Source organism: Anser brachyrhynchus (assembly GCF_964034855.1).
Source record: "Anser brachyrhynchus genome assembly, chromosome: 16".
Lineage (NCBI taxonomy): Eukaryota > Metazoa > Chordata > Aves > Anseriformes > Anatidae > Anser > Anser brachyrhynchus.
In genome coordinates, this window is record NC_137734.1 from 13,284,760 (window position 1) to 13,356,417 (window position 71,658).

Below are 71,658 nucleotides of genomic sequence, written 5' to 3' on the forward strand. Positions count from 1 at the left end.
CCCAGCACAAGCCAATCCGAGGGCAAGCTGTGGTAACGGCCAATTATGATGGTATTATAAAAGATGGCATTACAGCACTGAAAGTATTGATTGAACCTTTAGCCATTGCAGGCATTGAAAGAGAGAAAAAGAATGAGAGTGAGATCAATATATGCATCTTTAGACCTATTTATCTCTGGGTGATTTTTCCATTCCCCTTCCTGTTCGATATGGCATAATTTACCTTCATAAAGTGTTCAGCGTCAGGGGTCCATTATCAGAGTAATCAGTTTTGATTAGTAGAGAAAGGGTACAAAATTGTTTAGCCTCTAGATAGAACTGTGAAAAGTGAGTAAACTATGCTTGACAGCACCTAATGCAGTTAGAATGTAGACTTAATTTGATTCCAATTCTTTATGGCTTTCTGTGATTTCAAGCATCTATTGGTTTGTTAGAAAAATATAATAGGAAATGGGCCATGGCAGGTGGGAGGGGAGAGGGAGGAGAGAGATAATTTAAGTTTGCAGGATGCAATTTTCCTCAATATAAACATTCTAATGCAATTTGATGCCCATTGTGTTTTGGTGCGCCAGGCGGGAGCTTTTATTTTGCAGATTTATTTTTAGCACTCTGAGTTTATACAGGGGTAACCCAAGCCGATGGTTGGTTGCTTATTCCCAGTGCCACGAGCCAAGCTTTAGAAGTTCTGACATGCAATATGGACATGGGAGCTGAGGCTCTTTCACTCATACAATCCTCCAGTGCTAGCATCTCCCTAGCTTGATTTTGCTCTTTTTAAAACCGAGTGGAGAAATCATGTAAAATCCATTAATGGTGGCAGGGCTTTACGAGATCCTCTAGTGAAGTATGCATGCTGCTTTGAAGTCAGTCATTAATCAGGATGTGATTAATGCTACTGAGTGTGCCATCTGTGTGAAAGGAAAGGCAGTTAGGATTTCACTAGGCAATGACTTCACCCCGCTCCAGTTCTCAGCACACTTAGCAGAACAGCAGTACGGCACGCTGGAAGTGTTACCTGATTTCCCAGACTTCTGTAATTAGATGGTTTGAGTTCAAGTATTCAAGAAATTAGGTGAAAGATTTCTGTCTATCAGGTGAGGAAGGGACCTCTGTACAGCACTGTTGATTTGGGACTACAGAGAGGGGAGGTTTGTACTCGAGAGGCCAAGGATGAAACCTTCTGGATGCATCTTTGAAATACTGAGATAAGAGGACCTCACTCTGCATTTACCTGCGATAAGAGAACTTCCTACAGGACCTATCTCCGTGTTTCATTGCTCGTCTTGTTGCTCTGTCTTTACGGGATAAATTTAAGCAGCATACTGTTTAAATGCAGAAAGCAGTGAGAAGAAAGGCCTCTGCACTTGTGCAACGTGTTTCTTGATCTACCTCATCGTAAAGACTGCAGGGCTCTGGGACAGGACCCTTCTACCTCACACAGCCCATGGTGTCCCTGCGTGCCTCCAGCTCTGTTCTCCTTCATCTTGCCCCGGACCCTTCAGTCTTCTGAAGTATTTTTCCTCAAAGTACACCAGAGCTGCAAGAAGAGCTGTCTCCTCCTCTGCTGAGTGCATGAGGTGTCAGAGTCAGGGTGAAGGCTAGGTGAGGAGCTGCAAATTAACTGTAAAGCTTCCTGTGACACTACAGGGTGTTAAAGAATTTTGGATTGGTCATAAATCAACAATCTTGGCAAACAGGGCAGAAGAACCATTTATTCTTGACCATTTTAGACCCAAACCATTTAAAGTCAACTTCAAAATGTTTTCTCATTTCACATGAAAATATGGTAAAAATTCTGCAACTGTCAAGATGAAACTTCCCTACTTTTTCCCCCATGAATTTATTGGTAGGATTTTTGAAACACTTACCTTTACAATTCAACAATTTGAAACAATTATCCATTCACAAAGTACTTTGGTTGACCTGAATCTGTGTTTATCTGAGTGGGGCTGGCCTTGGCACATCCCTGACGGCGGTGGGAAGCGACACATCCACATCGGGGCTGTTATCCATCATTCCAGGGCTCAGCAATTAGCCCTATAGCCTGTACCAAAAGGGACAATCAACGCTTTATGAGATGTGTCCCAATCCCCACCACCTCTTTCTCTCCATTTGCAGGAAGCTGTTGTGAAGATTTAGTTTGTTTCGCATTAGGTAAATAATCAGTTGCAGTGGGAGGCATGGGCAGCTGGCCGGTCGCCCAAAGGTGCCTGCAGCAGGAGAGGCACATGGGGCTGCCTGCTGCTGTAACATCTTATGGGAATGTACAATTGGCACTAAAACCTGAGTGTGCCAGCTCCCAGCTGAAGCCCTTACACCCTGCTCAGATACTCGTGTTGTCCTAAATCCCCCCACTTTTACTTTTCCCTCTTCACCTTCCCCTTTCCTCTCCACCTTCCCCTTTTATTTATTTATTTATTTCTTCCTAGAGAATCACAGAATCGTTCAGGTTGGAAAAGACCTCTATTGGAGCACTTAGAGGAAAACCTGGCAGATTTCTTGAATTTGGCCACTGAAGTCAAACACGGGACCTGCCTGGATCTCACAGCCACAACGCCCAGCCCGAGCTCACGCTGAGCTGGCACGCTGCTCGTGCACCGCCTACGCCTGTGCCCAGCCATGCAAGGATTACTTGCCCTAGGTGAGCTGATCAATAACCTTTTACATGGCATATTTATTTTTTGAGCTTTATCTATAAAATTAGAGCCGAGCAAATCAATTTGTGTAATAAGATCTCTAGTCACAGATCCTTTAGTATTTGGTTTATATCCTCTAGTGACCAGAGCTTTCAATACCTTTTAATGCTTTGGGATGGTGGCAACATTGCCTGCTTTTGTGCTTTTTCTGAGTCCTGAGATATTTGGGCTTGTGTTTATAGTCCCAGCTCCTGGAAGCAAAAGGCTGCAGGAGAATCTTGGCTTTTGTTTTAAAGCATTTCTAGTAATTGTGGTTTGAGAGAATAGCTTTAAAACGTGACCTGGCTTCACAGTAAAGACTCAGGAACTAGAAGGCAAATAAAAACTTCAGTTAGCTAAAAAATACTGTATTTTTTTTACTTGTGTGCTTTTTTTTTTTTTTCAGGGGGTGTTGTACTTATGACACATATCTAGATATCTGTCAGCTATTTATCCTGAGATGTTCACTTATTCTGAAAGTCACATCTAAGTAAGGCATTGGCAAACAGCTGCCGTCAGCTGCAATAGAAATATCTGAAGCTCTACTCTCCTTCTCTAGCGTTGCTTCACTTGCTGCAAACCCAATGCAAGCCAAAGCAACAGAAAGAACCCTGGGCTGTGGAAACGGCTTTTCATGGTGAATTTACTTCCACTTTGAAAAGCTGGCAGTAGCTGTAGGAACTTCTGCAGCTGGAACCAAGGAAATGCACTTCAGGCGCTAAAGGGATGGACAGGAGGTGATGTGACACTGGGAGGTTTGGATGGTGGTGGGTATTTATCAGGTCAAAAAAAAGGGAAAGATGTCTATCATTATCTGGAAAGTCCTGACTAACTCAGTGGTTGTAAAAAATCATAAAAAATGCCATATATATATATATATACGCATTTGGCCAAGCCAAGGCTGTTGTCCTCTTGGTGAGCAAGCTGCAGCGCTCTGTGAGCATCAGGGCTGTTGTCAGACCACATCAGGACTCTGAGCTGCCTGTGCATGTCCGCTCTTCAAAACAGCATGTTGAAACCAGATTTTGGCTTTTATGATTTCTGAAGAGAAACAGGCCAAATCTGAAAATGTGTTGTTCAAATGGGACACCATACCACCTTGTTGGTATCTGATAGCAGCTGGCCTTGTCTGACCACGTAAATGAAACGTGAGAGTTTTGCAATGGATGTTAGTTTTGATGTTTCGGATCTCTGTCAGAATACTCAATCTGTGTGTGTATGGAACAAAAGTGCTAAAACAAAAATTCAGAGTGAATAACAAGGATTTCTGGGACTTTTGTTTTGGTCTGTAGCCTAGCAGAACTCTCAAACACATGCAGTTTTAAGGAAGTGTGTAACATCTTAAGTGAATTTGTTTCAGCTGTGTTCACGCCTTTTTGTCAAGTACTCCCCATGAAAATTTTGGACTATAAAATCCTGATGGTATGAAAGCTTTTTTTTTCTATAAAGTTTAAAATTGTGTGCAGCAATACTCCATATCCCAAACTAATAGTTTACATGTGTGAATCAAAGTATTAAGTTCACAGATTTTGACCCAAACCGATATTTATTATGTGATACAACCAATATGCTACTACTTACCTGTTTATTCACAAAATTGCATCATATGTCATAGATTTACAATCTGTACAGTAGCATGCATTAAATGAATTAAGTAATTTGTGTGAATGATTAGCTAATCAAAAGATATAGTTCCTTCTTTTTTCTTTTTTGAGCAAAATTAGGCAGGTGCAACAGCTTGCTTAACTTGATATCCACATGCATATATTCCTGGAATTTTAGGAAATTCATCTTCACAGATTTCATTTTCTTAGACTGGGATAACTCAAGTTTTTGGACATTAAAGCAATTTCAGACAAAGCCTGAGAAAATGGATCCTGTTTTCAGAGGTCATCAGCTATGATGGGGAAGGTCACCAAATCTTTTGTCAGCAGAGTTACCAGATTGTAAGCAGATACATATATCTGGGGCTACATGATTTAAAGAGGTAACATTTTTCAGTAGTTAAAAGACGTCAGCTGAGTAAATAAACCTAGACTATCATGTATGAGTTCTCCTGCTTCCCAAAGTTCATTTGTGATAACAAGTCTCTTGGCATTTGGATAATAAATCGCGATCTAAGGGCTATTGTAAGCAGGTTTAGGAACTTGGATGGTGACATTAATGATGCAAATAATACAATAACATTTGAGAATAAACTTCCTGGGGGGGAAACGGGTAGAAGAAAGGGCAGCCGAGTGCGAGAGAACAGGGACAACTTCATCATCGCGGCCCTTCATGCAGAGAGGGCACCCACCATCTATTCACCACACACAGCTTGTATTTTTGTGTCAGTTCTGTGAAATAGAACTGTGAGGAGTGTGTTTGAGACAGCAGGACATAAGCAATGGTTACTATGCCTTTCTGAATCAGTTTGTCTGCTCACATCAGTTAAAGCGACCAAGTAACCTGGGCTTAGTGGGTCACTCGTGTTGGATGCGCTGCAGTAACTGCATGGATGCGTGCTCAGTTATTCCACTGCCATGGGTCTCACCGGATGATTGACTTTGCAGGGAGCTACCTGCAGGCATGTTTGGATTGTGTGAACTCATCCCAAATCCCATTTCAGTGGAAAAATATTTCTTGCAAATCTGTGCAGGGAAATGCTAGAACTCCCAGAAACCCAGTTGTAGACCTGTGGGATCCTGGACCTCTTCGTGTTCGTGAGCCTCTGACACCCCCTGCTTTTCCACTCTCCTCCTGAACCTTTATGCCCTTAAGGAAAGCTTCAGCTGCATGAGTGTTTCCACAGTTTTGTTTTTTTCCTTTGTGCACACTCCTTGCATGCTGCTGCTGCTGTTGTTTCTGTTATTGCGTGTTATTGTGCATTGCCTGCCTGTGTGGATGGACCTAGCAAAGCAGAACAGGATGAGTTTAAATCCTTCATCCATCATCTTCTCTTGGAGGAAGCTGGGCTCTGGAAGGCTGAGGAATATCAAGACATAAACCATCTCTCACCCTAGTCCTAATCCCAGTCCTAATCTCAGCCTTGCCCTAGATACCAGCCACAGTGGAGGAGGTGGCTGCGTTATCGAGGGTGACTAGATCTCTCTGCCAAAACCGATGCTCCTGTACGTGTGTGTGCTGTCCCCAGGCTGTGACTGGTCCTTGTGCTGCTTTATCTTTGCCAGGGGCTGCCTGACATTTTTGGCACTGCACCCCCTGCTTGGTACTGATCTGATTATACCTGACTCTCTCATCTTGTCCAGCATAGAAAAAGAATGCAGTTTTGAAGTAGTCCTGTTCTAAGTTGGCTTTATTTTTATATTTTTAATTTTTTTTCCCCCCTAAAAATTGTTGCAAGTCCTGTAAATGAGCCTGGAACTGCAGGAGAATGGCGAGAGTTGCAGGGAGCTGAGCGATCTGGGGCTCGCAGGGTGAGGTGAGCAGCACTGCTGCCCCTGCCAGGGCTCCTCTGCAGCTTCCAGCATTAACTGGAGGTTTAAAGCCAGCTCTCTTGATTTTGCTGAGAATCATGAAAATGACTTCAGGCTTCAACATTGATTGCTCTGGAGAGCAAGTTATATGCACTGGTAGCACAGGCCAACTTGTTTTTAGTGATGGGAAATAGTGAATTTGCCTCTAAAATGCTCTGGATTTAACACATTTGTCTCAGGAAAATGTTTTTTACTTGAATACTTGATCTGCTTGAGGGGCTTGACCAGGATGCAGCTATCATTTAGCACTTGTTAAAAAATAAGATAAAATAAAAATGCTGAAGCCTAAATCAAATCAAATAATGATATACATGGGAAAGAGCAAAACAGTGTTTGCCTAAATCTTTCCTTTGCTTGGAGACAGTCACAGAACAGTTCCTGTAACTCTGCCAGGTGGATAAGGAGTTTGCCTCAGTAGTATTGAAAACTTAAAGTGCTAGAAACAGGGTTTATTGAAGACAGGGTAGATGGTCTTAGTAATTGCCATGTAGTGTTTGCAGAATACATGCGAGGACAGCAGCTTCACCGGTGCATGTTTTCTGAGGGTAATATTCAAAATCTTGACTCTTTTCTTCTGTGTATTGTAGCCAAATTCATTAATTTTAAAAACTGGGTCCTTTCCTCCACAGATTTTAGACCAAGCGTCAATTAGCAATGTGGGTGGCAGATAATACACAAACTCTGCATAGTTCCAGTAATACTGTTGGCCTTTCCCCTACAGTTTATAAGTCAATTTTGGCAACAGCAACCTATGTCAAATGTGAGCTGCTCTCTGATCAGGTTACAGCCTATGCAGCAACACGAATTAAGTTTTTCTCTCGGAGGACTATGGGTGGAAAATATAATCAAAATTAGCAGATAAATGAATAAAATCTCAAGGACAATGACTGAATAAACATGTCTGCTAAGCAATTTTCTAACAGGAAAATCTGGCATCTCTCACGTGAGGAGAAATACAGGGGAGGAAAGGAGCGCTTAGCTGCTGAGCCTGAACAAGCACAGAAGCAGAGACTCGTGAGCGATGTCAAACACCAGGTTCTTGGGGTAAGTACTTTAAAACTGCCCACCAGGCTGGTGTACAGGGCCTCTTCTGAATGTTGTAGGACAGTTATCATATTTCCTTAGCTTATGGTCATGCATTTAGAGCTATCCCCAGAACATCAGCCTGCAAGTCAGCCCACACAGAGCTGGTCCAGTGCCTCATGTTATGCAGCAGCTCTTAGCAAGCTTTGGGGGGGCCCAGGAGGACTTACAGTATTATGGGCCAGGACCTAATGGCAGGATGTGCCCTATATTTGGGGGACTGAAGAGAGTAAGGGGACTCATAAAAATAAATATATTTAAGAGCATGGAATGAAACAACAAATTGAAATTGCGCTGAAATCCAATTCTGGGGTTTTATAATCTACAGGAACTTATTAACTTCAGAGACCTGGGCAAGTTGGGAAAAAAAAAAAAAAAGCTTTTCATTCCATCTCCAAAACACAGAGAATTTAGAGCATTTTTATAGTACATTTTAGGACAAGGACTTGGGCAATGTGTTTATCCACTTCACTTACCTCATAAAACCCAGTTTATATAGTCCTGGAATCAATCCTGTTCTGTTCTGGGGTTTTCCAGAGCAGGGTCTGCCAGTGGGAGCACTTTATGATATGGGACTAATGCGTCAAAGGTACATAGACCAGAGCTATTGCGTTCACCTCTGTTTGATAGGAAGCAGATACTTAGATAACTAATACTTGTTGCAGGCCAAGGAGAACCTTTCAGTGCAGCCCAAGGTATGAAGGCACATATCTGTTCTCCAGGACCTGATCTTCTGAATTCATTCGCACTTGATAGGACAACTAGAGCAAGAGTGGCACCTAAAAATACCCTCAAAGAAAGAATTTGAAGTTGGAGTTTCCTGTACAGTTGACTTGATCATGCAAGGGTGGCCATTCTCCAGTCTTGAGTTTTCATTGGTGTTTGAATTTTATTGTGTATCTATTAAAAAAAAAAATCCAAAATGCTTCATTGGAAAATATCAAAATGCGTCTTTATAGCTGCAATATTTTCAGTAACATAACTTCATTTTTCAGTGAATAAAACAACCTGTTTCTAGATTTCATTCTAAATTTGAGTTTTAACTGGTTTTCAGCTCACCGTGCCCAGCTCCCAGCCAATTAGTAGGCAAAAGTTTGCAGGCTGAGGGGTGGGAAGAGCTGAATATTGCATGCTTCAAGGTGAAAGAAAGCACTTCTCCTCCAGAGAGATCCTGTGCTTGCTGCTTGAGTCCTTTCTCTGGATGTTTGGTTTTTCTGAAGGCTGTTCTGTTTTCCCATGAGCTTCTGGAGAAGCCTGAGAAGGAAAACATCTGGGCCATGGAAGAGCTGGGTTAGACTTGAAAAGGAAAAGAAAAATGGGTTGAAGAGAGTAAACTGAACTCTTTTTATCTCACCCTAATAGGATGATTTGAGTTCTGGATTAATATTTGAATGCCTACATATTTTAGCCAAAGTTATTTGTTTACAGTTAGTATTCTGCAGCTTTTGCAAGTCTCTAGCTCTGCAGAGTGTCAGCTATTACTGCTATTTCTTCTTGCAGCAAGGCAGAGGTTTGCAGTGCAGCTGCCGCTGCCCCTCCAGCCAAGTGGTTGTAGCGTGCACATCGCTACCCGGCCGCTGTGGAGACAGAGGAGAAAAATAGGAATTCAAGCCCTGTCTGAAAAGTAAAAGGGACAAATTAGTTTCTTGTCACTGCGCTGCAATAAATACATTGTCATTTTTATACCCCAGTGAATCATATTCTCCATTTCCCCCGTAACTATTATACAGTCTGCTGGCAGTACATCATTTTTTGGTAATTTTATTTTCACCAATTGTTTTATGAAATTTTTGAGTTTTATGGACACTAAAACAAATCTAGCCTGCAAGTATTATAGCCCTTTAAATCACCGGCAGGAAATCTCAAGGTTCCTCCAGACTGTGAGAGAAGGAAGCTTTAGGAAAGAAAGATTGCTCCTAGCTTATAAACTGAGCAAAAACCCAGAGATAAGTTTGTAAAAGGGGCATACATCATCACTGGCAAAAGCCAGGACGTAAAACAACATCTCTCTGCTCAGCTCCCTTAAAAATAAAAATGGATTTTTATTTAGCAGAAACACTAAAGTAGTTGGGGAAAGGAACACACAAGCTTTTCCATGCTTTCTTAACCATAACAGTCCTTATTTCCTACAGAGCCACTGTGTCAGGCACCACCTTGGCTAAATTGCAGTTAATTGTAGTCCCAAAACCCTGGTTCTAATCTGTGTGCATGTAGCACTTGTCTGAATTTGGTCCTCAAGATGCTGAGGAAGTGTTGGCACTTGGGTATTTTGGAAAGGTCTCGGATATGTTCTTCTCTCTTGCCCGTAAGTTTTGCTAATATTTTTCATCACTAATCCTGCTGTAGATATTTTTGAGAAGTTGCACAAAATTTCAGACAGCAAATAGGAGACCCCTATCTGCAGAGCCACCCTGCTTGCAGTCATCCTGGTGTTGGGCTTTGCTGAGGAGCAAAGGATTATGATTTCCAAAGCTTACATCAAAGATCAGTCATGGTATGATTTATTTTGTTTGTAAGTAACATTTTTGTTCTGGATGGACTGCTTGATGTGCTTTGCTATCTCTGAATATAAAAAAGTAAAAGTAGGTGGGATGGTCTTGCCTAGGTGGAAACATTAAAGAAGAACTTTCTTAACAGTAAACCTGGTGGGTGCAAATGGACGAGCTCCATCCAGTTCTGACATGGTCTTTGCAGTTAGAAATGAGCTACCCTTTTTCACTTTTTCTTTTATAATAACATCTTAATGTATTTAAGTTTCTCAACAGAGTTAGGTTAAATATTTGTTTTGTGAATTGAATGAAACATTGCTTTTAGAGCAAATTGAATCAATTTTATTTCTAAGCAATTAAAAAAAATAACAAATAAGAAACTTGAAAATAATATAAAAATGGCTGCTTTTTCTCAGACCTGTGGTCCACTGTGGCCAGAAGCAGAACAGTATAAGTGCATATGCGTATAATATTTCTTTTGGTATATCCTTCCAGCAATCTATTATGTAGGAACTTATGAGCCAAAGGGAACACATTTGTTAATGGCCCTTGATGGATTTTTCCTCTGTGAATTTATTGAGTTGAACATATGTATGCTCATGACTTCCACAGTATAATGTAGGAATGACTTCCACTGTTTAACATGTTGCGTGATGGAAAAATGTCTCTGTTTTCATACTTTTTGCTTGCTGCTTGTCTGCCTGTTGACCTGATGCCTGACCTGCCCTTGGATGCCCAGGATATGAAAGATTTCTGCCCGAGTCTGCCCTGGTCTCATTTCTTCCAGTCTGAGGTATGCTTCTATTTGTTGGACAGATAACTTCCTGAGGGAATGGAGGTGCTGATCCCAAAGGGGGGCTTGATTTACATGCTGCAGATTTGGGAGGCTGTAACAGCAACCATTGTATGTTGGCTAAAAATCAACCCTGGGCTGATGCATGCTGTCCTCTTAAAAGTCCTAAAGAAATGAAACCAGTAAAGATACTTGCCTGAGTAGATGCTCATGTGATTGCAAAATGAAAATTTCTGAAAAGTACATACAGTCTAAAATCTCTAGGTGTTGATATTCACAGACTACAACCTTCAGCCTATGCGTGCTGAATAAATCAGTAAATAAGCATGGGCTAGTTTTCAAGCTCTGTTTTCATATTACCTGAAAAGAAAGGCCCATGGGTTTGGAAGCAAACTGAGTGTGGATGCCTGCCTGATGGCTGGTGTTTGCAGTCCTGCATTCAGGAACCTCTGTGCATTTTGTCTGTTTGGAGCAGGGCAGCAGTGCTGCCTTCCCTCTGACCTGCCACTGATGTTTGGGTGCTTCAGGAAAAGGTCTTTAATGACCTGAGGATCTGGCTGTAATATTCTGGTTCCTGTATGGTGATTTTTCTCCTGCCTCCATCCTGAGAGCATCTTCCATCTTGAAGCCTTATAAATGGTTTCTAGTCCAGTAGTGGTCAAATGGGTAATAGAGGTGAAACACTGCTTAATTTAAATGGCTAGGCAGAAAAGCAGAGAAGAGCATGAGGTGCAGTGAGTCGATGTGTTCAGTATGTCTGTCCCCTTCACGAAGGCTTGTTTAAAAACAGGACATGGATGTGTGATAGTTGTGAAATTTGGGATGTAGCTGTAGTGGGCCAAAAGGTAGAAATGGAGTTAACCTGAGCTGTTCAAAGCAACTTCATGTCACTGAGGCTGTAGCCACGTTGGTGGTATCAAATTCTATGCTTAGAAAATACTTTTTGGGGTTTGGCTTGCAGTTGTGCTGCTGTCTGGCTCTCAGGTCTTTGGAGGAGGGGCGTGCATTGTTCGGGCTGGCTGCAAGGAAGAGTTTTGCAGGATGTGAAAGATGGGGTGTACGGCTCTATTGACAGGGCAGTGGGGAGAAAAGGGGGCAGCAGGAAAAATAATCCACAAAGGCGTTGTTGTAGCTGGTGCAGCCAGAGGCACCGCGACCCAGCCGAGCTGCCGGGGCAGGTGCTGCCACTGCTGCCAGACGCCACCGGCATCTGGGGGAGGTGACACAGGGTCGAGCTCCGTGGTGCTCTGTTTGCTTCAGCAGCGGCCAGCTGAGCCAGACAACAAATTCACATCACAGTTGCTCTCTGTTTTATCAGCTCTCTGCCACATCCTCTTTCAAAATAAAACCCATTGCACCACCCCTCAGCTCACTCCTTGCTGCTCTCTGTTTTCTCCCTTCTTCTCTTTACATAAAGTGCACTTCTTTTGTTTTTATTTTTACTGTCTATAGCTAAATCTACTTCTTTTTTCCCCCTTTTCTTTTCTTTTTCTTTTTTTTTTTTTTCTTCCATGCTGTTTAATCTCAACTCAGAGCCCCAGAGCTGGTGCAGTGTTACAACAGTTTTGTCATGTTGGCTGTCACGGCGCTGACAGCCCCGTGACAGCTGGCAGATGTACAGATGATGGATGTTTTCTCCCTTGTGCAAGGACGATGGGATAAAAGTGCAAACAAACCGGGTAATAGATGGGAAAAGCAGAGCAATGTTGATAAGGCCTGGTCCTCACTCTGTGATGTATGGGAAAGCAAGCTGTGGGCAATTTGTTTCAGAGAAATGAGGGGTTCTTTGTAGAGAGGGGCACAAGGAGAAGAAGGAAAAAAGGAGCAAAAATAAAGAAATAATAATGGGGGGGAGCGGAGGGGGGAACTTCCCAAAGCTTGTCTTTATTGTGGCAACACTTGCCTGTTGTTATGGCAATAAGCAAATCTCATTTCAAGGACAGACTTGGGGGTCCTTGGCTCATGTCTGTGCCTTGCATCCAGAGAGGGCCCCCAGGAGGAGGTGTCTGGGGCTGGGAACACTGCGTTTCTGTTTGCTCCTTTCTGCTGCTCCGCTCGGCTCTGCGCTGGCTCACGCCTAGCACCTCCTATTATTCATGGTGTCTAGGTGTCTTCTGAAAGAGCTAACAAATGACCGCACTGGGTACAGGCAGCAGATAAACTTTTCAAGCTGCTCACTTAAGCTGGGTAGTGGAGAAGTTCATAGGCACGTCTGGATCCACGCGACAGGGCTGCTCGTCTCTAAAAGCTGGCGGTACCACGCTCTGGACCAGCACAGGGAGCTCCAGCTGCAGCCTGAGCTTCTCTGCTCCAGCTCCCCGCTCCTGCCCCCCCATTATTATTTCTTTATTTCTGCTCCAGCAGTCAGTAGGAGGATGCTGCACTGGTGCAAGTGACCTGGGGCAGAGGGTGACATTCACCTTGTCCCTGAAGGCAGTGAGCTCCCAGGTGTGGTCCTGCAGCTGAAGGAGGTGGCAGGATGCGGGCATGAGGTGCAGGTCAGCATACTGCAGCTGGTGTGCAGTGCAGGGAGGAGGATGCTCACATTATGGCCCCTCTTTATAAGAGACTTAACCCTGGCATGCCCTTTAAAATTCAGGGAATATCTTGCAGGGCTCCCGTATGGATCCTGAATATTAATCCCTCGGTGCGGTTATTGCTCCACGTGCCCTCGCACACCCACTTACCAGTATGTAAATTTTCAGGATGCCATCGTCTCCCTCACTTCCCTTCCGCCTTTGGTTCTGTCACTGTCAGGGACTTATTTAGGCCTGTAATAGTGATAATTTATTACAGCACACTTCCTACTGTGAGTAAATAAGTCTGTCTCCCTTAAATTCCCTGGGCAATTAGAAGAATGAAAGACTGTGCCACGTATTAGCATTTATTTTCTCCCAGCATTTATACAAGGCCATTTTCTTGCTGACAAATTGAGGGGCAAATTGTTCTCGAGAAAGTCTGTCAGATGGAAAGGTGTTATGATTAAACTGTTGGAGTAAATTTGGGTGACAATAAATCCTTTTATTGCATTAACTGGATTTATTTGCTTGCAACTGCCGTTAAGGATTTGAAGAAATAATAATAAACAGGTTGATTTTGCACCTGCTTAAGGGTAATTAAAATGCACTCTAAAAATAGAGAGTCTGCTTATAAAAAATCCATTCAGTGATCTAGGGGCTGCTGATCAGGAAGTGGATGTAGAATTAGCTGTATGTGGATATTAGCATTGCATTAACAAAAATCCTAAAACGCAATGATGCTGCAGTGAATCCAGAGAGGGCTGCATTCAGACACCGACTGGAAGGGCTCGGAGCTGCTCTGCTGCTGCTGTGCTGCTGCTGCGAGCCCTCCTGTGCTTGGAGCTGGGTGGGAGGAAAGTTGGCTGGTTTTATGGTCATTTTACATCCATCGCTGCTTTTGTCACAGCCCTGTATCTGTTCCACCCTGGAGGGGGTTTACGGAGAAGCTTTTACTGCTAGCGTGCTGCTTGTGGGAAGTTTTTATGAAGCCTGGGTGACTGAGCAGGAAAAAAAGGCTTTTTGCTTCATCAGGAGTCTAGCCCCAGTTATCCCTATTGTCAGCTTGGATAAAGGGAAATGGAAATATTTGTTTACCTGTGTTAAAAAAAAATAAAAATCAAATATATGGAAAACCACCTGGAAGGTGAGAATAATAAAGTCCCATATGTCAAAAGATATGTTGGTAAATCTTGTGTAAGTGACAGTTGCAGAACAAAAGTTGTTTGTTGGTGGCCCTTTATTTGTTCCCCTTGAGGAAGGAAAAGCCATGCATATCATGAATAGGTAAGGATCTTCTTAAAGCCAAAATAAAAACAATCAGGATCAAAAATATACAGCTTGATCATAAATTTTGGTGGGAAGTTAGGTAAAGGTAAAACTTTGGGATGCCTTTTAAGAAAGGGCTTTGAGATAGAGGGCCTTTATATTAATGCTAAGAGGGCCCTCGATATCTTATGACAGGAACTGGAGGACTGGACAAGTGGCATGAACTTCTGGGTATCCACGTTGTTACCAACACTGCGGGGGCTGTGTGAAGAACCACTGGATGGAGAGGTGTCTTCTGCTGTGCTGGGTTATCCCCTCACTTTGATCTCCCACTGGTCGCTTTTAGTGTTGGGTGAGACTTCTTCGCTGCCCTCAGCCTCCTCCGCAGACAGATGTAGAAAATTGGTCATGGCTAGTCGAAATAGCTGGTGGAAATCTAGCTCTCGGTGTTTGGATAGTGATAGCTAATAGAACTGAGATCCTGGCGGCATATTCTGGTGCTTCAGCTGGCATCAAAACTGAGATGCTTGCTTGATCTTGCTTCCTCCTCCAAGTTAAGCTGGGGAGGAAGCACAGCATAGGGCGCTCAGCAGCAGTGGCGCGTTCTTAGTGCCATTTACATGGGCTTGGCTTTGTGTGGGAGCTCATTAGGCTTGTTAGGAGGTGTGGGCGATTGTTTGTGGCCTGCAGAGAGGGAGCAGCTGCTCTGCGGACCATCTCAACAGGGCCTGGCCTGGGCAGCTGCGTGGCTTCGAAGTGTGGCCAAATTCAGTGCCACTCCTTTGGTTTTTTTTCCTTTTGTTTTCCAGCTGTTGTGGTTCTGAGGAAAAAGAGAAAACATTCCTCAGCTGAAGAGAAAATTCAGCACATGCCTCTGCGATTGCACCCCAGTGTCCCCATTTCTCTCCCAGTTATTCAGCCTGAACGTGCAGGCAGCCTGCCTCGGCCGGTGCTTGTACTGCCCGCGCCCATCCTGCTGGTCCTGGTTTGCTGGCTGTAAGCTGTTAAAACGATGTAAATAATCATGTGTATTAGACCGGCCCTGTTGGAGGAGTTGTGGGTGTTTTTATCATTGCAGTAGAATTATTTCTAGGAGGACAGGGGGGTGTCAGTGGGTTCCAGATGCCACGGCTTGCCAGTGGGTCGCGGTGCTGCAGCCGCCCACGTCTAGCTGCTACAGGGCTTTTCCTGCTCGTAGGGCGCCTTACAAGTGGAATTGGTTTTCTTTACTTTAAAAAACTATTTTTCCACGTTTTTAATATTCTTCCACACTTGCTAAATTGGAGGGGTAGAACATATGCTGCCATGCTAATGACTAATGAATATGTGCCGTTGATTTTAAATTACACATTTTGGGGAGTGATTTGCTGGAGCAGCTTGTACACACAGAAGGGTTGAGATGGTTTCGCAGCCACTTTCCAAAGCAGAGAAGCTGCTTTTCATCTGCATTTGGCTTAGATGTAGTGTTTAAGGTGCCTCTCTACAGTGAGCTGAGGAACTGGGTTTGCTCTAGCACTGGAGCAGCTCGGCCCAGCCTCACTGCTGTGACATGCAGTAGAAAGAGAAGGCCTCGGCCACCAATTTCCAGGTTGCCTACAGATCTCTTTGCTATATTTGCCCCAGCTGGTAATGCTGCTTGACCACCCACTGCCACCTTTGGCATCCCATCGGCCTCCCTCACATCTAGTGCTAGTCAGAAAGATTTTAGTCTGAACTGTTCTGGGGAAAAACACTGGTAATTTGTAACAGGGATTTCTCCCTGTCCGAGTGATACCTTTGCATGGAAGGTTTTAGTTAAATGTTTCATTACATTAGATTTCTTCTTTCTTTCTTTTCAAAGATCTCCCACCTAGATGCTGAACAGATTTTCTTCTTGTAACCTTGAACCCTTCCACAAGGTAAGCGTACCCATTTCCACACCATTCTCCCCGTCTTATTGGCTTGTGTCAAATTGTTGCATGATAATTTATTTGGCACAAAAGTTTTCAAATCGGGATGTGTGGAGCGAAGCGGCTCCTGTCGCAGTTTGACAAGGTTATTGGAGGGTAATGTGGTAAATATTTTTCATCCATTAGCGGATTATAAAAGCGGTGCATCACACTACTGCTTGGCATCGGGGCGGGGGGGGGGGGTGGAGGGCAGGAGCACAGTCGTTAACTTAAGAGGTAAGAAGCCATCAGTCATCTGATGGATCCAGGAGGCAGGGCGTGCAGGAACATCTCACGTGTGCGTGAATGCGTGTTTGTGTTAAAATAACTATCCTGATCAAAAAAAACAGCAGATTTCTTTTTTTTCTTTTTTTTCCTATCTGCTTCCATATTTAGCCCTTTTCTTTTTTCTTTCCTGGTTTTGTTTCTGATTTCCATTCTCTCTTCATGAGGTTTTTCCTTAAATTTTTTCTTTTCATGCCCATAAAACCAGCACAAGGTGTTAGCTGTGTCTTGGTCTGCACCAGCATGTGGTCCGTGCGCTCCCTGCCCTCCTCACAAGTGCTCTGACCTGGCTGCTGAGAGTGGAAAGGATTTTTCTCTGCATGGGACTTCATTCTGCACTGACCCCTCATCATTACTGTAATAAAAAAAAATTAATAATATAAATCGTAAACCATTTACTGTAGTGATAAATACAGTGATATATTTCTGTGCAGTTTTTCTGTGCTTTTCCTACAAAAAGCAGGACTCAATCTCTTTATGTGTAAAATGATACTGAACTATAACTACCTTATAATGTTGCGACGTTATTCTGTAGTTATAGTCCTAAACATCACAGCTTTTGTCAATTTTACTAGGTAGGTTTCATTCTTACCATAAAAAAAAAAGGAATTTTTAATGGGGGTAGGTGGCAGCAGGAAAAAATGACTCATAAAGCACTTCTGATAGACTTGGCTTTCTAAGCCTGGGGCCTGAGTCTTCCCTGTTTGTCCCCTGCAGGATGCTAAGTTGTCACCCCTCAGGACTCTCAGTGACTTCTCCTTTGTGTTTAGGAACTCAGGGATGCTGGCAGTCTGGGGCTTTCCAAGTGCACCTCTAGCTGGGGTACAATTTGGATCAGGAAGGCACTTGTGAAACGCACCTCTTGGTTGTCTTCACTTACTGGAGGCTTTCTCATCTCAAGGTGCCTGACTGAAGTTCCTTTAAAAACAGCTGAAATGGGAAATGCTCTTCAAGAACATGGCTGATGACTGCAGCCACCAAGGGGCATTTAGTCTGGAACCAAGCTGGGATTAGTCTGGAGCAAAAACCCCTCTGAACTGTGGCTAGTGTCGATGTGAGTCCTCAGGATTTTGCCTCTGCAGCTCCTCTTCTCTTGGTCTGCCTTCCCTGGCTGTACAGATGTGTCCCTGTGGGATGAGGGACATTGCCTGCTGAGTTGGACCCAGCTGGGGGGTGTGATGGGGCCAGCCAGGCCCTGCTTGGTGCGGTTCAAACTCACCCATGGGGACCACCAGTCTCAGAGGTAATATGCAGCAAAGCACGGACTTATCCCTGCTGCTGGGCCGTGGATCAGAGCCTGTCCCAGCAGGAGAGCCACTGCTGTAAGGCCATGGTGCTGTGAGGGGCTGCAGGGCACCAGCGGTGGGACCGGTGGGGTACAGGGGGGTGTTGGGAAGGCAGCTGCAGGAAGGTAAAGGCAGTGGAAGCAAGGCAATGGGATGGTGACAAGACAAGGAGGCAGAGAAAACACTGCAGTTTGGCTTGCCCTATTTTTTTTTAAAGGGGGAAGGAAAAAAAGAATGCCCTCAGTTATACAAGCAGTTCCAAGCCTTGACTTTGGGAGTTGCTCATGCCCTGACTTGGTGCATTTTAAGGCACAAGCCTCCATTTGGAAGGATGGTTTTAACCAGAGGACTTTTATAGCTTTCTGCTGTGGGCTGCGTTGGAACGCAGAAGCAGTAGTTGGCAAGCAGTGTCTCAGCAAACAGCCACATGCATGGCATTACAGCAGAATACAGCAACTGAACGTGTCGGCAAGTCCTTGGCCTTTGTCAGGCTTTTGAGACTTTTTGCAAGGCTTGGCTTACCTGTTTGTTGGCACATCTAAAAGTTTTGAGACTGTTGTTTCTCTTCTGCTTCTGTCCCCTTGCTCGGCCGCTGGCAGGCGGGCGGGCGGAGGCACTGCCTCTAATTCTCACTTTCCCTTCCGAAAGAGAGTGATCTATGGATGCTCAGAGCCCGAGCCACATTAGCGGGGAAGACCCTGCAGCAATGAGGCTCGAGCTCAGTGCAACTTCTGTCCATTTAATTAAGAAATGCTACTCAAACAGAACTGAATACACGAACCTAATTTACTGCCATGTCTGTCTGTCTGTCTGTCTAGCCTTTTGTCTCTCCCTGCATCCTATACAATGCCGTTGTATCTTATTACCCGAGCTAGGTAGATTCTTGCTTGGCTGAGCCGAGATCAAAAAGTAATTTTTCTTTTTGCAACAGCCGATTAGAAATTCATTTATTTTCACATTAGACGTTTGGCCAATACCTCCCTCCCCCAACAAACAGATCCCCCCCAACTTCGTCAATTTAGCTCCATTTGTATAGTCTGCATAATGGAAGACAGTGAGCCTGTTAGAAAAATGTGGCCCAGGGCAAAAATTAAATGCAGAATCATGTATCAGAAATGAGATATATTTACTATTGTTTTTGAAAATTAATGGTGCATTTTTAGTTTTTATAATGTAATTTAATGATGCAATTCATCTAATAAAAAAACACATTTTAACTCAGTCACATAGACCTACTGGGGCAGGACAAAATGTACCTTTCAGATGTAAGATTTTTTTAAAATGCTTCGGGCTCTTTCTTGAATGCAAAAAAGAGAAACTCTTTGCGTGCATTGGCTAACAGCTGGGATATCAGCAGGAGTCCAATAAAAAGGACATTTTTCTTTTTAAATATTGGTGTTTGTGCAGCATACAATAATATTATAAATGCAGCAGTGGGTTTGAAGTACAATGCTGCAGCTGATTATAGGATGCCATATGGTGCTGGCATGTTAAACCGATACAGGCTGAACATGGGCTGTAGCTTTAAATGCTGTGGTCCAGCAATTGTGCTAAACTAGAATAAATACACTACACAGCGTCAATATATGGAGCGATCGTGTTCAGCAGCAAAAAGAAACTGTGTCAAAATAGTACAAATTGATTGGAGAAAACCCACAAAAGTCAGCGTGGAGCAGATGCTCCTTCCTAGGCGCCGATTCTGCTCCAGCTTTCGTAGAGAAATGCCCATGCCTCGGTTTTCTTGTTTAAGGCATTAAACGTTCTTTGTCCATTTTGCATCATCATTTTCACCTGCTTTGCAATTTGCCACGGACTTTAAAACCTCCAAAAAATGCAGTTCCACAACAGGGTGCAGACACAGGCTAAGGGGTGCTACCTGCTGGCTGCAGCCTCCCACCAGCGCGAGCAGCTGCACCGGGACTTGGGCGATGCTGGAAAGAGACCCGACGAAGTTAGAAACAAACAAACAAACAACGAAAGCCGCTTGATGCTTTGCCGCCAGCACTGAGCTGCTGTGGCTCACTGCCACGCCGCTGCTGGAGGTGAGCGATGCGCAGGGCCAGGAGCACGGGGCTGCCTTGTTCAGCTGGTTCACTTCAGCTGGTCGCGGTAAGTCCCAGGGTTTTGAAGGTGCTTCTACAAAATACATTCAGGTTTGATTTCCAGCTTTAAAATAAGCTTCCATCTGCTTTTGTAAAGCTTTACTTTTATGGACAGAACTTGAAGTTGCAGCTGAGCGCATTGTATCTGATACCGTTTTAAGAAAACTCCTTTCTTACCATTATTAAAAATGTACCTTTAACAGGAATGGCTGAGATTAACTACATGAAAACTTTACCAGTTTGGCACTGAAGTAGATTTTGGTACAAAGCTGTGGAAGGAGAGGTTTTCATTTGTGGATGAACTAAACATCTGTTTTAATTTGTGTCCTGACCCTGGCTGCATGATTTCCCAGTGGGCCCGAGGAGATGGCTCCTGTGACAAGTAAATGGGGAGGGCTCCTGTGAGCTCTGGCAAGGCACTCTTTGAGGGAAGCCCTTTGCTGTTCCATGAGGTTCGTTAAAGGGAAATGTCAGCTGGTTTGGGTCTAACAGGGGCCCTGCTGTTCAAGTTCCCAGTCAGTTTGTAGGCACAAAGAGGAAATAGAAAAGCTGGGTCACTATTTGAGCAGGTTTCTCTGAATCCCAGGATTAACCTTCTTTTCTCTTCCCCTTACAGCCCATCTCCATGCCCACATTTAGTAAGCCTGAGCTTCTGGCCCAATGGACGGATTTTGAACCATCCCCAACACATCCTCGCTCCTGCTCTTCCCAGCAAGCCCCGAGTGCATGGTCTCTGTGTTGTCCCTTCCAGTTTACAGACCTAAGGCACAGCCTTGGAGAGGGGAGCCCAGCAGGAGCAGAGCAGCAAGCCAAAGGCTAAATCGTCCCCAAGGTTTCTGGTGGCTTACTGCATGCAGAAACCCAACACACAGGACAGGTAAGTTAGCAAAGCACAACCATCACAGTGCCTCTTTCGTACTGCTCTGCGTATGAGCAGCGGCAGAGGCAAAATATGTGACCCTGTGCTTTGTTTTCCTGTGCCACAGAATTTAAGCAACATAGAGAAATGTGCCTGTGGTACGAACGTAAGCTTTTTGTTTGTTTGCTTTGTTTTGTTTTTTAATGGAGTGACTTCAATAACTTCATAACCATCATGTTTATAGTTTGATGCACTGGAGTAGGATTGATCCCAGCACTAGATTTCCTGCTGGACAAGGAGGGCCCTCGTTCCTGGCTTTCTGTACTGTCTGGTGGCTTTATAGCACCTGGGCTTCACTCTGCCTCCTTGACGGAAGGTGCCAGCTGCAGCTGGGATTAATGCAGCCTTGGCTAGCTGCTGGCAGAGCCTATGAATCCTCCTTGAAGGTCTCATATTGTGGAATTTTTTTGTCTGCAACATCATATCACCTGTATAGGACTTAAAACCAAATGACACAAAAGTCTGATTTGATGTGGCAAATCCCGTATGGGGCTTGATATTGAGAAATTAGCAGTGCTTAGGATCTTAGGTCAGGAATAAAGGTTGCGTTTTACAATTGAATGGTCCCTGACTCAAAGAGACTGTAGATTAGATGTAAAGAATATCTCAGGTTTATCTGTTAAGTAAAGAGGTGAATCTCTGCTAGGCTCTGACCTGTAGATGCATTTTTCATTGTGAAAGAAACTAAAAAGAGTTTGTTGGGAGTTAGAATCTGTCTTTGCTATGGCTCGGGGCGGTGTTTAGCAAAGAAAAATGTTCAGGACAGTAATCAGAATTTGAGCAGGCGGGGGTCATGGGATTGTTACAGAGAGAGAGTTACTCACATGGGTAGATAGAGGCAAATATTGAAATAAACACATTTCTTATAGCTGAAGAGTTAACTGACATTTAACACGGTGACTGAAGGAGTTGAGACAGACTTTTTTTTTTTTAAATTTAAGCTAATTTGTTGGAGGCCTCATTAGTTGGTGCAGCCTCTGTATCAATAAACTGGCACTGGATTTGCAGAAATGCATCACATAATTTTTCAATGAAAAATCCAAGAGCCTGGGAGATGATGTTATGGTGTGAATTACATCACAGAGCGGTTGTCAGCTGTCCCTGTCAGCACTTTTTCAGATGCCATAATGCGCAGTAAATGCTGTGGCTGCAGCTATTTAGGATTACTGTGGTGGTGGTTTTAGGGGAAGCACCACAAATTAACAGCTAAAGAAACATGTCCCTTTTTCTTGAATTGCCTGATCCTTAAACAACACTTCACTGGCTGCAAGTTATCACCGCTGTATCTGTGCCTATTTCTTCTCACCTTTTGAAATGAAGCATGTGTCCTTTCCCACTTTTGCAGATTTACCAGGAAGAGGATCAGTGTTTGCTCTGACTTTCCCATTAGCATGCTAATACTTTCTAGCACAAAGGACAGTGAAAATACACCCATTCTTGAGGTTAGGATCACAGGCTCTGGTTGCTCTTAAACTGCACCCAGCCTGGACCGCAGACCCCACGTGAGGTCAGGACGCAGGGTTATCCAGCACAGCAAGAGAGCATGTCCCAGCTCGGCAAACTGCATGGTTTAAATTAGCAGGACAACCCAAAATGTGTTTATTTTGTTTTTCAGATTAGGGACTGAGATGCACAAAGACTACAGGACTTGGCATATGGAGCCGTTGCAGGGCTGTTTCCCCATCACTCTTGGAGATGTTTCTTAGTGTGCCAGACACCACTGTACCCCAAGTAGGATTCAGGATAAACAACCTGGGCTCCCTGGATGCCTGTCAGTTCAGTAAATGTCCCAGCTATTCAAATATTATTTAAAGATGGTCTGTTTTGCTAAAATATCGAAATGCTGACGAAGCACAGCTTTCCTTCTCCTGGAATTAACTTTTCCAGCTCACCTGTATGTGTCGCATGGAGCAGAGTGGCTGTGGGCTTACAAAGGCTGTCACCCTGCCTGTGCTGCTGGTCCCTGGCTGTGTACACCCCATCAGTGGGGCTTCAGAGCTGCGCCTCCGGAGGTTACCAACAGCTGTGGGTGGGTCTCATCCTGTCCCGTTAGGACTCCTGGTGAGCTGACCTGGCTGACAACAGGTCTGGCTGTGCTCACTTTCTGCTACTTCACAGGAGAAAATAAACCAGATGAGCAAGTTATTCATCTTCTGGGGGACCTGCAAGCACCCTGCTGCACACTGGGTTGATGATAGAGTGATGTCTTAAGGTGTGCAGTTTACAGATATCTTGCATTCAGGGTTTTGAAAGTGTTTAATTAATGGAATAAATCTCGTACTTTGCAATGGACTAGCTGGCTATGCCTGTTTCCATATTACAGAGAGATTCTGTAAATCCAGGAGATTTACTAAGAAGCATGTGAATGTAAACACATCTAGGAGTCCTTTGCCACCAGTTGCAGCCCAGGTGAACGGGTTACAGCAGACGTCTGAGTGCTTCTGAAAACTTCCTTTTCTTGCAGTCAGCTGGGGAAGCAGACACTTGATCCTGTGCTCACGGTCAGTCCTTCTGGCTCTGAGCGTCCTTTGCTGAGAGCCTGCACAGCTTTGCTCTCACCCGTGCGAAACCTCGTCTCCCACGAGGGTGCTGGGTCCTCTGCGTGAGCTGGGAGAGGCTTGCAGCACGCCTTGCCCATGCGCACCTGCATTTCCTATACTCAGGATGCTTTTGCACGTTTTAAAGTTTGTTTTGCCATTTGTATTAAGAAGAAGAACAAAATCCTTTCTCATTAACGTGTTGTCAAGCCAGCTGGTGATCCGGCTGCTGGAGCTGAAGCCCACCGGAGCTCACTGCGGCTGGTCACAGCTCCCCCGGCCACCAGGCACGCAGTGCAGCTCTCCCTCTGCCCTGCAGGTGGTACTGTTCGACCGCTTTGCAGCCCTCTAAGGCAAGGAGCTGCAGCTTTTCGGGTGAGCTTTACCAGCGCACCTGGGCGCAGCTGCAGGCACGGAGCTGGGCTCCATCCGCTGCTCCCCAGGGGTGCAAGGACCAAAGGCGTGCCCTGTCCCTGGGACACCCGGTGCGCCCATGTGGGTCACCCACAGCTCTCCTGAGACAGTGCCAGCCTGCGGGGCAGGAGGGGTTTGTGCGTGTATCAGAGCAGCAGCTTTAATCCGTAATGTAGGCAGCTTGGAGCAACGGGCAATAACTTTTCCCCTTGGGAATTCGACATCTTTTCAAGGGCGGATTGCCAGAGTTTGTGTGATTTAATCAGCTTCTTCTGGGCTGCTGAGCTGGAGAAGAGCAGGGTAGGGCTCTGGGGACTCTGGCTGTTGACTGATTTCTTCTGGGGAGCTGGTGCGCAGAGCAGGAGGCTGAGAGAGGGCGACGGGCACCTTGTATACACACATTGCATGCTTCTGGTTAGGTTTGTGTGATAGGTAACGTGCTGTTTTGCTTGTCCACCAGCTAGCTTTATAGGCACTGTGCTAGCCCAGGAGTTGCTCCTGACTTGCAAAGGGATGGGAAGAACCTTTCATCTTTCCTGACCTTAAATACTTGTATATCCGTGCCAGTGGTTCTGCTCCACCCTTTGCAGTTTTCCTCTACTTTGGGAACGATGCTCTGCAGTTACAGGTGCTCAGCCCCTTGCAGGGGGATGCTTGGTTGTGTCCTCCCTTTCCTCTGCATGCACCTGCACTTCAGTCCTGAAGACCCAGTGTCCTCTTAAAGCCTACAAAGTGGGAAATCAGCTCCCCTCCACCTCTTCTGTTTGGACCTGCCCATGGTGTTACTCCAGCCCCCACGGAGAGGGCAGCTCCCTAAGGCTGGGTTCAGCTGCAGTGTAGACAAGAATGGGTTTGTCTTTTCTGGTCCTGCTGTGCAGCTGATCCCTGCAGTGCTGGAGAGCCCCCACCTCCATTTGCTGCTGCGGGCGAAACGAAACCAGATGCAAACAGCAGTGCGGCACCAAGTACAGCTGTTTTGCCCCGTGTTCAAGCCCTGCTGCAGCAAGTGTTGGCAGCACGATGTGTGAGACACGTGTCCTGCATGTGCACGTTTGTGCTGAGATGTCTGTGTAAAAAGCACCAGAAGTAGGCGCCCCTGTATCTGGCTGAAACTCATTTGGCTTTTGATTCTCTTACAGGCTTGCCATGTGGATGAGGTGTCAGTAGCTTTGAACTCCTCGTCGTGAGGCTCGGGCCCCTGTTTGCAGCTCAGCACTGTGCCACATCTCCTTTGGCTGGGGCTCATTTGCGGTGCTGTCAGAGCACCAACAGGTCCCATACGGCAGCGCACAGAGTCAAGGCGTTCTCCTGGTGTATCCATCACTATCTCCGTCTCATTGCCAAACGCTTCAAGCTTTCATCAGATCAATTTTCTCCCTTTGAAAGAAAAGAGGCTTGTTAACTTGTGTGCGGGGCAGTGGAAAGCGCTCACCTGCCTCTCCCCATGGTGCTGTGCAGGCGTGGAGGGGCTTGGGGAGCATGGTGAAAGCAGCTCAGGGGTCTGGCTGTGCTCACTGTAAGCCTTTGAAATATTGAGAATGGCTCAGTGGCTGGATGGAGGCTTTCAAGAGATAGACAGATGACCAAATGTCCGTAATAGGTGGATTTTATGGGCTTTTGCTGTTTTCTGGAGGCTTGCCTTCTGCATGGGCTTCTCATCCCCAGACTCATCGCTTTGAGAAGGTGAAGGCAGGGAAGCAGGACTGAGGAAACACAGGCTGGATTTTGCTCAGGTCTCATTGGAGAGGGAAGTAGTGGGGGGAATCAGCAAGGTGCTCTGTGTCCCTCAGGTCTGTGTGGGGCCAGTTCCGAGTGTGGGTTTTGTTGGTCCTGCCCTCAGCTCCGGGTCGTCGTCCCAAAGCCCTCCCTGCCAGGCCGCCTGTTCTCCCCGCTGACCGCCCACTGCTCTGAAATCACTCCCCATGGAGTCGAGCGGTTCAAAGACAACAGAGGCATGAGATTAATCATTCCTCCCCTGCTTCTCCCCCCAGCCCAAATGGCTGAAGTGTCTTTATTATTAAAAAACAAAATAAAACACGAAACAACACACACAAGAGAAGCCCTAGCGAGGCAGACAGACACAAAGCAAAGGAAAAGGAAAGGGTTAGGCTGCAAGCCGCAAATAAGCACCATCAATCATAGTGCAGTCAAAAAATGTACATGTGTTGGTACCTGCGCGTTATTGGCAGGACTCAAGAAGCCTCCTGAGTACAATCTTCAGGGCTCCTTAGATAAATAAATAAATAAAAAAATTCCATGTCCCTCTGAAAAACTGCTTGTCAGCACCGGAATGGCAGGTGCATTAACTCCCTAAGAACCAGATTATGCCCTGCACGGCAAAAAAATGCAAACACAGAGAAATAAGATGTCAGTCAAGTCCTGTATCCTCCTGGTGTTTTTGTTGTTGTTTATTTGTTTGTTTTGATGGAAAGTATTTTGAAATATAAATGCAGTCCTTTGTACAAATGGATCCAGGAAAGAGAGAGATACAAATGCATTCATGGTCCAGCTATCCTGCTTGCATATTTACCCTAAATTTGCATCTGCCCAGCATATGATTTTTTTATTTTCTTTTAGTACTCCACAACAATAGCTGAAAAGTTAAGATTTGGTTAGGAAATAGCCTCTACTGCTGCTCTGATCTCGAGTCCCTTGGTGGGCTTCCCGTCCCCCCCTGTAACCCTGCCAGACCCTGCCAGACCTTGACACATCATCCCAGTGCCACCTGGCTGCCTGCCTGCCCCTTGCCTCGGCTCCTCTTCTTAGCTCTGAAATGTTTCCTCTAAACACCCACCTCTTTGAGAGCTACTGTCTTTTTCCCTTAGACCTATACTGCACTCTCCCTTTCCTTGTCTTTTCTTTTATCCTCCTCAGCTGAGGACTTCAAGTTGCTGGCAATATGGCCTGGGCTATTCTGCAGATGTCCTCTACATCTCTGGAGCTGCTCCCATCCTTCTGCTCCTCCCTGCTCCTTTTCATATATATATATATATCTATAATACATATATTATAGATATATATTCACACATATATACAATGCATATATATTATGAGTATATCTATAACATGTATATATTTTTTTTCCAGTGTAAGCTGTGAAGAAGCAAGTTCCTCTCCCAGGATGAGTAAAGTTTGCATGACCTCGTGCCAGAAGATCAATGTTTTTGGGGAAATGGCCATTAGCCCTTCCGTGAACTTGGCAATGTGTTTCCTAAGATTCTTATCACATGTAGAAAGACGCCAATTACTTCTAGCTGTGGGCGAGCCAGCTGTTCCTGGGACAACCTTCAGCCCTCCTAAGGACAGCGGAGGTGTCAGCCTGTTCCTGCTCGGCCCTCCTCGGGACCAGGGCTGGTGGCTCTCGGGGCCGGGTGATGGTTGGGATGAGTGTGGTGGAGTTGCACGGGAGGGCTGCATCCTGGAGCCTGACTTAGCCATGCCTGGTAGCCACCGGGCCAAACTCATCACCTGGAGCCCAAAGACACTTTGCTTCATTGCAAATTCATAGATCCATTTGTTTCTCTGTGGGGGGTGTTTTGATAAGATAGGCCTGGTACTACACCTTCGGTTGTGTAATGGAGATGTTTCTAAAAGAATTATGTTTTTTTTTTTTGCTCTTGGCTTGATTTTAAATTAATCAGGCTCAAAGATTTATGAGCCTCCAAAAACTGTTTCTTCAGGGATGCCCCTTGATTGCACTGAAGGCAGAGTGGAGATCTGAATTTTCAGCATGGCTTCCTGTCAGAAACAGATCAATAGCCTCATAAGGAGGATCTTGTTTCGGAGTGGGAAAACAACAATTAAGCTGGCATTTATCTGTTACTGATTCAGGATAACAGAAACAAAAAATCACGTTACAGAACTGTACAGGAGTAGACTTGTCTGCATTACCCATGTCTGGGTGAATTCAAAGCAGGATCTCCAAAGGCAGCAAAACTCTGTCACAATATTGAAACTGTCATAAAATGTGGCTGAAGCTTTCCTCTGTCAGATGGACGAGCTGTGCCTTCTTAATTTTGGGGTTTTCTCTCTCTTCTCCCCATAGCATCTCACTCGAATCCTTGTGCTTCCTGTTGGCGGCAGAGCATGGCCACCCGTGCTGCAGAAATGACAGGTTGGAGGACAAGAGTAGGGCTGGGGCCGTCCCCAGGGCTGCTGTACGTGGCCAGAACATCGGGTTCGGAGACTCTCAGTCAGCGTGCTGCGAAGGTCATAAAATAGCAAGCAGCAGAAGTAATCAGAGCCTGGGGCTGGCCCGGATCGCCCTTTCCTTTCGGAATTAAGGAGGGTGCTTGGCGCTGCTTGCGAAGCAATCACATTGAACAACCCCAAACTGGCTTCCACGGGGAACCATGGCCTCCTTGCTCTGCGATATGCCCTCCTCCGGTCCAGCAGCTTTCTCTTCCAGACCACAGCTTTATTTAATTTAGGTCCTACCATTGGCAATGGTTTTGCAATGGGCTGTGGGTTAGGAAAAAGTAGAGAATTTTTCCTTAAGCAAAAAGGAGATGACATTGCACAGAAAAACCAGAGCAAAGAATAGTTTGTTGGCCGTTTTCTGCCTTGCTTCTGTGTGTGATGCCAGCAAAAGGATTGCATTTTGGAGTGATTTAATGAAAAAATGACTTTTATTTCTAATTCCTTTGCCTGCTTCAAAGCAGAAGGGCCACACGATGGAGCTCTGGGGCTTCTGTCGGGGCCTGCCTGGATTCACGCGTAAAAAGCTGTTTGGAGACCTTGAAATTACGGTTTTTATTAATTTTTCACTCAGTTTAATTTTTACATTCATTTTAAAATGGTAAATGTTCTAGACATTATAATTGTAAAATGTAATTTATGGTTGCTAGCTGAAGGTATTTACTTTTGCTTTCTTAAGATTGGAACTTTTATTTTTATTTTTACGACTGTAACGGGGTAACATTTTTCAATCTTCTGAGAGGCTGGCATCCCAGAGACAGCGTTAGACCATATAATTCTTCCAAATGACACCCTGACTATGTTGGGGAAGCTCTCAGGCCTCTATATGCAAATATTAAGCACCGGCCTTGCTGCACGTGTGAGAGAATAAATGATGTTTTGGAGTGCTCCTTGTTCCTGGTTCTCAGTGAACACTCAGCTGGTAAAATTTAAACCAGTGCGGTGCATTTGAAAAAGTGCATTCTTCACTTAGAATAAAAGCATTTAAAACCCCAAATTGTATGTCTATAATGAAACAAGAAATTTAATATTCTGCTGTGGAAAATAAGAGCTTTTCCTCCTTCATTCTGTCCTTCTTTTTCTCTCCGTCCTTCTTTCTATTTCTTTCCCTCTTCAGAGGGGGTGAGCTCTCTCCTGCTACGTGCTGCTTTTCCCCGTGAACTGGTGCTAAGCGTGTCAGAGCTCTGACTGCTGTTATGACAGGGCGTGAGTGTTTAATTACGATTGTATCGCATAGATGAGGCGATGCGTCTGACTCGCTGGAGTTCGGTTGTAATAGCTGTGCACACATGTAGCTTCAAGTGACAAGCATTTTTATTTTTATATTTTTTTCCTATTTATACACTCCAGCCTGCACACAGAGAAGACAATGAGATTCTGGTAGCTGATGGTCTCCTGGAATATCACTTGCTAATTACTTAACTGACACAAGCAAACAGTTTATAAAAGCTTTAGGAAACACTTCTGGGACAGGGTGTGCAATATCGGTTACCGAAAATGTATGTTCCTCATTTATGGAAGTTAACATTTTTATTAGAAATTTGAACCACTCGACAGAGGCTTCCGGAGAAGTCAGTCCCTGGTCTAACAGCAACGGAGCGCGCTGATGAGTGCTGCAGTAAACCTGCTGCTAAAAATACTATGAACTTTATGGGGAGTTGCATTTGCTCGAGTGGAAGGTGAAATTTAGACCTGTTCCTCTAGTCTAAGTGGGGGAGAGGCCACCCAGTGTTGTTTTCTGTCCCAACGAGGGAGATGCAACTTGGAGTTGTATTGTAAGCTCAGGATTCCCCGAGCTGGGGATTCCTATAAACGTTTGTGCCAGGAGACTCCTATGCTAAAAGTTGTCACAAACAGCAATAGCAAAGAGCTTGTTTCATTTTGGTTTTCTAATTCAAGGAAATATTTGATTTTTTTTATTTTTAATGGGCACTTAGTGGTAGGCATTATTTCTCATAGCTCCAATAGCTGTCCAAAAGGATTTAGAAACACATACATATCAGATTCTTTTTTCTTTTTTCTTTTTTCTTTTCTTTTTTCTTTTTTCTTTTTTCTTTTTTCTTTTTTCTTTTTCTTTTTCTTTTTCTTTTTCTTTTTCTTTTTCTTTTTCTTTTTCTTTTTCTTTTTCTTTTTCTTTTTCTTTTTCTTTTTCTTTTTCTTTTTCTTTTTCTTTTTCTTTTTTTTCTTTTTCTTTTTCTTTTTCTTTTTCTTTTTCTTTTTCTTTTTCTTTTTCTTTTTCTTTTTCTTTTTCTTTTTCTTTTTCTTTTTCTTTTTCTTTTTCTTTTTCTTTTTCTTTTTCTTTTTCTTTTTCTTTTTCTTTTTCTTTTTCTTTTTCTTTTTCTTTTTCTTTTTCTTTTTCTTTTTCTTTTTCTTTTTCTTTTTCTTTTTCTTTTTCTTTTTCTTTTTCTTTTTCTTTTTCTTTTTCTTTTTCTTTTTCTTTTTCTTTTTCTTTTTCTTTTTCTGTTAAGGAAAAGAACAGTTTCAGGGTCTGACTGCTTGGGGTAGCTAACAGAGATAATCGTCACAAGTGGCCAAAGCTATAGCTTCCTGAGCAGTGACTCAAGAAAAACGAGGTGTCACTTGCTCCAGCCTTTCCAGTTCCTGTATAAAGCACAACTGCTTTTTAAGTAGAAATGAATGGCTCTGACAGCCTCCTCTCTTTCCCCTGGAAGCTATCTATAAAGAGCAGCACTGTGGCCACATGCACCGAGTGCAGCAGGGGCAGTTCAGGAATTATTGCCCAGAGCATCTTTGGTGGTACACGAGTTCTTCTCTTAAACAACATCACTTTAGGACCATCCGATTGTCCTCAAAGTAATGATTTACAGGCATCTTTTGCTCGCCTGTTACTGCAAGGAAAGGAGACTTTTGCTCTCTTCTCGGTCCCTGCAGTGCCTCAGGAACCTGTCCCCAGCGCCTTGCTCCCCGGCTGCTGCTGCCAGCGGCGGGCAGCTGCTGCTGGGCGATCTCGTGGTGCTCCTGCAGCTGCTGCTCCTGCTTGTGCACAGCAGCCCCCGCACTCTGCTCCCCCCAAAAAAATAACCCCACGGCCCTCACAAAGCGGCAGAAACCCCGGCACGACTCAGCCCTTAGGATGGTGACAACAGGCTTTTTGTAACTTCTGTTAAAACAAAAAAAAAGAGAGACAGTGGGGACATGAAACTGATGGACATCTTAATATATTTATTTCTGGCGTTTTCATCAAGTGCCATGCTTATGGGAAGGGATATGTTTGCAATTAAAGCCAATGAGTTAACTGTATCTTTTTTTCTCTCTTTTAAAAGAAAACATGAGTTTAAAAGGAATCAAAAAAAAAAAATCTTTGGAATTTTCAATAGCACTGAATTGCTTTTGGAAGGAAAAAAATTCTGACAAACGGAGAATAGCTATTTTGCAAGTAACTCTAAGAAAATTAAGATATTCCTCCCTCCTTTTCTTCTCATAATCTTCAAACAATTTGATTAAAAAAAAAAGTTTAGAATTATTAAAATACATTAAAAGAAAACCTACTAAATGTAATAATTATAATGTTGAATTTTGTATCTGCTCTTAGGCACATTTATCTCTTCTTTGTACTTAACAATTCAAACTTCTCATTTATGGGGTTTCACAACATAGATTACAATATTTTGACAATTAATTTGTTACTCCTTTTCAAGAATTAAGAGAATTATTAATTATACCCTTATTCAGAAGTCTAACTGAGGCTTTAAGTTAACATTTCCTAATAGGCATTTAATTCTGATTTAATAAGACAATTATTGCATGATAAACAAATATCAATTGATTATTAAACACATTTATTTTGGATTAACAGCAATTCCATAGATATCACAGCCATTAAACATCAGTGAAAAGACTTTCATTAATAAACTGATTTATTTACCGTGGCATAAGTGTCCTGTTCAATCTAAATTAAATATCTATTTGGGATCCTCAGCCTGTAGTGTTACCAAAGGCATCTTCATGTTTGAACGCTGCACAAAAAGCATTTCTAGTTCAGATTCGCAAGATGCAATCTCAAAAATAATCAATCCGTATAAAAAAGACTTTGGTTACTGCTAGATAACTAATTATACAGACACAGCCTTTGTGCATGTCTCTATGAGATATTCTTTGTTATTCTCTTTCTTCAGAACTTTGATGCTGTTTAAAAATAAATTTAATTACCCACTGGTTATTTACACTGCATTTATTTCTTCCATCTAGAATTCTTTTCAAATTTAAAACCTGAAGGTCAATATCATTTTAGAGCAGTTTATTATTCATGGATATTGCAGAATTTCCAGGGAGAAAAATTGCTTTATTTTAAAATTAGAAGGCAAGAAAAGAATTGTAAAATGAACTGCATCAGGCCTGATCCTGCAGCACACTGTGGTAGCTGTTTTACTAAATAAAAGCTGCAGGGTTAGGTCTTAGTATTTTTCCTCATTAACAACAATAATTTCAAATCTACCATTTAAGCTACATGTACGTATGATCCATGCATATTTATGAAATAATGACAGGATAGCTATCTTCTTTCTGAGTTTTCCCACAAGACTTTATGGGCCTTATCAGGTAAAGTCACATGAGTAAAAGCCCTCACGGGTACGAGTGGCAGCAGGGATGTGCTTTGTGTCCGTTTTTCTCTGCTTTGCTTTTTTAAAGGCCAAATGTTAGGCGCAGCTGCAGACCTCCTTTACGCAGCAAAATGATTTAGGGTGGCTTATGTTTGCCACATTGATTTTATTTTTTTATTTTTTTTAAAAAAGTTATTTTTTAAGGAAGATTTAAAAGCCCTTTATTGCAATAAGCGAGTTAGATGCTTGGATGACCTCAGAAAGAGCAAGCAGGTTTTGTCCCAGTGTTGAGGCCTTATGTAGACATAGTGATTCTTATCTTTGGTCTCCTTCCGTTGCACTTGTGAAAAAAACAATCTCAAAAAAAAAACAAACACGGTCAAGAGGTGTTCATGAGGGGATACCCGCAGCCTGCGCTTGGGGTTCGGGGCAGCAGCTGATGGGAGTTGGGCAATTTTTTCTCAGAGAGCTTGTCTAGCATTTGACCAGAATGACTTCCTTGATTCTTCTTTATTGTTAATGAGAAACAAGATTTAACAGTGGCTTATACTCGACTATGGGCGAAGGGATCTTTTTTCACTTAGAGAAGACAGGTTGTGTATGTTTAGAACGAAAGCTGTCGAGAGAGGAATTTGAGTTGTAATGAGTACGTTGGGATGGAGAAAGTTGCTTCTGCCTGTCTGAGGGCACGTCAAAGCCCAGCCTCATCAGTGCAAACATCTGTGGGGGCTCCCTGGAGGGTGGTGGTTGGGGTGGGGATGCTGATGGAGGGAAAGCAGCTCAGTTTGCTCCCAAGCCTTCGGCTGGCTGCACTAGCCCACCTCCAACCCAGTGCAAACCCTGCCCTTGCTTCTGTGGATAGGATCCGACCTGTTCTCGCCACAGCTGCAGGAGATGTGGAGGTGGGTGTTGGTGAGCACACAGGGGGCTCCTCCTTGCTCCTGCAAAGGACTCAGCAAAGTCGGTGAGACTTTTGCCTAAGGGCAGAAAGTGGAGCAGTGTTCCTGGCTTGGTTATTTCTCCCCTCTTCCCCTGGTTGCTTCTGGTTTTGTGCATCACTTTTTTTTTTTTCTTTTTTTTTTTTTCCCCTGCATGCCTTTGGATCAAATCACAATATTTGTACTGGCATTTTGCATGCAGTTTCCTGGGGCTAATGGCTTGCAATCGCAAGAAATGTTTCTGTTATGGCCTCTGTCAGGTGGGAGCAGCCCCAGATTGGGCAGGCGGGCTGCGTGCACCAGGTGAAACATCTCCCCCCAAACTAGCCACTGATGGGTTGCCTCTTCCTGCAGCAGTAAGAGATCCTGTTAAGACCTTCTGCACACTGAAAGAGGGGTGAGAGCTTGAAGTAGGAAGGAGTTAGGTGCAGAGCTCCCCTCTGTTTCCTTCAGCACTTCTGCAGAAGTGCCGTAGGGAGAGCTCCCTGCCCTGTTCACCTCTGGTTTCACTTAAGCCTTAACAAAGTCGAGTGACCGACTTACAAATGAAGAACTGGCCAAAATGCAGTCGAACCTAAACTGGGATGGGAAACAGCTATTTGGAGAACTTGCTATCTGTGATGTAACCTGGTCTGGAGGCAAAGCCAGAGATTTTATCTTGCATGGTGAAGCTGGGATTCGGCGGAGATGCCCGCCTCATTTCCCACCACGGCTGAGCACCGTGCGCTGTTACTGACGGGGTCCCGTGCTGATGCCACATCTGACAGCTTGGTTTTTGCAGGGCATCTGAACTTTTTTACCGCGTGTTTCCTACATCTTCCCTATTACTGCTTTTAAGCCATTCTTCCTTTAATTGGCTCAGGAGAAAGGACTCATTCCTTTGCCTCTAACTTTTCTTTTTTCCCCATAAAGTATTTAGGGAAAAAAAATTGCCGAGTATGTAAACTAGAGATCATTAGAGGTTGCAGGGTTTTTTGTTGCTGTTTTTATTTTTTTTTAAAGACTAGATTCAGCAAAATGTTTTCTCCCAGGCTCTGGGTCTCTATTTAGGTGATTTTAAGCTCTGTTATTTATTTATATATTTATTCATTAGATGGGCCCACAGTCAAGGAGAAGGGGAACGCGGGGTTATTAATCTTTCCTGTCATCCACTCACAGATGTGAAGTTCACACCACAGCAAATGTGAAGTCAGCAGTACGCAACCACAAGGTGGAAACTTCAAGCAAAACAGGCTGCGAGAAACAGGGGTGGGAGAGGGAGAACAGGAGGGGAAGAGGGGAAAAGGGAAAGGGGGAAGGAAAAAAAAAAAGGACAAGGGAGTGATGAATGGCGGAAGGGAAATGGAAAGATGGATGGACAAGGGAAATGGAAAGAGAGAAATGAGACGGATGGAAAAGGGTAAAGAGGAACGGCAGATAAGAGAGAAGAAAGTCTGAAGAAAGTGGGAGAGAAATGAGAGATGCCAAGACAGAATATTTAAGATAGGGCGTTAATGGAGCTGGGCCCGTCTGGGTGCTTGGATATCCTGAAGATGTAAGGGGTAATCACTCTCTCAGCATGTATATGCTATTGATATGTTAATATAATTTTCTTTTTCATCTGAAAGCAATGAAGTTTTCAAACTGGCTGATTAACTAGGTCTGGCTGGTCCTGTGTACGTACATGTATTCACAAACACGTCATATATAAATATTTATACTCTATACACAATAGTGTCTGCAGATTCCCATAAAGCAGCAGCCAGCATTAAAAGTCCTATTAGTATTGATGTGACATTGGACAGACATGTTTGTGCTGATATAACCTACTGCAATAGCAATCCCAATACAGCTTTTTGGGAATACCAAATGTAAACAGACATTATTAGAAACAGTGAGGATGTTATATTAAAAACAAGCTCGCTCTGATGCAATAGGAGGGGTTTCAACTTGCATTTGGCTACAGGTCAGTTAATATGCACATTCTTTACTATGACATAGTTTATCTTATGGGGTTTTTAAAAATGATTAATTTCTCTGTTGTCTTACGAGACTTAGCTATTAGAGCTGGTTATTTTTATGTAGTGAAAAGAACAGAGATAAGTTATCTCCTCATACATACATATATATTCACACGTCCTGCAAACTACATGTTAAATCACTGTTTTAGTTAATTTACAAAGATGGCTGTATACAGAAATGACCCATTAAATAAGGCAAATGGTTGGGAGGCTCACACCATCACCCCAGTGAAGCTAGGCTGCTCGTTCCTCCTCTGCCCGTTTCAGCAGCTCTGCAGGTCCGTCCCTGGGCTTAAACCACAAGCTGCACGTTCAGCCCCAGGGCTCCTGCACCAGCGGTGCCAGAACCTGTGTGGGGTGGGGAGGAGAGGAAGGGGGCAGGCCAAAAAGCCCCAGCTCCCCTGTAACAGGCAGCAATGGTAGCCTGGCTCTTCTGGCCTGTGCTCGTCCCCCTTTAATATGCTTAAGAGCAATTCTTGCTTGTGGGGGCCAGACAGCTTGTGTCTGTCTGAGGTCTAAAGCTAAAAATCCAGCACTGAAAATACTTCCAGGGTGTTTACCCCTTGTTTGCGAGGAAGGGAAAAACGTTCAGTATAATTTACAGAAATCTTACTGTCTGCACCTGGAAACACCTCTGAAAGGGTCACTTTTCTGGAGTTAATGGGCCCCTTCCCACATTCAGATTCTCAAGGAGTAACTTGTATACAAGCCTTGCGTTCTGGTTGGTTTCTTTGATGACCTGCTAGATACACTTATCTACTGGACTTTGGGTGTTCAGGAGATTTCTGCAGGCTTCTGTGAGTTATTCTATATTTGTTGTAGTATTTTTGTATAACACACCTGGGATTGTTAGCTTTAGGACTTAAATATCTGCTTTGTTCTTGTACCAGTCCATAATATTAGCCTGCTTGGATAAATCAAGGAAATGGCTATATTATTTATACCACATGTTATTACTTAGTGTACTACTGGATCTGTGCTAGAAGGTGACTGAGTCTTTCTGTGGTTGAGCTTGCAGTGCTGAGCAGCGCAATGCCACCTTACTTTCCTTTGCTCTGTGCATAGTGAGTGAGCATGGTACTGGTTGGACTTGTTTTAATACTATCAAAAATCACCCATGTAATCTTAACACTGCTTTTTAGGACCCGAGGATATCTTCTCTCTGCTATCAGGATTCTTAAAAATGGGAATTTGTTATTCATATGTCAAGGTGCACGCTCAGAGCAAAGGCAGCAATGCTGGTTGTGGACGGGTCAGCAATAAGCCAGGGGATTTAGGATCAGTGGAATTAATTTGGCTTCAGTTATTTTAGTTTCATTGGCACAAGCTGGGAACTTGGCCCTTTTCACCTGAATACTGGGTTTCAGTGAGTTAATTCGGAAGGCTCTACGGCACAGGACACTTCATCTCCTCCTCTTCCTGGTCAAATTTCCTGATAGATACTGCTTTCATGTGGATTTCTGGCTTTGGTCTCTTGTATGTGTGCATGATGAAAGTAGAGACGAGACAAACAACCCCTCCCTTCTGCAAAGGCTCAAGATAGAAAGGGATGAAAAAAAAAAAGGTATAAAAATAGAGCTGTATTTTTTCCCCCTTGGAAGGACCTCCCACTGACTATATCATTATCCGTCTCATGTAGGATATTGGATTCAGGATCTATAGCAGTGAGCTGTGTTAGTATTGAATCTCATTTGATTTAATAAACCTCTCTTCTCCCTTGCCTGCTCAGTCTTCCCAGTCCTTTTCAGGCGGTGGTAGCTCCCCCATAGTGTTGGCCATAGAGGGACACATAATGCACTGCCCTCTTTATACGGTGATGTGGGGACCTTCATGCTCCACTGGAAATGCAGATTTTTGTTTTGCAAAAATAACCCCTTCTTCTTCCCCACCCCTTATGCATGTATGTTATATGGCCCATTCTATAGGTATGTTGTTTGCTTGCTGTTATTCTCTACAGTTGGACCTATTTCCAGTGAATTTTGTCATCAAGAAGTATTTTAAGCAGATTTAAGGTCTGGAATTATTTCATTTTTTTATTTTATGAAGTATAGTTTTGGAGATAAGCTGAAAATTTTGAGGGAGGAAAGAGAATGGGGAATAAGATTTAATTTCAAGTGAAAAGGAGCATCACTAATTGTTGTCAATGGACATTTTCAATACATTAGAAAAAGGAGGCTATTAGAGAAAAGAATAAAATTTCAAATCCTGCAGAATTAACTACATAGCAAAATCTATGCTTCAGGAAGAAAGAGCTTTTGGAACCTGTCTTTAATTTTCAAATGGGAGTTCTTTTGCTGGATGTGATGAGGCTTGGCATGTCTCTTGGCATGTATATGGATATGCAAGCTTGGTGTCTTTGGGCTCTAATTTCCCTAGAAGAATTTAAATAAACCTTTCTCAAGCCAATCGGAGTTAACTGTATAGTAAGAAACTGTGCTCTATGTCTGTATTGAACTTGGAAAAAATGAAATTCTGCTCTCTGCTCTAATGTGTCAGGCAAAGCTGGCTTCAGTGAATGTGCAGAGGCAAGGTTTTGTTTTGAGAACTGGAATATACTGAAGCTTGATTACAGACAGTAGGCAAACTGGCAATCCGTTTTAGCTTGTTTTTAGCATATACTCTGTGTGGGTCGGAAAGATAGTAAGTTTCTACAAGTTTCAATAAAATAGGGTGCCTAGTGATAGAAAAGGTGCCTAGCTGCAGAAAGAAGCTGTATTATAAATGCAACACCTTATTTGACTCCAGAGACTCCATGAGACCAAGCCAATTCCTACCAGAAGCCAATCAGAGACTGTTATAGTGGGGGAGATCCAAAGATGTGAGGTATGGTACTTTGTGGAACAACTTGTTTTGAAGACAGGATGCTGTGGCTATGGAAGTCGGGGTAGCCGAAGTCCTGTCCTCACTGTCAATTTATACCAACAGGGTTTCTAAAATTTACCTGCATCTCTAGTAGGCTACCGACTCAGATTTTGCAGTGGAAAACTGGATCCCAGTGATTTCCAACATATTTTTTTCAGACTGTTGAAATACTAGAAGTGATTCTTGAACAAGAGGACCAAATCCCTTCCCCAAATATAGCAATAGCATTTGGGGTGCCTCGACCAGTCTCTCATTGGTCTCTTTGCCTTCATAAGGGGTGTGTGTTTGGCAATCCTGAAAGATGCAGCATCTCCTAAAGCATAATCCAACGATGCCAGGCAGTGGGAAAGGTGAGAACTGTTGCTTTGAATTGTAAAATCACCATATCCATAATGCATGAAAGGACCTATGCCATAGCACAGGGTTTCAGTCCTCCTGCAGCTCTGGAAAATTGGACAACTTCATAGTCTTTTATGAAAATATAATTTATCTTTGCTGCCTTTTGAGTAGTAAATTATGAATTTGAAAGTGACAAATATTAGCAACCTGCCTTTATTGCTAACAAAACTGGGCAGGAGAGAAAAGGAGTCTGCAGAGCCTTTGACAGAATGTTTAATAACTTTTGTGATTACTATTTCCCAGAGGTGATGTGTATAATATGTATTTTCCCTCTTTCATTTTATCATAACACTTATGCTGGAGACTATTGTTGTGTCTCTGTATTCCTCAACTTCTTCATCAGTCAAAGGTTAGAGAGATTTGAGCAACCACAGTCAAAGCAAAGCTGTGAAGCCTTCTGCATCCTTTAAAAAAATGCACTGCTTTAGCTCGGTCCAACGGTATGAAAATGGGCCATACCCGTATCATAAATAAGCAGTATGGTATTAAAAGTCTGCAGTACTGGGGCAGCTGACAATAAAACTATGACAATCATTTTGTAGACGGATGGAGACTAATTGCAGAACATGCCAAAATAGACTCTATCTCAGGTGTATTCTGCTAGAAGAAAATTAGTTTCCATTTAGGGTCCCTTCCTGTTCAGGAAATGTAAAATTTTGGATGGGTTTGGTACCTTGGCTTTGAAATGTTCACAAGAATTTATAGAAAAATTGATCACTGAATAAGATTTCAAGAGGTAACATTCTTCAATTAAAAATCAGTATTTTCGACTTGGCAGCTAGCATGCGGTTGTGGTTGACATGAAGGAAGAACGGCGGATCGGGACCAACATGTGTGTCCCTTGGGAGAGGGACTGCCTGGGAGGTGTGCAGTCACGGAGCTTGCCAGGGCTGTAGCTCTCAAATCAGGGGATAACAGGCTGAGGTTACAAGGTATGTTCAGGAAGATTTTATGGGTAATGTGGACCAATTTTCCTTCTGAATGGATGCACCAGAGATGGGGTGAAAGCTGAGTTCCCATTCAGTAAGAAATAGTCCCACAGCTTCTAGACTGGGAGGGAGGATCACATCCATTCCTTTACGTCTGTTTTTGTAAGTGCAGGAAGAACTGTTCGGACTGGTTTAAATTCAAGCAACCAGTGCCGCAGACTGTTATCCATGCTTGGTTGAAAGCTGGTACCAGAAACAGGGCAAGGATGCAGTTCAAACCACCAGGAACCATCTCTCCTGCGAGGCTTAATCCAACTGTAAAAAATAGCCACATTATGGAGAAATGGAGAAGTTTTCATCCTTTAACCAACCTATCAGTTATAGAACACGCAGACAATTAAGTCAAGTATTAAGAGAGTGATCCTAGCTTTTTGCATTAGTGAATAGCTCAGCTAAAGCAGCGCACATTTGCTGCTGTTTTCTAGGTTTGTTGCTGGGTGGCTTCCAGACAGACATTGGATCCAAAGCTGAACTCTCCCTCTGAAATCACGGTTGGTTTTTCATAACAGAGCTCAAGCTACAGCCAGACAAGCAGGCTGAAACCTAATATGAGCTTTTGCTGCCTGCAGTTTAGGATGGACTGTCTCTAGTTTCACTTCCCTTCTATTCAACATGCGTAGAACTGTTAAAACCCTGGGTGTTGCCTTGAGCATCATCTTCAACATCCATAAGGCCATCTCAAGCACGCTCATGTACCTACTCTTCCTGGTCTCCAGCTTGCTTCTCCTAACTCTCATCTTAGTTTCTCTCCAGTCATGGCTTTGTAATGAACTCCATAGTACCTTCAGGTGAGAAAACATTCTAGTTCCCATCACAAACCAGACTTCAGCACCTTATTTCCTAACCTTTTGTACCTTGTCCTTTGATTTTTGGTTTCCTTAAACATTCAGCAAGATGAGGGGTGCATGGTGTTCGTGCCAATGTTTTCTGTGCTCAGGTGAGTGAGGTGGCAATGTTCTGCCTGTTGGCAACTTTTCTTGTTGGTAATCTCACAGTAATATAATTAGAAAGCAGAGTATTAGCTTCACAGGCTCAAAAATGTGAACAGGTCACTGAGAACAGGAGATAGAAGTCCCTTGAACTGTATTTGTTGCTAGCTGTAGAAAGCCCAGAAGGGTCCAAGTTTGGAGATGCACTAAGTATGGAAAGTAAGACATGATGCTATTTTGATTTGGCTGCTGTCCTGTGGGAGGAACAACCAATGGAATGATGCCTAAAACTCATTTTTTTTACAGATGTGCTTACGTCATTAAAAATCACAGAAACCCAGGGTTCTCAGTGCTTAAATCCTTTTGAAAATAGGCCCAGGAACCCCAACCGTGCAGACTTTTTAGAAAAGTTTGTTTTGAGAGAACTTCTTCCTGGGATGTTCTCTCAAGGAGCAGCCCCTAAAATATCTCAGTTAAGGGTGAAGAATCACCAGTCATCACAGAAGTTCGTGGGCAGCACAGTTTGGAGCTAGTTATAAAATATACATAGCTTTTCCACTGTGAAATATTTGGTATTTTAAAAATTAAGACAGTGTTATTTACTTCCCCCACTGCCCCCCCATGGCTGGTGTTGCTTATGTGCTGTTGGCAGATGGGATGTGGATCATTTTAATTAGATTTTATTGGACTGTTATACGGCCCATAATTGTGATCATTACTCATTTTCACTGTGGTTCAGACAGATCCTCTATTTAGACATGATGATATTTTGATGAGACAAGTCCCATGTAACTTGTTATGTTAGGGGCCAGTAGCCAAAGCAGTGGAATTAGGTGTTCTCACAGCATAAAAATTAGAGTAGATTAATAAAGGACGTAATGGTCAATTTGTGTTTCTAATTGTGCCCAGATTGTGGATGCTATGGGCAGAGTGTCTCCTTGGGCTGCTGAGTTCTGCTGAAAGCTGCAGGAAACAAAGAGTTCTTGCAGCAAAAGCCAAGGTAGGGAGATGTGGCACGGAGAGGGGACAAGCCCTGTTTCACCCAAGGGAGAGGGGCAAACCCATTGGTGCTGTCAAACTGACTTTCGCTGAAGCCAGAGATCTTGTGCTCTTATTCACATCAGCTCCACGTCTGGTCCCGTATGCTTTAGGTACGCTCTTTCTCTGCTGTGCTTTAGGCATGGCTGTTCTCATGGCAGGTCTGGATCACTGCAAGGAGACTGAGGCTGGAGGCTGAGTCTGAACTGGGAAAGGATCCAAAATCCAAGAGACTTTTGTGGGAGCTGCGCTCTGCTCTCACACAACCATCTTCTCACCTTCACCCCTTATTTCTTGGTGTTCAGTCTTAGCCTTTTTCCCTTGGCTTCTCAGACCCAGAACTGGTATTTGGACATAATACTCCTAGAGTGTGGACCCAGCTCTCCCTTTGTGTCCTGGGGAACATCGGTCATGCAGCACTGCCAGGGATCACGGTTCAAGCAAATTGTCAGAAATATTTAGAAGAAAGATTTAGGGTTTAAGTTTTTACTCCTTATTTGTAAATAAAGTTTCATTTGGCTAATTATTTAAAACATATATTTCTCTGTTAAAGCCCAACATCTTTTGACCCCCAGCTGCACTGCATTTGCAGATGTCAATGCTGGAGAACTGAAAATGTTGGGGTTCACTGGCTTTGGGGTACAAATGCTATCAGTGATGCACAAATATTAACTAAACTGCAAATGTCTCTATCCCAGTAACAAATCTGTGAATTTAGCTTAGTGTAAAAAACATCTGCAGCTAAGGAGATGGGATGCTACAAATAGTCCCAGCCTTTGTAACCCAGTGGGGGACACTCCAGTGCTATTACCATACCGGTGGGGGACACACAGAGCACACCCCCATCTGCTTCTGTTCTCCTGGACAGGTACCTCTACAAGGATTCTGGTAAGGGTGACTGCTGAAAATTATAATTGAGTTTAATTGTACAAGTCAGATTTTAGCAAGGATCAACTCAGATCGCTTTGTGTATGCAAGTGAGGCCTGTTACCCCTCTGGCTGCCCGGTTTGTGTACATCAGCCATCTTTGGGCGGCCCACAGATCAGCTTGTCCCGTGCAAACCCGAAAGGAGCTGAGCTGCAAAGTAGAAGAGAATATCACCTAACTCTACCCTGTACCTTTTATTGGGCTGAATGACATTCTCATCCTTTATATATATATATATATATATATATAAAATCCATTTTTTTTTAGCATTTCTATGCAGGGACACAAGCTCTCTCTCTGTCTCTCTCCCTCCCATCCAAACACATCCACTGATCCTCTAGATGCTACTTCTGCTTACAGTTCTTTTAGATTCCTCCTGTGCTATTGCCCTTGCACTCCATGTTAGAAACTGGGGCCTAATTTAGTGCTAGGTAATGCTTACCTTAACTTCTTGCTTCACAGTGTCCTTTTACTCCCTTATATCTGAAAGTCTTGCCTAGATGCAATATACAGTAAGGCCTCACTTCTCACATCTGCTGAAAAATAAATGTGATAAACTCAACAGAACCGTTCTGTACTTATACCTTATCTGTCTTTTCCTTCTTTTAAATGATGGAGAAGACACAGCAGAATATTACAACAAATGGACAGACATTTATAATTTACTTCACTAACCATTATGCTTTTGTTATAGTTGATGGTAGACTCGTATATATTTTTCATGTGTGAGACAAAATTAAATGCTCCTTGTAAAGAATCACTTACACACACAGTCTCTTTTTTCCTGCTTAGTCAAAAATATTCTAATTTATTAAAATGCCCTTATTTTTTGTCTTTTTTATTTTTCTGGGAATCGGGCCAGCTCACCTGAGAAAATTATTTTTCTCTTTGGGTTAGTTCCAATAAACTCCAAATCTATGTTGCTCCACAGAATGAGAGAACCTTTCCTAACAAGAGAATAATAATCACCAAATTCTGGTATGAATTTTCACAAAAAGAATGTGTACTAAAATGGATGAAACATCATGCTTCATTTTCTCATGCTGATTTTTCAAGTGAATAATTGCAAGCCATGATTAATGTCACCCCAGAAATCTGGCATGCTTATTTGTGAACATATTAATGAGTCTAGTTTTATTATTATTCAACCAATTCTAATGCCTTGGTATAAGCCTTGTATTTCCCAGCTTCTGTGTCCTTATAGGATTTTTATTTTTATATTTAATTTTTTCTTGTCATTGGCTTTGCAGTCCAAATTTTAAGGACAGTAGGTTTTGGCTTTTTGAGATTTTAAGAGTGCCCTCTGTGCTGATGGTACGATGGAAATCACAGGTACTGCTTTCCTTGTGCCATTTAAACTTGCTAAGTCCCACTCTGATAGATGCTTTGGACATGTGGGATAGGCAAAACTACTATACCAAGAGTATTGGACATCTCTTTTTTATCCGGCTCCTGATTGTGTTTGTGACTAGATGTTCAGACAAAAACATGACTTATCAAAATGGAAACCACTGGATGGATAATTCATGCAAAGTTTCACTGCAGACCAACTCGGAAGCCTTCACAAGTTCCATGTGTTAGGGGGAGAAAAATGCATTGGTTTTGCCTGCTACAAGGTAAGCCATGGCCTAGAATTCAAGTGATTTTAGGTTAAAATTCACACACTATCACACTTCAGTATGCTCTACAGCTTGCTGAGCTTCTCCCACGATGAACTCCAGGCCAATTAAGTTAAAATCATTAAGAAGTTTTAAGTTAAAGTGTGACCTTCTGTTTTTGACTAGGTGAGGGTTTTGTTTTGTGAAAGCTGTTTTGTCAGCGGTTAGTCCTGCCAGCTCCCAGTGAGAGGACTGAGATGGAAAGAGCTGAGATTAACTATTGCATTACGTTGGACAAAGAATTAGGAAACTTCATGATATTGAGTGGATGATAAAGAGGTGGTTAAAATTTCAAGTTACGAAACGCAAAGGAAAGGAAATGGGGAAAATCAGTCGTAAGTTTGTATGCTCAGTCATGGGCTTTGAACAAGGTATTAGTACTCTGGAAAGAGATCTGGGAGGCATTTCATAGAACTCTCTCCTATCGACTCAATGTAGAAATCTATGGTGTGCCCACAGTTTGAAAAGTCTGTGACATTTTTGTTCTCTTATCTCGAGTGCATAGCGGGAATAGAACAGGCACAGCAAAGGACAACAAAGGTGATTAAACATATGAAATAATTAGTCACTCTGTATGGAGATGTTAACTTTGGATTCTTCAGCTTGGAAAAGGAATCCCTGCTGTGATAGAGGTGAATAACAGCCTGAGCTACCAGGAGAAAGCATGTAGGGAGCAATTGATCACTGTGTTTCTCACAAGAGAAAATAAAGAATATCATAATCATTTGTCAGGTTGCAGGTTGAATATAAACAAAAAATGATACTTTTTTCATATGACACCTGGGTACACTATGGAGCTGCTTGCTGTGCAACAATGAGATGTGAGAGTTGGATTCAGATACTAGTGATTACATTTTTCCCATGGATTAGGATATTAAATATATTGTTATATATCTTGCACTGCTAAGGCTACTTGACTGTCTCCTAAATTTTGCTTTTCCCAGAATTGCTGCTGTTGGAGGAGGGTTACAGGAGCAGCCAGACTTTTACCTTGCCCTGGTTCTCTCATAAGGCTGTAATGATTTCGGGAGGGGTATAAAAAGGACCCCAAAGGCCTGACATCTCAATGATTTCCCCATCAGGGTACCAAAATGGGGTCAAAGAAGCAGTTAACTTGGAGGCTAACACCTTCAGGCCTGAAGGCTGCCACTTGGATGAATGTGTTTGCAGCAAAGCCCTGCTGAAATCTCTCAGAAATACTTGCATGCAAGGTGCTGCAAAATCTGGGTTTGTTTCTGCCTTGCCCTGGACAAGGATGAAATGAGGAGTGTGCCATTAGAATGACAGAAAGGAAGGGAAAGAAGAGGGGAAAATCAGCAAAAAGAGAATTCCTGCTTTACCTGCCGAGAACAAATCTGATAAGGAAATATCCGGCAATGTTCACAATAAGTCAGACATTGTCCCAGACCTTAATTGCTGGCACAGGCAACTGTGGACCTGGTAGGAGGGATGTGGATGGTGTCTGTGCGCTCCATCTGCTGCCTGCAGAGACGGGAACGTTCCAGGCCAGGTGTTGCTGAGCATTGCTCTTGTCTAGCAGCAAGATAAGTTTAATTAAAGGGCTAATTATTCCCACTCTGGAATGGACCTATTTGTTGTACTTGCAACCGCTTTCTAACTCTTTTCCTCTGGTGTTCATGCATTATACATTTATCTTCCATTGTCACACTACTGACTTGTTTTGCTTAAGTGAGGATAAGTCTTTGGTGTGTGTGAAAATTGGAAACAAAGGGAATTCGCTAGTCTTGAATTTAGGTGATACTTCATTGTAATGGCATTTGTCAGCAAAAAAAGGCATTTCATGCTGGTTTTCTAACTTTCTTGTGAAATAGGTATTTTACAGTTGTGGTAACTAAGGGCTCAGATCAGTAGGGAATTGGACCCAGATGTTTCTGTTCTGCTGCAACTGTTAAGAGCATCAGGCAGAACTCTTTCAGTTAAAAAAGGAGTAACCCACTGATTTCCAAAGAGTTGCTGGATTTACTTTAGCAGACCATAGGATTATATCTGAGTTGAAGTTTTATCCTTTTTTACATTGTTTGAAAGCTGTGGTGTAACCCATGCTTGCTTTCTCTGGCTCTGTGGAGCATGCAGAGCTCTGAATCTTTGTACTAGTAGTGGCAGATAGTTTCCTCTCTCAGAGTGTTAGGGACTTGCTCGTCCAAATGCTGTGGTCTTGTGGGTCACCAGACCAACCTCACTGTTCTTTTGACACTTTGTGACCCTGCTCAAAGACAAAATCTCTAGGTGAAACCTAAGTTTAGAGTCAGGACTTCGTCCTCAAGCTCCTGAATCTTGCTGTCCTTTCATAGACCAAAGGTTGATGTTTTAGTTTTACAGGGTCCATTGAAGGGGTCAACATGGATCGCCCTGTAGTTGGACAATGGAGAGCTATTTGTTGGGAACAAAAGTGCTTCAAGGCACACATATCTTTAAAAAGAGGCAGCTTAATTCCTTTTTCATTCTTCTGTTTTCTACCATACAGCGAGGACCTTTGGATCTGCATATGTCCTGGTGGACTTGGAAGAGAGAGGGAGTTCTCCCCTGCCTAGTTCTGTGCCTGTGAGATCTAAGATTAAACACAAATGACCATTTTTTTTCTGGGCTAGGACTTTTATTTAATGTCTTTTTTAGGTCTCTTGTTGGTTAAAGCTTTGAGTCAGGTCAAATTGATATGCAAGATTCCCCCCTCCATGGGGCCAAACTTCAAAAGACACATTACTCATACCATTTTAGCATTCAAGGCTTGCATTAATTACCCACTAATGGCTTTTTTTTTTTCTATTCTTTCTTTTTTTTTTTTTTTTTTCCAGGAAGCACTTTATATCTTACTCATGGAGCCAGGAGAACTATCACTAGGATGGATAAGGATATACACATAGCATTTGTAACCTTAATATAATCTCTGAATATTCCATGACTCTGTAATGTCTGTCATGCTGGGCTTGAGCCCTGGTTCTGATGAACTGCCTGGGGCACTGTGTTGCAAATGCATTCTTTCACAGGCTAAAACAAAGCAGAGAAAACCATATAATGAATTCCAGTCATGTAACATTATGGGCTAAGTAGAAGTGCCACTCCTTTACTAGGATAGTTGTAAGAAGACGTTTCTGAAACCACATAGCTTAAGTGATAGCAGCCACCAGCCAAAACCCAAACATGTGTCTGTGTATGAAACAGGCACATGTGGAATGTAAAAGCTGTGGATTGTTTTGTAAACCATATTTGTAGAAAGACCATGAAATGTGAGAGAGCAGTACAAAATACACTGTGAAAATGATTTCATCAAGAAAACCTAGAGAGAGGATTTTGGCTTGAGTGCTGGTCAGAAAGGCCATGGTGTGAGCAGTTCTGCAGAGCAATCTTTTCTCACAATTTATGCCATGGAAGGGAGCAAGGGGCTTTTTACGTCCTTTGTAAACAAACAGGATCTGCTTGTTGACTCCATCTTCAGTTCTTTCCCCTTTATGCTAGAAAAAAACATGCAAGTACCCAAATTTTTGGCTAACTACCGACGTCAAAAGGGGATAATAATCTACAATCTTTTGAAATCTATGCAAGCTATATAGGATTTATGATGCTGTGATAGGGAATAATTAAGCTATGAGAACTTCTATCAAAGTTTTCGACATAAATATGTCTAACTTGCATCCCATAAGTATGATTGAATACCAGGGAGGCATAACCCCCCAAAACCCCAATAAAAACTTTTTGTTCCACAGGGAGACCTGAAAATGTAAAACAGTGGCAGTGGGACTCCGGCTTTACAGTGTTTATCTAAGGCGATGTTCATTTGTTTTAATCTAATTTTGAAAATAGATCATTTCAGTGGGAGCATATGTTACAGCAGTGTTGTGAAACCAAGGAAAAGGTACGTGATGTTCTTGTCACAATTGTCACGGGAAGGAAAGGGGCAGCCAGCAGCAGAGGAACAACTATTTAGGGACCTCTCAGAGAAGTTGGATATATTTTAATTTATGGGGTCAAATGGAATTCACCCAAAGGTGCTGAAAATGTCAGCCAATGTGATAGTGAGGCTGCTGTCTATCATTTATGACACATCATTGTGATCCAGGGGAGGTCCCTGATGACTGCAGAAAGGCTGATGGTACTCCAGTCTGGTAGAAAGGCAAGGAGCAGGACCCTAGACAAGCCAGTCAGCCTATGTGCCAAGGAACATATCTTCTTGCAACACTTTTTCCAGTGTGGGTTTGAAAGGAGAAGGTGACAATCAGAAAAATCAGCATGGATTTATGAAGGGCAAATCATGCTTGAGCAGCACGACTGCCTTTGATTAAGAAATAACTGCTTGTATGGGTTGAGCACAGGACGAAGTGGCCCAACATGTCTGTGGAACCAAAGCCATGGCTGACCTGGCCTAGTGCTGGCAATAGCAGGAGGTAGGATCAGAGACCTCCAGAGGGCTCTTCCAACCATCATTTCTATGATTTTGTGGATTGCAGTAAATCATATGCTGGACTGAAGCAAATGAGGAGTAGTGAAAACATTTGTATAGCTTGATTTTTGGGTGGTCCTGTGTGGAACCAGGAGGTGGGCTTGATGATCCTTGTGGGTCCTTTCCAACTCGGGATGTTCTATGCTACAGTGCTCAGATGTTCAGTGCCATGAGGAGCTATTAGCTTTTGGGAAAGACCTTGTATATACATTTTTATAAGAACAGAGGTTTTCTCCCAACATTCAGAGGAACAATTAACCTTCTTAACTGAGTGTGGTTAGGGAGTTTATAATCAGGAAAGAAACCTGGCCTATAATGGGTCAGCAATGTCCAAAACATGGGGACCTAAATTATTTATATTACCAATGTCTTAAAATAATTAAAACTTAAGTCAGGTTTCAGAATTTCCAACAGCATTCATCCACAGCAACGTAGATCTCAAAGATCCCTGATTTTAATTTCCCTGGCCTGTGCTGCTTGGGCAGGCTGAGATCGGAGCCCTCCTTTCTTCAGGCCGGGAGGCTGGGCCTGCTCCGAGCGCGCTGTGTGCGGCCCTGACGTGCGATGTTCCCAGCAAACGGATGAAGCCATACATCACTTCTCCAGTGTAAGGGGTTGATGCTAGGAGGCCCAGGTCCTACACTGAGGATTTCAGGTTTTATTTCAGGAAGCACCGATGTGTGCAGCTGGCTCCAAGTGGACCAATTCTCCAGTACACCTGGACTGCTTTTGTTTTGTTTTAAACTTTTTCAAGAAACTTGTAGAGTAGGAGCAGGTTAAACCAAACTTGTACTATCAAATGGTTTGTTCTTCTGTGTTACTCTTAGACTGCATCTACAGGTGGGGCAGCTTTTTTGAGCTGGTAACATGTCCCCACATATGTACTGCCCAGCAAATGCAGCTGGAAAGCCTGTTAAAAGCAGCCCCTGGCACTGAGTAAACACTGCCCTGATCAGTGTGTCAGAACCTGCACGTAGAAATCCTTTGTGTTCATTATTCTTGAATGCAGTATGGCATGAGGATCTGTGATCCTTATGGGCGTTGAATTCTGAGCTCTCCAGGAGAGAGTATTTCCTATAGAAACCTGAGTCCAGGAGCTGAAGATGGGGGAAAAGCACATATGCTTGGGGAAAGCACATATAAAAACAGCCTCTCACTTCTGGCTGCAGCTCATACAGGCCGGTAGCTTGTTTACTTAATCTGAATATTTGACCTTTATACTTTTTGGAAATGGTATTTTTTCCTCTTAATTACGTGGAAGGAGCATTTCCTTTCAGTGCTCTGATAGACTTCTCTATAAATAGCTATTCACGTCCCAGAACCTCTTGCTGAAGCCTTCAGCAAAGTCAGCATCCTGAGGACTTTTTAAGCCTGAGATAGGAACCACGTGGAGTTTAATCATTAATCACCAGTCTTTAATTAACAGCTCTGGGCTTTGAAAAAAAAGGCGCTTACTGCAAGGCTGCTGGGGGAACCTGAGCTCTTCAGTGTGCTTCCATTTGAGGGACACGGTAGCCTTCCGAAGGGGGGGCTGGTGGAGCAATCTTCTCCTTGTGGGAAGGGTCATGCTTCCTGGGAAGAGCAGATGTTTGTGGCCTGATCTCCATTTTCACAACTGTCCCATTGGCTGGCTGCAGGTCTGAGCTGGCTCAATGCAGGGATGCTGCCAGCTCCCCAAGACCTCCTTTGCTCTGGAAAGGGCTCAAGCATCTCCTGAGCCTTGTTGCCTCCATCAGGTGAGGTGGGTTTTAACCAGAGAAAGGAGGAAAGTTGCTCCAGGCTTGGAAAATTTTATTAGGAGAGTGTTCAAAATTGAGCACTCGGGAGAGAAAGAAAACATTGCTATAAAAGTTGACTCGGCCAATATTTTTCTGCATTCCTGCTGCTGTGATTGAAGATATTTGTTTTTAATATAGGTTTCTCCCGTTTGTAGTCTGGTTTTCCCGTAGTAAAAACTAAAGGGCAGATCCTCAGCTGATATAAATTGGCTCCACTGAAGTTAATGGAGCCATGCTGGTTTGTACCAGCTGAGGGATCTGGCTTGTGCTGCAGTGCTCGATACCCCCATTATACTGCCATGATTACGATACTAATTCAGTAAAATGGCTTCACAGTGTAATAAAACCAACCCAGAGCATAGAAGATGAAAGGGCTCCCTCTCCAAGTGACCTGGTATTTTTCATCAGAATGTTTTCCTTTATTTTCTCTTTTGTTAGGAAATGCTCTAAACTAAAACTTTTTTTTTTTTTTTAAACAGCAAATGTACCTACTCTGCTAAAACTTTCCCTGGGAAAAGCTTCTCAGCTTCAGCATGAAGGCTGCCCCTGTGTGCAGAAAACAGACACAGCGTGTGCAGTGGTGATGGGTCAGGACATGCCAAGGCTTGTGCAAGAAAATGAATGGGATTTTCAAAGGGCAGGGATGATCTTCTGGAGCAGTTAAAGCCTGAGCTAACCTTGACTCCTGAAAAATAGGAGTTATCATGCTACTGGGTAGGGCATTGATCATTTTACGTATTTTCTGCCTTGTCTAGTTTTTCTTGATCTGTCTGCAGTGGGAGAAGCAGCCCATGGAGCTGTATAAAGCTGTATCCTTCTCCATCCCAGCAGTAAGTGACACGTCAGTGGCTTTCCTCATTGTCCTCAGCTCTGCAGCAATAGCAGGAGGTGCTGAGCTGAGGAGTGGGGAGCACGATAACCTGTGCTGCCTTTTTGCTTGAAGCTGTTGAGCACCAAAGGGAATAAAAAGACACAAAGACCTAAATAAAGGCAGATAGAAGCGTAGCTAGATCCCTAAGATGAAATGTTTTGTTTGCCATAGCACAGCTGAACTGTACACAGGTTTTTCTGTGCCAGAAGGGATTTTTACAGGGACATGGCTAAATGGAGGCAGTAAATTTAACTTTAAAGGACCATGAATTGAAGCTTTTGGCTAAAAGTTGAAGTACTGTTACTCTTTACTGGGCCCTTTTAACTTCACTTGGAACAGGACAGTATATTTTACCTTGAAGGCCCCTGGAAGTTGAAGGCTCTGCCTGCAGGGCAGGCTCCTGGCAGCTGAGCCCAGTGGAGCAGCAGTCTGTGTCATGGGAGCCAGCCCAGATCTTCTGGGCAAAGGGGAAGCACAAAGAGATCCCACCTGGATCTCCCCCAAGGAGAGTCATGGGATAAACTGCTGCTGGGAGGGTGCTGTGCCATTGCAGAATTAAACACTGGTACAGTTCTGAGTGCCAGTATAGCTAAGGGTTGAAAGGCAGAAAAAACTAAGTGCAAAGTCCTGAATTAGCGTGTTTGGTTGAATCCTGCTTCCAGACCTGAGCTGGTCCCCTAGCATCATCATAATAATGCTGATTCGAAGAAGAGTTTTCCTATACTTTGGAACAACCTGAACTATTGGTTTTGATGTTTCCACTAGTAAGATCTAATTTAAATCTGTTTACACCCTCTTTCTTTCAGGGAAAAATGTGTTTTGCACTAAAGTCCCTTCAGAAGAAGCAAAACCTTTCTTGCTTATATCTAGTAGCATCTCACTGCAAACACTTTAAAAACATGTGCCGTGATTGAACTGTGTCTGAGACTGGGATATTGAGTGGGAGCATGGCAGACTGCAAGTCCCTGTTAAAGGTAGAATTTGGCTGCCTTTAGCATCCACATTCTTCTCCTCCAGGTTTTAAGGAAATATCAGAAAATCTCATATTTGGCACAGGCTGGCAGTGGAAGCTGTCCTGGACCGAGAGGACCATTTCTCAGATCCCATGCGTTGTGTGGTTGAGGTCTGAGAGCCTCGGTAATGGGATGCTCTGCTCACCCAGAGAAAAGATGGACCTAAGCTGGCCAGCTGAGGGGACAGGAGAATGCCCGCAGATCTTACTTGTGGGGTAGGTGTGCTCTTTTCTTGCATTAATTACAGAAAAGGATGATTGATCTGGAAACCTCTGCGGAACCCAGGTGTTGCTGCTGCCTTAGCCAAGAGTTCGTGGCCAAGCGATGACTGTGTACAGCTCGGATCCTCTGTGCTCCTGGGCGTTTGTGCCCTGTTCTGAGAGGAGGAGGCAGAGCCTCCCACCACAGCAGGAGCAGTGGGTGCAGGAAGTCGTTGCTAGACCTAATCAGGCAAGGAAAAGCTTTGGAGCATATGGACCCCAATGTGTGGTCCAAGTACAACAGCTTGGTGAGTGTCCTGCAGGGAGACTTTTACTAGCGCTGCAACAACAATTCATCACTGCCTGAAGGTTTGATGGGTCTGGTGCTCCTCGTCTTAATTGACCTCGGCTGGAGACCTGCGTTTCAGTCCAGCTTAGTCACAAAGGACTTGGGCTGTACTTGGGCCTTAAAGAGGATATTTATCAGGAAATCACATGATTAATGGAACCGAGCGATGTCCGCTTGAGAGTGGCCAGGAACTGAATTAACAGAGCAGGGATTTTGGCAGGTGTGAAGTGCTGGCAAAGCCGAGACTGACGTCTGGGGAGACAGAGCACCCTGAGCCTCAGTGGGCTGCAGCCACTGGCCTGAGGGCAGCTGGCAGAACAGGGGGTGCCATAATCTGGGCTTGTATTTGGATAAAAGCAGGGGGTGCAGATTATTAACCCGTCACACAGCAGTGCCAAAACTGGGATTGCTCCGTGTCCTCTCGGAAAGGGTAAATGTAAAGAGGAAGCTGATATCCCCAAGTAAATGGTGATAGAGGGGGAATAATAAATGAATAAATAGCCAGAAATCATTCAAGGCTTTCTTGCCTGCTTTTTTCCCCACTCTTATTTCTTTTTCCCTCCATGTCAACACCAAACAAGACAGGACTAAAATTAATGGGGAAAGCAGCAATTAGCAAATTAGGTTAGCGGCGTGTTGCAGTGTGCCATGGCTGCCAGGTGTGAGGGGCTCTGGCAGTATATTTATTAATGGCTGTCAGAAAAGTGACACTTTGATGAATGAAGCTGGGTAATCGGCACCCTCCGACAGCGAGCACTGAGAGGCCTCAACATGCTAAACTGCAAAATCAAACCTTTTTGAACCCCCATACAAAAATATAACAACAGAAATCGCTGCGAGAGGAGTGTTTTTCCGTCAGGAATTGGAGTTCGCGTTCTCCTCTGAATGTGTCTTTTCTGTAACTCGCTGGGAATGAGTTGTCAGCTTTGAAGGTTTTCCCTTTCCTTGGAATATGGGACTCAATAATTTATAAATGCTGGCAGCTTAAAAACGTGTATCTAAATGTGTATGTTTTGGGTGTATCAGTTAGCACTGTCAAAGGCTACGCTCATGCTTTTGGGAGCTTTGCCATTTAAACGTGGTGGCATCAAGAATCCATAAGCTGGGTTTGTGAGCTAGCCCCCTGCGTTAGGTATTAGTGTCTCTTGACTGGTGGTCAGCAATGGCACTGCTCCTCAGTAATGCCATCGGTGTGCAACATCGAGGAGCCCCAGCCGCCTACAGAGAGAACGTGCAAAGAGCAGTAAGGGGAAGCACGTCTCACACAGTTGCACCAGCAGCATCATGGCATGCTGATGTTGCCACTCTTGATAACTTCAGACGTGAGTGAGTACCTTGTGATGAAGATGTGTGTGCTGTGGGAAATCAGCCACGAGGGTGGCCATTTGGGAGCGTGGCTATAGGGCACGTGGCGGGTTTGGCTCCTCAGGGCAAGGCTGTTCTGTAAATGGGGATTCCACACTCTTGGCTGACATGAAGTGAGTTTAGGGGAAAGTTTCTTTAGAAAAAAATGTTTTGGTACTAAAGCTCTTGGGCAGATCAGTCTAGCTGCTGGGGTAGCATCTGGATAAAAGATTGCTCTGCAAAATGCTGCAGTACATGGAATTTTTTTTCCAAGTTTTCAGACTTTGCGTTGTATGCTGGAGGTAACTTTTGTGCAGTGTTTCAATAGCTCAGCATAGAGCTGCCCAAATCCCCCAATTCCACGGAGAAATTGAATCCGTTTTTACAAAATCCTGGTTCTGGGTTTGGCCAGCTAAAAGGACTGTGTAAGTTTTGATTAAAAACATGAGAATAAATGTAAATCATATCCCAGGCATTCATCTGGTCTTCTAGTTGGAAATGAAGCTGAGTGATCTTTCTGGAGTTACTCACTGGGATCTGTGGGCTTGTAAAATTTGGATTGGCACTTGAAGCAAATTTGAAATTGTTCTCTTATGCTTTAATAATTGTATTTAGTTTCCTAATTTGGCCGGTGAGTTTATCAGAAGATAATTGAACTTTTAAAAGTATACTCTGTCCAGACTGTAGGAAATACTTTAAAATAAACTTTCTTTCTGAAACTTTGCTCAGTTTTCATGCTCTCTCATGAAAGCCGTCTGTCTGCCCACATCCAACCTGCAGAGGTGCACGTTCCTAAACCAAACAGCTCCTGAACGAAACCAGGTCACTCCCCGTACACGGTGGAAGTCGACACGTCCCTGCCAAGAACAACCAGCAGTGTGCGGGTGCAGCTGGCTGCGTGGTTTGGCTCCTGCTGCCAGCCTGGGTGCCCGCCTGCACCCTCTGTGTGGGCACAAAAAGTTGTTTGTGAACTATTGCAGGGAGCAGAAGGAATGGATCTCAAGTCCCTTTTGTTCCTTAATGCAACTTCAGCTGTTACTAAAGGTGAGGGTCTTCCTTTCTAGTACACCAATCCGGCAGCAGGAGATTGGTGGCTTGCTTGGCACCGACTATCCCAGCCGGCAGCCTGCAAGGCACGAGCCGTGGGCTTGGAGCCCCTCGCTGGCTGCTGTTCTCGAGCAGACAGTGCCCGTGCTCCAGCAACGCCTGGCCAGGCTGTCCCGAGCAGCTTGGGTCCCATGCGGGCTCACGTGCCGTGGTTTCAGGTGCCGGTGTGCTTTTCTGCTGTTCGCAGTTGGCTTCCAGGAAGCGAGCGTGGTTGCAGTTGTGGTGAGATTTAACCCGACTCCTAGAGTTCTTGTAAGTGGTTCCTGAGCTCTGGGGTAGGTGCTGTTCTCCGGTTTCACCGATAGTGCGGGGAAGTTTATGGGTCTGTTGCAGACCTGCAAACTCAGGTTTCCCCGGTCCCACATTAGCATGTTAACTACGGGGCTGTTTTTCCCACTCACCCTAGCTGTTTTGCTTCCTGGCTTAAAGAGGATTTGCTGCTCTTCATGTTCTCCATTTTATGAATTTGCAAAGACTTCTGTTGCTGTGAAAGCCAAAGATTTTTTCCGCTTATTTCGGTGCTTATGATTTACATTTACTTCCCATTGACTTGCACAGGTGTCAGCAAGGGGAAGACCTCTGACTTTCCTCTTGGTCCGTAGCACAATTGGGAAGCCCCCAGCTCCAGCAATCAATCACGCTGCATTGATAGCTGCTCAAGGAGTGAGCAAAGATAAATGACTTGTCCAGACTGAGCTTGTCTTGGCTTTAAAAGGGGAAACACTGCTCAGAGCTCCCTCTGTGTGTGCCAGGAGGGTGCCTTTACCCACTGCTCGCTGTGGCTCTGCTGCAGAAAAGGTCTGTTAGCATCAGCGCTGCTGCTGCTCTTCACTGGGTTCCGGCCATCCCTGCCCACGTGAAGGTGAGCATTTGTCCATGGCTGTGCTTCGTATCCACCTGCACAAGCTGTTTTCTGTTTTCTTGTTGCTGTCAGCTCAGTAGTGCTGTCATTTTCCAGACACATGGTGTGTAATTAATGAGAATGTCATTTCCGAGTTGTTTTCAAAGACTAGATTGAGCATCTGAGAAATTATTTCTCTCAATGCCTTAGGATTTTTTATTTTTTTTTTAATTTAGAAAACTATTGTCTTAGTTACTTGGTTTGGGGATACTTCAGGAGGGAAATAGCTGTACTTATGTTTCAAGGACATGGCCTTATCATAAAGCCACAGAGCAGGGGTTCACATGCTGCTGACCGGGGGCAGTGGTGTGCTTGGGGCAGGACAAGGCAGGCTGGCTTGTCCCAAATCGTGGCAGCCCCAGCAGTGCCAACCTCCTCACCGTGTGCTGTGAGGATCGTCTCCTCGTGATGGCCTCCAGGGACAGTGGTTGCATGTGCTGTGGGTCGGATCCTGCCCCGTGGGGCTGCAGGGTTGGGGGGACGCAGTGTGAGTCCTGCCTGGCCCCCTCGCTGCCCCTCGGGGCTGGCTGAGCTGGGCAGAGGTGTTGGCCTGGATATACGTATTTTATTAGGCCTGTTGTTTCCTTCACAGGGGCAATAAGTCTGCTTTATGGGAGACCCCGAGTGACTTTGTACAGAGCACAGAGATTGGTTTTAGCCACCTTTGCTCCCCAGGGCGATGCTGTCCCAAAGGCTGGATGAGAGTGCTCAGGCGCAGGATCCAGTGATGCACGGCGTGCAGCCGCACCACGGGGCTGTGGCAAGGGCATCTTCCTCAGGTTCTTCCTAAGAGCTGGGTTTGGGGCTCATTTAGGGATATTCTCTGCCATTCTCCTGAGCAAACACCTCCAAGTGTCTCCACTGTGCCTTATATTGCTCTATAATTTGATTTTGCTGTTTGTGAAAAGGAGGGATGAAGGGAAGGACTCTCAGGCAGCAAATGTTTCTCTTTGACTCCTTTCTGCCTCAGTTGGCTAAAGCAATGTTCCCTGCACTGATTGTGCCCCCAGGCACTCCAGCAATGCTTTGCAACAAGACCCCCTGCAGATCTCAGGTCTTAAGGGCTGGCCAAGGCTTTGCTACACGTTGGTGTCATGATCCACGCTTCTGGGCTGCTGCCTTTGTCAGGGGATGTGGCACACACTGCCCCTATGTACTGTGTGGGTTCATGGTTTTATTTTTATTTTTTTTCTTTTATTATTATTATTTTTTGAGAGGGTGAGTATTGGAAAGCAATGAAGTGGTTGGTTCACTGAATATTCTGAGCATTGCAATTATTTTATTCCCAATGATCTGCAGGTGCCTCTCGGGTGGGTGAGATTCATGCAAAGCTGAGCGTGTGTATGTGTCCGTGTCTCCTGTGATATACGGAGCTTTGGTGCTGCAGCTGCCATTAGTGTTAATGGGCTAAAACCCTTCACATCAAGCTGAGAATATACTCCTGCTAATTGTGTACCAGCCCTCCCCTGGGACTTTCATGAGAATGATGCATCCGAGGAGAGGCGCTTCCAGTGATACAATGCTTTGGGATAAATAAATAAGGGGCTAAAGTTAGATGTTGGTTCAGCGCCAGCATTATAACACCGGGAAATCAGGTAACAGCGATGCCAACCCCTTTATCCTCTTGGTCCTGGCCTGGTCCACTGCTGCACGGTACCATCTTCAGAGCCATACATCACCCCTCAGCCTCACCTTGTTGATGTATGATGCCCATAGATCCTTATAGCGGGAGTGCACTCTGATGTATTCCGCCAATACATCATGGACAGGGTTCGCCCAGGTGATGTATTAGTGCCCTGAGAATGTATTACTCAAACGCTGGTATTGTTCAGGGATAAAGCCAAGCCGAGGAGTGGATTCAATTTACTTACAGTGCAAATGATATCCCAGTGCCAGGAGCACTTTGGTGCCGAGATGCTGGCACCCCGTGGAAATATGAGCTGTGGCTCTGGTGCTGCTGAGTCACACCACAGCGTGCCATGAGAGGAGGTGCCGCATTTTAAAGGAATGGTCATTTTCAGAGAAATATAGGAGGACAGTTTTGAGAACTTGTTATTGGTAGGATGATTTCATAAGAAATTTGGAGAGCTGATTCTGTAGTTTCCTTGGGATGTCTTATGAAGATACCTTTAAAGCAGAGAAAGAGAGGGAGAGAGAGAGAGAAAAAACACTCAGACCATTAAACACAACCTTGATTATCGTCAGTGGGAAACTGCCAGGCGATAGAATCAAACGAAGAGCAGCTTTGTAAGGAATCCAAAAGTGAGAAAGTAGTTCCTGTGAAAATGCACTTTGGATGCTTGTCTCTGGTTTCCTATCCCTTCCTCTTTGTTGCTCTTTTTTACATCTTTTTCTGTTGCACAATATTGAAACAAGAATGTACATCAGCTTTATTTTAAAATCAGCTTTACTCCCAAATAAGCCCCTATTGGATTGTCCCATTGTCCTGGATTTTTTTGATAAGGAAAAGACTTGTGTGGGTGTTATCTGGATGTCACAGGACAGCGTGCCCTAACCCTTCTGGTTTTGTAATATTCTCAGTTACAATGGCAGGTCCTCTGGGAACACGTGGAACTTGGGAATGAAGGTGACATTTCAGAAATGATCGGTTTAGAGCTCCACATCTATTATGTTCCTGTGAAGGCTCAGAATGTGTCACTTTGACTTCAATAAGAAATGAAAATGTCTTCTCTTTGGCTACAAAAGGTAAAATCTTGCTTCCTCTGAAGTCAAGAAGATCTCTGTGTAGTCAGGATTTGACCCAGCCTCTTCCAGGAGAGTTTCTGATCACTGTCTGTCTAGACAATCAAATATCTAGGGATAATTTATTGTTCTTTTAGAAAAATGTTTACTTAGATCCAGGGGTAGCAAGGTGGCAGCAATACTTGGCTCGTGTTCAGTGTTTTTAGATCTATAAATCCAGGCATTTTCCAAGCAAGGTAAATATAGATTTGCAGATGAGAAACTTGCAGCACAAACAGATAGTGACTTGTGCAAGGTCACATAGCAAGCTGGTGGCAGGGCTTGGAAGAGAAGCCAGTCGGTCTGACGCACTGCTCCCCTGGCATCCCTGTCATTATTTCACTTCTATTATTATCTTATTCGCTCCATTGTTTCAAATCAGACCTGCTCCTACCTTCCTATTGTTCATGGCTCTGAGGCTGTAATTTTTGGTGCTCTATAATGGAGAGAAAATGTCTTTCTTTTTTTTTTTTTTCTTACTTTCTTTGCCATTAGTTTCACTGTCGATAACTCAGAAATGCTGATTTTTCATTATTTTTTTTTCGGTGCAGAATGTGGAAGGCTCAGTCTGATGCACAGGTACAGTGGATGCTCCCAAGAAAATGACATCTTTGCCTGGCATTACAAAGGTCCCTCTCCTGCTCCTTGACCGTCCTTCCCTGTCACAGCTGTACCATCAAGTAAAACAACACGGGTACCCTTCTGTTAGTTTGCTGCTTAAAATGCCCAAGAGAGGTGGTGTGGCCCAGGACAGCAGGAATTTATACTGCCTTTCTCAGATTCTGGGCTTGCTGTCTTTGGAGAAGAGCATGCAGTGCTCCTGAGTACGTTCCTTCTGGGCTAGTCCTCTCCGTGCTCCAGGAAACCCATTGGTGTCCCCGTCCATGAACGACCCTAGAAGCTGTTCGTCCCTTCAGAGTTGTGTTTCCTCCTTCTTTGGCTGGTTTGTTGCCACGCTACTCCACCATGGGGCCTATGGTTCGTAGTCATCCCTATCATCCTGTGATAACTGTTGTAAAAGTTTCTATAAATAGAATTTCCTCCTGTCCAAGTCTTTTTGCTAACTCAGCCGTTTTATTTTTAACGGAAAGTCATGTTGATGCTAAGCAGAAATATATTTTTTTCAAATCTCTCTATTAAACATGAAAAGATGCTGTGTCTGAGTAAAAAACGAAAGGTGCCCCTTAGATATTTTTAACACTTTCAAAAATAGTCTCAAGTCTGTGACAAAGATTATTGGGTGGGAATAGTTGTGGACAGCAATTCTTCAGTGGGAAGGATCGTGCCTCCTCGTGCTTCTGGCTGGGACCCGCAAGGAGGGAGAGCAGTTGGACAGAGACCTCTAAAGGGAATTAACTGAGTGCTGCTCTTTAGAAGGCAAAGCAGCAGCACTGCCCAAATAGTTCTGCTGGTGATCTCATGTCTCTCTTGGGCTTGTGACTGCCCTCGAGGCTGGGATCCCATTTCTGGAACTGAGTCTTTGCTGGAGATCTGCAGCCCCACTGCGAGAGCCACTGCTGTGCAGCAAAGGGGTGACGGGAAAAGGCAGTGAGTTCTCCGCCTGGTATTTTGGAGTATAAAGGGAGCAGGAGGGGGATTGCTAATTTTGCCTTGTAAGCACAATTTATATTTGACTTGGAAAAAAAATTAAGACTGGGTTATTGTTTCTGCCCCTGCACCCTCCGGGTCAGAGCACAGCCATATAAGCAGTTGGTGCAGCCTCCAGCGCAACTGGGGAGGCAGAAAATTTGAAGAGAGAAGCAGATGGGAGTGGGGCTCTCCAAGGAGATATGTTTTACAAGGTTCCCAACACTTTTTCCTTCTCCCCCGTAGTGGGGACTTTTGTTTCCTTGCTCATGGCAAATGCCAAATCAACTTCTTGTGTGTTCACACCCAGCGAGAGGAGAGAGGTCTCTAGAGAACTCGTGAAAATTAAAAAAGATAAACTGATTATTATTGAAATTGCAAATATTAAATTGGTGACTGCTGAACAGCTTATAAGGAGAAGAAAAGAGAGCATTAGAAAACAGAGGGAGATCTTCTATTGTTTGCAGTTAGGAGAAGAATAGAATCAGAGGCAGTAAATATTAGCCTGCTTAATCCCAAAGTGACTGGTTAGCTATGCTAAAGCAGCCTGCATTTGTGTGCAAACTCAGTGTTTAAGGTAGGTGAATTGCTGACCATGCGACCATAGGGTTTTTCAGAGGGGCACAGGCAGTTTTGATCTCCCGTATGGCAAGGCACAAGAGGTGTGTTTTTTTTTTCGGACTTCATTGGTTCTTGTAGCAGAAACAGGACTAGGCAATGGATTACAGTTCTTACTTCTCCTGTAAATATCATGCATGTCCTCAAGAAAACTGATTTATGGCTTTCAGCCATGATTCCTCACCTGTAAAATTGGAAAAAATACTTCCTTAGTGCCCCATTTATTTATATGGTTATCTCTTCCTATCTGGTACTGTGCTTAGTGCAGCGACAGCTCATTCCTTCCTCGGCACTCTGTACAACGGCTTATATTGCAGCAATCCTTATAACTATCAGTAAAATAAAATTGCCGGGAACAGACATAACCCGTGTGAAACACTGGTGCTCGAATCTGAATGTAAAGCTTGCCTGGGCTGTCCTCTGCCCATAGCTGTCAGCCTGCACCGACGCCTGTCGGGGCGAGTGATGGATTAACGCCTGGGTAATGATCCGGTCCCTCTCCAGCGGTGCTGCCCGAGTACCTCCAGGTACGCAGAGAAGGGGGACGTGTGGCGTCGTCTCACCCGATAACACAGGGCTTGGCAACTGGCGAACACAATGGTTGTTAACCCATTTCAATGTGCTTAAATAGGTGGGCCCTACGAAATGCAGGCCAGAGAGATGAGGGTCTGGTTTCATTTGTTTTAATTTTTAATCCTAGGGTGCGCTTTGGCAGCAGCATGTGAAGCTTCCGAGCTGAAAGGCTTCGTGCTCTGTTTTATTCCAGACGATGTTAGTGAGGGATCGGCTGGGTTCACTGGACTCCACAAGGTACCTTTGTTTATGGATGAAGCCATGCAGATGGGGATCAAAGGTTGTGCATAGCTGCTGTAGAGCACACTGGGGCTGAGAGAGGTCAGGCACTGGAGATTAATTTCTTGGCTGGTTAGAGCCAAGGTTTAATAGCAGGCTTGGAGAGGACAGTGATTGAGTTCACTGCTAGCAGAACCTATAGCTCAGGTCAAGTGAAAGGAAGGAGCTAAGGGGCTCAGTGCTGCCGGAGGAAGCCTAATGGCTTAACAATATGGGGCCGCCACAAGACGTATGAGAGCCGGTGCCGGCGGCGAGCCCCACGCCGCGGTGCTGGGTCTGGGGGCAGCAAGGGCACAGCCCTGGCTGCTGCATGGTGGGGCGAGGCGGGCACGCAGAGGAAGCCTTGGTAATTCTGGAAGCGGACAAGAAAGGATGGGAAACAGCAGTGTTTTCTAAATTGGGAAAACGGTGTGTTCGAGCTGCAATGGAGGAGATGTACTCACTGTTTTTGAGTTGCATGCTTCAGCAAACCCATGTGGATATCAGATTTCCCAGGATCAGGGCTGGGTGCCCTATTTTGGCTAAATCAAGAACTGATTTTGAAGCTGAAATTATATTCTACTCTGACTTTTCAAGCTACTGTGCCATTACGCTTCAATTTCTAAGTTTCAGATTTTTTTTTTCAGTTGTGCCCTTTATTTATGTAACCTATATAATTGCATCTGAATACTGTGTGATTTTCCTCCCTCTGCCTTCACAAATGCTTTTGGTTTTTTATATATATATATGTGTATATATATATATAAACAAAATTTATTTATTTATCCATTCATGCTATGTATTACAAAAATTGCACCAGGAGAATTTGCTTTGAGCTCTCATATTTTATTCTATATAAGGCTGAATATTGCCGTAAATAAGTCATGTAATGTAAAGGATTTGTCAAGTGATTTTAGGTTGATCATTCTGGTGGAAGGAGCCTGGCTGTGTGCGGAAGAGACTTGGTGTCAGTGGTACCCCCGGTGCTAAGGACCCCAGATCAAAATCTGCATGCAGTAAATTTGCCTTTCATTGGTGATTTGTTCTAGAGTTACCAGGGGACAAGAAAAGTGGGAGAGTGCAGCAGGCAGGACATGACCACGGTGCTCGTAGCACTACCAGGGTGTGTCTTGGCTATGCAGAAAGCAGCAGCGTGCTCCCTCTGGAAATTCCACATTCTGTGGCTTGGAGTAAAGTGTCTATTGGATTTCCTATCAAAACGCTTTCCTAACTAGTCCTGCCTTAAATCTCTTCCTTGGAAGTCTCCTGGCTCACGTGAGGTTTTGCTCACCTTGGTGTGCTTTTCTCCAAGGAAGGCAGCAGCAACAGCAGCAAATGTGAACGGAGTGGCATGGATTTGCTGGTTAGGCACAGATGGGATTCCTCTCCCAGAGTGATCTTATGTTGTCTCCATTCATTAAACTCACTAGAAAAGCTATTGACACAACTCTGCAGTGTCTCCTGTTAGAGTTATTTCACTCTTTTAGAAGTAAGCACTTGTTGGGTCACAGAGAATTACCTGATAACGTAGTGATTAGGATCCTGGCTAAAGGTTTGGACCTCTGCTTCAGAGCAATTGGAGAGGGGTTTTTCACGTCTCATGCGGTTGTTGGGATGAATTCATGGGGACTTGCAGATCACTGAAGACATTCTTCTGAAATGTTTCTGGTTTTGCCATCATGTAAAGTGAGAAAAACATATAAATATTTTTCTTTTGTTTTGTTTGAAGGTTGTTTCCTTGTCCAGTTCAAATTAGCAAGATACAAGAAGGAGCTTAGATGCTTGCTTGGAAGCCATTTATGAAATGTTTTTAGGTTTTGCATTCTACAGAAAGAAATTTTGGAGAGGATTTTTAATCTTGTGAATCAAAGCTTGAATCAATCTCTAAATTGGTCTGCAGCAGTGCAAGGGCAGAGTATCCCAGGTTTTATGCTGCAGGCTTTCTTCTTCTCGAGAGCACCCTGCGGTAGCTCTCACAGGCGGGACAGCAACATTGATGGAGCCAGGTCCACTCAGTGCAAGCTCTGATTTTGGTGGTTCTCAGTGGCATGTCATCTTTAATATACATTTTTTTTTTCTTTTCTCTTTTTCCAGAACCTTTATGTTCCAGCTGACTTTCTTTAACAGAGCAACCAATGTGCTTTTTCACCAGAACTAACTGAAGCACGAGTTCATTGGGACTGAAGGAAAACTGTCTCAGAGACCAAAGGTATGCCGCTTCTCTGGTTTGCTGGCTATACGCCTGATCTGAAATCTGTGGGGAGTTAGTCTGCCTTGGGTTTTTCACTTTTTGCTCACCCTCTGTAGGCATTACCAAATTGTTTGTGCTTTCTGCTCTGATTTTTTTTTCCTTTGGGGAAAAAGCTACACAATGGTTCACTCCATGGCACACTCCAGATGCTGACAGTCCCTGACCTGAGTCCCATGAAAACAACCCCCAGCCCATGCCCCTTAAATGCTGTTTGAGAACTGCGTCCCTCTGTAGGGTAATACAGTTATGGTGGCATTTTAGAAAATTATATCGTGTCAGAAAGAGAATTCAGTACAGCTGTAAGTTTACCAATAAAATTGCAGAGAACAGTGCTGCTCTGGAAAGTCAGAGTCATACTTGTGCATGAGCCTGATGTTACTGAAAGACTGAGATAAGCAACTTTCCAATTTTACTGCTAAACTGCCCCTTCTCAAACCAAAATCAGCCCAGTTTTATCCTTTTTTTAACCCCACCTCAGTCAAGCTTCTATTTAATCTGACGTGTAGCACTGGCTGCCTCTACCAAGCAGGGTAGCATCGTACAGGACGGAATCAATGCTTTTAAAAAACTTGATTTCATTGTCCCATGAATGGCTGTGCATGTTCTCCCCCAGCCTGCACCACCCAGTTTCATAAGCAGGACCCCGAGTTTGGGATTTAGCCCCTCCATCGAAGTTTCTGGCCACATGAGCTGATGCATTAAGGTGCTTTCCTGCAAATTCTCCTCTAATTGCTCCAAGCACTGTAGTGCAGAAATCCAGTTGGTAAACTCTGCAGCTCGTGGACAACTTTTCTTGCCAACCATGCATTACGAAGGGCTAATTGTAAAAGTGGTGCACCTGCTGGCTCCCTTGGTGGCTGGAGCCAACAGGAAAAAAATAGTAATTTATTAATGATCGAGTCACAAATAGTAATGAAAACAATAGGAGCACCTGAAGGAAGCACTGCTGGGGGCAGAGGTGCAGGTGCTCTGTGCCCCGAGCAGGCTTGTCGGCATTTTTATAAAGCTACTTTACAGCCCTTATCAATTTCCTACGGCTTTCTGTGTACCCCCTGCCCCTTTGCAAATGTTTTGCCTGCACAACAGGCTCAGCATTTCTTGTTGTAAGTGATAAAATAGCTGTCACCCTGCGGAGGGAGAAAAGAGGCAAAAAAAAAAAAAAAAAGGGAAAAAAAAAGTTATGTCCAGAAAAACAATGTAGAGGAACGCATTTCACAGCAAACAAATGAGTGCTAATGAAGCCGCTGAGTCGGCACAGGGAGAGCGATGAAGGGATCGGAGCTGAGGAATGCGAAAAGATTGGGGGTAACAAATGCTGGAGGGCAGGAGAGGCTCCTGCCTTAAACTGAGGCACTGCTTTGTGCCAGGCCTTGGATTTTGAAGGTGACTGGCATCTACACACCTCAACCAACGCCCTCTGTGAGGGGTTTTGGATCTAGAGCAGGTCTCTGAAAATCCCAGCCATAATTTAAATAACCACATTGCATTGGGAAGCTCAAGACTTTTTCTTTCTTAGCAGGCAGAGCAGAAAGCGCATGGGCATTGCCAGATTTGCCAACCTCCTTGTACCAGCTGAGTGTTTTAAGTAGTCATAAGACATGGTCATGCTGTCTCTCAAAATACAGTGTCCCTTGAAATGTGGGAATAGTATAACCGATGTGCATAAATGGATGTAAAATCCTTGATAAAACAGTATTCACCACAGTGGCACAGCACTGCGGTGCCTGTGAAACCTGGTGGCTGATTGCAGAAGGACCAAAAAGACCCTGAGGTCCGCTAATACTGCAGCTTTGGTAAGCTTGCGATGCAGGAAAGCTGAACTAAGTGGAGAATTCTTGCACTACCATGGTTTAAGTGCTTGTACGTGAATATTTACCGTGTCTTAGCTAGGATTTGGGAACTTTTTACACTGTGGGAACTTGCTTGTGTGTGCCTGAGCCCATGAACTGCTAACTGTAGCCTGGAGGTCTAACAACTGTTAGTTCTCCAAATGCTGCAGGTTTAGATCTCACAGCAGAAAGGAACCAAACTGAGGTCAGAATGAGTCCGTACCAGATCCGTGTGGGTCCCATCGGAGCATTAAATGCAGGGCATGGGGTTTAGTCAGCTAACAGGGCAGTCAGCACAGAGCACTCGCAATACCCAGCCAGTGAGCGTGGCGTGGCAACACCTCCCAGCATTTACTGCCTGCTCTAGCATCCAGAGAGCAAGAGGTGCCCTGCCTCTAACGTGGTTTCAGTAGAGAGAGGGGAAAATAAATAAATATATAGCTCTGTAAGAGAAAAAATAACACGCAACCCCTTCAACAGGCCAGATGCAATTCTCCCAATAGCTGAGTTGCTGAGCCTACAGGGTGTTAAGTCGAAAAACCCAAAGTATCACGGTGCTCTGCATCAAATGGTGAGTTGCTGTGCCTCCTTTTTTGTTGTTGCTACTGTTCCTGTGTACAGTACTTTCAAGTACTAAAAAAACTTCATTATTTTCTTTTTTTTCCTTCGCTTCTCTCATTCTCTCTTTCCTTTCATACACCCCCAAATCCTAAACCATCAGACAAATGCCAGCAAGTTCTGAGACTGACTTAAAGCACACAGTTTTCTGCTGTAGGGACAAAGCTTCAGCTTTCAAAGCTTTTATTTTATTTTATTTTATTTATTTATTTTAATCCATAGGACCTAGTAAACTAGGCAATTTCTCCTGAAATTCTTGTGAATTAACTTGAATTCAGGAGTTGTGTATTTTAAGAACTGTGCCTCGTCCTGTGAAAGCAGTGCTAAGAATGAGCAGTTGGCAGTGCTAATTATTGCCCAGTAATTTGAGGGGACCTGCATAAAGTGAGGACGTGCTAACACATCTATGATGGCACGCAGCATGATACATGAGGAAAGGTGAAGGCAAGGCTCATATATCCCCATAACATCGAAAGCATATTCCCCTCTCTAATAACTTACACAGTCACCATTTGCTGTCTGCAAAATTAACCTCTTGTCTCCACCAGCCTGCTTATTGGGTGCACAGATATAGGATTTAAAGCTTCTCTGTTGAAAAATGTCCCTGCAAAGCTGTCCATCAGAACTCCCGGTGCTTTCCGGAGACTGTTATTAATAAAGTTCTCCGTAGCAGAAATGGGACCCTTTTAGAGCTCAGATAAGGTTTTTTTTTCCCTGTTAACCAGCTGGGCTGTTTGGCTGTAGACAAATGCAGTGATGAATGACGGGTCAAGGATGGAGCAGGCTGATTTCTCTCCAAGCTTGACCTTGTCTCTGGTCTGACATCTGAAATGACAGGTGCATTAAAAAGTTATTTATTTAGAGGAGCTGCGGTGCATTGTACCCTTTGCAAGGTAGCACCTGGTTTTGCAAGGGTGTTAGAATAAAGGCTGCTAGAGCCATCCCCTCTGTGTCTGTTGCCTCATGTACCGCTTACCTTCTCCAAGCCGCGGCTCTGAGAGCAGGCAGAGAAGTGCTGTGCATTTGTCAGAGCACGGGAGATGCTCTGTGAACAGAAAGGAAAAAAGGAGCAGGGCCCAAGCACGCCAGCAGGCTGCTCCCGAGCGAATCGCCTGCGTTATCTGCAAATTGCCTGGCTGTGGAACAGCAGTAACCAACTCTGGAAATGCACCTGAAGGTTTATGGGCTGTTGAAAGCCCAATGTTGTGGATAAAATGCAGCAGTGAGGATTAAATGACTTCTGCTGTTCAGCTTCTTATGGCCTCAGTGCACTTGTGAGACTTTCTTTTTTGACACCTGGATTCTTTGTGGCTAGTTGCACCATGGCTCACTTCAGTCTTCACTATTGCTGAAACTAAAGCGACACTTCTGCTTTTTTCCGTCTCGCTACAGGACACATGGGTGGAACTGTAGCCAATCTGCATCCCATGAGCAGTCACTTCATTTTGGGGAGGTCAATTATTGCTGAATGGTGAGAGACCTCAGCCTAAATCTGCAGAAAAGTGCATGCATAACCCGTAGTGCTTCTACTTTTGTCTGCCTGATGTTGCTGCAAGTATGTAAGCTGCTCGTATTTTGAAGTCAAGAACTTTCTGTAGAAAAATAACCTGGCTTATACACACCTGGTGGTGCATGGCCAAGTGGGGATGCAACATCCTCCTGATAAGAGCTATGGCATGGATTTAACTGTAGACCAAAGTTCATGGAAGAGACCATGTGCTCTGATTTCTCCATCCTTCTAGAGTACTGGTAGGGCTTAGATTAGGGAACAGCATGGAAACATTAAGGAGCTGCCACTGGGCCACATCCTTAACCTGCTGACCTCAACAGAATTACAGCAGTCAACGCCAGCTCTGAATATATCCGTTCCTTTTTTGCCATATTTCCAACTGCCCCAAAATATCCTCTGAAACAATTGCAGTAGAGATTGTAAAATGCATGCAATAGTGTGTTTTGCATGATGGGACTGTTAGAAGGGCTGGATGTTGGTACGGATCCCACAGACATTAACTTCAGTGTCGGGCTGCAGCCATATTTGAGCGACTTTGCAAGCCCTTTCTATGACTGTCCAATTAAAACCCATGTGTGCAGTAAATGTGTAGTGTCTTTACAGTATTTTATATCTCTGTTTCATATCAGGATTCTGGCGGTTGGGTCTAGTACATGGATGAATCTTGCCTCAAGGCAGCATCTGCAGGTGTTGTTTTTTTTCAGTAGAAGAATGAATTATCTGTGGTGTAATGAATGATTTTGTATAATACCAAAGAAAAAGAGTATCAGCTGTGCACTTCATATACAGTATTGATTGCAAGTACACTTGTTAATTTGTGTGATACAGGAAATTCCAGCCAAGGTTAGGAAGGCTTTGCTCTGCAGTGTAGCTGTGGCTCCTATTGCCTTCAAAGAGGTTTCAATTGGGTTGCAAAGAGCCAAAATTCATACTTGAATTATCCAGCTATGGAAGTGTGTTGTCACAGGCTCTTCTTCTTCTGGTGTAATAATAAAGGAAAATGGAGATGTCCTGTTCCTGTTTTGCTTCTGCTTAAAGGTTTGATCTTTACCATTTGGGGAGTTTTGGGGGAACAAAGGATGTGCGAAGGACCCAGGCTATATTCTTCTTGTAGAACAACAAAGAGAGGAGTTGGGCCGGGGGATGGGAGGGAGAAGGTATGTTTTCCACCATGGCCTGTTTAAAACATTACGAGCTACCTCTCTTCCATCATGAGTCGTGGTTTAAAACTACTGCCCTGGGGCATAAAAATCAACTCCTAACAACTTCCAGTGGGACCACTATTCCATCAATGCTCCCATCAAATGTTGACTCCATGATTAATATTCACCCTCTTTCTTCGTTAATCATCAGTCTTCATTCATTTTTTTGTAACTTCCCGCTGACAGGGGTAGTGTTTGTAGAGCAGCTGGTAGGGGAAACAGAAAGAGCTGAACTGCTGTACACAAGCTGCGAAGGGAAAAAGCCACCTCAGTGTACTGTGTCAGCTCAAAATGATTCCTAAGGATGCAATTTTTTCCCTACAAGTCCTACAACCAGTGGGGCTGGATTTTCAATAGCCTTTGTGAGATGGAACCTCCAAACAATCCATGATTACTTTTGTGCTGCTTTACCTTGAGTGTCATAGCACCCCGTAATTTAGGGCAGGAACTCCAGTGATGAAGAACGAACTGTCAGAATTTGGCTCATCACATAAAATCTGTACACGATACTAAAATAGACAGTTTTGCAATTAACACTTGCATTGGAATTTGTGAATTGCAAGCCCACTCCGGGCTTTGCCACAGCCTTCTTGAACGACCTTGCATGTGAGACTGAATCTCTTCTTCGTAGTCCAACCTGTGAGCTGGGAATAGTCACTGCTTTTTCTCTTGTTCTGTCTCTCCGGGCAGTTTAAATCATCCATTCTGCATCAGAGGGACTCTGACTGTTGTCAAAGGTACTGTATAAAGATGCACGTTCAGTGAGTACTGGGGTAGACACACACTCCTGAAATAGGTGATGCATGTTGATCTATTTTCTAGAAAGTGTTATGGCCACTTCTGCAATCCCTTTCAATGCTGGTAACTTCCTACAGAGGTCTGCAGGCTGCATTCCCCAGGCTTAGAGTTTATCCCTTGAGATGTTTTGTAATGTGCTTCAATTTGTTTGATAGAAATGCTGAATAAACTGCCTTACCATTGTGATTGTGGCAATATAAGCAATAAAGAAGCATCAAAAAGAGAAATAGTTGAGCTGTAAAATCTAGAGCTTGGTTTACTCTGCTCAGACACATCAGAAATTCTGTATGAATCAACAGTGAGGACAATGAATTGGACAGCAAAGTCAAAATTCACAGGTCAGTCATGCTGGTGAGAGGAAGATCTGCGGGTTATACCTGGTTTTGCAGTAAGTAGCTGGTACATATGTGATCACTCCTTCAGTGTAGGCTGGCAGGATGCACAACTAACTAATGGCCATTGCACATCAGGTTGGTGGCAGCTGATGGGACTCTGCTGGGAGTCTGTCTTCTGCTTCTCCAAGGCAGAGGGACCTTCTCCCATCCCAGCTTTTCTTTTTGGTTTTCCTTCAGGGATGTCTTTATCGCACTAGCAGTTTTCTGCCTTTTTGCCATAGACCGCGCACTTCTGACAGCAGTGTTGTGCACAGGCTCAGGAGCTGTGCTGGAGGACTGAGCCCAGCTAGAGCTGGTTTCCCCGTTCCTTCAGGCAAGCAGGGGTAGTCCTTTGTTTGAGTAATGCTCAACATCCGCACTGAAAAAAATCTGGCTGAGTAGCTGCAGTATACGTTGACTGGCAGTGAAAGCGAATATCTATGTACTTCCAATTATGGCAGCATCTAACGCAACCTTTTTTTGGGAAGAAAAAAAAGAGTGGCTATTGTATCCTTGGCTTTGCAGAACAATACTGCCTTGCACACAGAGCTTGTACTTGTCTGCCTGTTTTCTGCCTTTTTTTTTTAGGATGCATCTTTATAATTAAAGATAAAAATTATGGAAAATAAGAACTTGCTCATCTGTATTGCAAAAGATGCAGTTTACAATAAAGAAATAATAGAATGTGGTAGAGATCTGGTGTCATCTGAGAAGGCATGATAGATTCAGGAAGGGTCAAAACATAGACAGCAAAATGACAGGCTTGCAGTGTAGGGCTGAAAAAGAGTCCACAGTAGCATTTGCTCCTTTGGTCAAAATGACATGAGCTTTGCTGCAGAAAGAGTTTAAGAATGCAGATCCAAAGGAATTTTGACTTTGACATTTTTAAGTATTTTAAATCAGAAAACTGAAGGTGCAAGAAAATGTTTGCATTATTGTGCTGTATCTCCATTTTTTTCTACTCTTCTAGAGAGAATTCTGCAAAACAGCAAAGGCCGCTGCTGCAA

General features: G+C 43.9%; 2 long non-coding RNA genes across 5 annotated transcripts in view; both read left to right on the forward strand.

Moving 5' to 3' along the window:
• Positions 1–6,139: 6,139 nt before the first annotated feature.
• On the forward strand, positions 6,140–30,289 carry LOC308178618. Its single transcript, XR_013939855.1, has 5 exons — positions 6,140–7,195; positions 10,463–10,516; positions 16,142–16,199; positions 20,519–20,779; positions 26,860–30,289. It is a non-coding gene; the product is annotated as an uncharacterized lncRNA (long non-coding RNA).
• Positions 30,290–48,513: 18,224 nt separating this feature from the next.
• Positions 48,514–71,658, forward strand: part of LOC308178996 — a 23,935-nt gene continuing 790 nt past the window's right edge. The window contains exons 1-5 of one of the 4 annotated variants that reach the window (XR_013940099.1): positions 48,514–50,464; positions 64,164–64,278; positions 68,160–68,322; positions 70,170–70,216; positions 71,622–71,658. The exon at positions 71,622–71,658 is cut by the window's right edge and continues 62 nt beyond it. This is a non-coding gene — a long non-coding RNA (uncharacterized lncRNA). Of the gene's footprint in view, positions 50,470–64,163; positions 64,279–68,159; positions 70,217–71,621 lie in introns of all 4 variants that reach the window. The other 3 variants (XR_013940097.1, XR_013940098.1, XR_013940100.1) reach the window with 3 other exon arrangements.